Here is a 57,916-nt window from a genome sequence, read left to right as displayed (position 1 = left end):
GCCTGATGGTCCTGGAGACGATCCTGCTCAAGCTTTTTCCACTACTACCCTTACTTCATCAAGAGTGAAGTCTGGGGTGTGTCACTTGAGTGTTGGCAGCTGGACAGGACAGTCCCCCAGTGGAATGTCTCTGCTGGGGTCGCCGTCTGCAGCTGCCACACTATCTTCCACTTCTTCCTTGCAACATATCAGTCTCCAGCTTCAAGGCTTTCCAAGGTCAGCTGTAAAACGGAAGAGGTTGTTAAAAAAGGCTTCTCTCCTTGCTTTTTCCAGATTATCTCCTACCTGTGAAGCTGGAGAAGGTTCTTCAGCAGCTCTGAGCTTGGTTTGTTCAGGGCTGATTTTTCTGCATCATCTGTTTTCTGCCACAGCAAAACACAAGCATATTGAGAAAACACAGGCAAATGCAGAAACACACTGCGAACAAAGAAAACACAATCAAATACAGAAACTTGCTATAAATAAAGAAAACATGAGCAAACACAGAAATGCACTGCAAATAAAGACAACACAAGCATACTCAGAAAACACAAGCAAATATAGAAACGCACTACAAATAAAGAAAATAAAAGCAAATACAGAAAATGCAGAAATGCGCTGCAAATAAGAAAACACAAGCAAATACAGAAAGTACAGAAACACACTGCAAATACAGTAAACACAAATACAAAAAACACAACTGAAAACAGAAACACGCTGCAGGTAAAGAAAACATAAGCAAATACAGAAATGCGCTGCACAAGCAAAACTGATTGTGGACTTCAGCAACTCCACAAGCCACAAACCATCACAACTTTTACATCCTTATTTTTTTTAACTCTGTTGTGTTTTGTTCTGTGCATCCTGCAGCGCTTCTGTATTTATTTGTGTTTTTACGGTTTATAGCATGTTTTGTTATGCCTCATATGTGTGTCAAATTACTGAATGTGTTTCTCAATTTGCTTGTTTTATTTCTTTGTAGTGTTTTTATTCTAAATGCTGAATATGTGTTGTCAAAATGGTAAATTATTTCCTATTTTTCTTGTGTTTTGTATATTTGCATGTGTTTTCTTAAGTAGCATAGCATTAAGCTCTCACGGTCACTACAGGGACAGAATTTGATAATCAGAGTAGTAGGAAGAGATCATTTGTGTGTGTGTGTGGCTGCAGTCGAAAATATCAAGGTCAAACTGGACAGTGATATCGGACCCGTAGTGGTCATGGTTAATCATGGCCCCACATCAGCGGTCTACACTGTTGTAGGTCATGTTGGAGGCCTTCCATTGGTTTATAACACTTTGTTTCTGAACTTTTGATTGGCCTGCAGTTTTTAATCCCACGTCAGGGGGTGGAGCCCCCTCTGAAAGGAGAGTGAAAAGCTCTTTAACAAGAGACCTTCAGCAAGAAGGCAGAGCAGCTTTTCTACAGGTACTGTACCTTTTTCTTATTTCTCTCACAGAAAGGCTTCAGTAGCTTACATTATTGATATATGCATCTCTAGCTGTTGTGAAATTATGCTTAGCATTTATCAAAGAAGAGTTACCATATTATATTGACTTTTTATTTTCTAATTTTCTCCTTTTGCCTAATTTTAAATAATACATTATGAGGGTCATCTGTGACTTTAAGTTTCCAATGTCAAAATGTTCAAAATAGAAATTGTGGGTGATGACTTGAACAATAACAACAAAGCCTTAAAACTAATAATTAAGAGATATTTTAACATAATTTGTGAATTTGAACTAACAGAAGCTTTGCAGTCAAATATCTCTCCATGCAGCTTTGCATTTTTGATGCGCTTTACCTCAAAATTATTATTTTACTTCTTTTAACTTTTTTTTTTCTGAATACCTGAGTCTGTGTTGAGCCTGTGTCCTCTGGTGAGGACGAAGCTGCTCTTACGTCCTGCACGTACACCCTCAGAGTTAAAAGGTCACTGGTCAGGGGAGGGGGGGCTGATCCCATGTCTGTAGTGATTTTGGTGTAATCCTGATCATGAGACCATATGATCCACAGGGTCAGTTGGTAGTAGAGGCCTTACAAGGCCACGGATCATTCTCTTGTTCCTTACCCTTTCTGCAATGATCTTTATCCTAATTTCTGCTCTACCATGTCTCCTTCCCTGTTTCCATCCCTCTGTCCAACTGTATTGGCCTCATGAGGGTCTGGTCTTGTGACCAGTTCAGAATGTCACTGAGCCAGAGCCAGAGATGGTTTGGGTCTTGGCACTAGATCCTGACAGCATAACTGCACCCCAGTGATCTATAAATAATATTGCCATTGACCCAAAGAGTCCACAGTCCTTCCTCTACAGAGTGACAGGAAAAATGGATAAAGATGAACAAATACAGTACAGCAGATAAAAACCCAGTGACTTTTTGGCTGAATATTACTCCTCAGTTATCAGACACACCTCAAAGTGTGCTTCAGGGGACTGATGATCGGACATCTTCCAGTCTGACTGCAGGATTAACAGGAGTAATGATGTCCTCACAGCTTCCTGCTATATTAAGACGCACTCGCATGGAGATTTTCCACCCTCCATGAAGGACAAGCTAGAATATGACCTTACAGTTTTATTAAATCAGAGGACATTCAATTTAGGTATTAGATTTAACACTTTAAATCAATCCTAATGGACATATACAATATTAATAATACTGAATATGCCTAACTGGTGACTGCAAACTGTGATTTCTTCCTGAGCATGAGTCCCATCTTTTCTGTAAGCTTAAGACAGACGTCTTTGGGTAATTGCTCATTACTGCAGCATTAGTGGGCATATGAAACCTGTCCATTCTGTGGGTGGGAGACTCTGTGATAATGCTAAGAGGCTAAGAGCATCTGCCACGGCCCATCCTTCTCTAAGCTTGTTACTGTATTGAACAAAAACCTGTAGGGTCAGCCCGGTCGTCAAAGCAGCAGGTGTACGGTAGTTTATTCACACAAGGCACAAATGCAGTTCAGTCTGAGATTTGCTTTAAGGTATTGATCATTTAGAGCAGTTAGATTTGGTGAAATAAGCTCAAAAAAACTGAGCAACAAGGATTCTTCTGAGGGAGCTAATCCCCACTTAACAAACCAAGTATATGGCCAGACTGTGTATGGTCAGTGTGCGAAATTGTGGTCAATTTGTTACAGGGATAGTCAGTGGTAGTGTCTATAATATAAATTCCTGGATATTAAATGTTCATCTGCAATTTTCTGTAGTGTCCCCAGTAATATTTGTTGTTAAAGTTAACTGAAGTAGCAATTACAACTATTCTAATTATCGGTTAACTCGTCCTGCTCTTTCATCTGTTTCTATCTGCCAATGTCTGTAAACATATGGTCTCATCCATATGTTATGTAGGATAGGCTAAAAGTCTGTCAGCTGTGTGACTTTATAATCAGGCCATGACGTCTTTCAGAGCCCACAAATAACATGAACACACCTGTCACCTGCCCAGCATGGAACTGTTAAACCTGAAACACCACAGCTACTACTTATTTTTATACAGTCTGCAGGGTACAAACAGCAAGGCTCGGCTATGCTAACAATGCTAGTCATGCTAACTAGCTGCTAGCTGCTGTGCAGGCAAGTAAAATGGATCAGTCGCGTTTCTGCTTCTGTCAGTGTCGGAGCCTCTGTGTGAGATGCGTCGATTGGTAAATGTGTATTTTTAAAACTTATTTCGGGACTGCGCTGAGAGTGAGCTGCGCTCTGTGCTCCTCTTTAAACGTCCCCTGAAGACTTAATTGAAACTGTTCAAGCCAATTCATTTTGAAAGAGCAATGTCCAATGAGGAAGGTCCAGCACTGGGCCAGCCAACAATGCTGTAACTTCATTCAGTCAGTCAGTCAGTCAATCAGTCAGTAATGGACAGAAATTTGCAGTTATAGGGCTGGTCTGTGGCCGGTCCAGTCAATAAACACCTACAACATAAATCCACAATATCAAAACTATTGAAGGTCACACCAGAAAGTGACACAGCAAAATTCATCCACATGACTTTGTGAAATATATGAATCCAGAAGCTTGGAGACGTAACTTGCAGGGCTATAAACTATAGCTGAAGAAGCACGCTAGCCAGCCAGGAACATGCTAGCTATTTTCTCTGTACTAGGCCATTTACTGATCCTAGTATTTTGTTCTCAGGATGGTGCATCATTATACCAATAAGGATTTATTGAAGAGAGAGAAAAAGCTCTCCCAGATAGTGGGCTTGCTAGCTGTCAGTTACTGTAGCAAGCTACTTAGTTCGTTCGCTAGCGGGACAATAGTTCACATAGTTTATAAAATGTGTGAACATTGTTGTATACAAAGACTTAATATTTTTGCACCATTGACTCTTTTGTGAAGCAGTTTATACTCACAGGAATAAGTTAAAGTGGATGGTGTAACACAGTTAATAAGCTAGCTTCCTCTATTTTGGATTATTTGGCTCTCCCTTCCCTGAAAGATCAGATGAAAAATTTCACTGTTTTTTAAATGGTTCTGTGACTGGACCACAATAGTAAGCAGTGTCAGGTTACAAAAGCAGCGCTGTACACCTGCATGAATATGATTAGACCATAGACTATAAAAAATGATGGACGTAGCTACAATGACGTCACCCATTGGTTTTTGGACTCTCATTTTGAAGCCTTGAGTTTGTATTTTGATCGTTGCCAACTTGGATTTTTGGAGCCAGAACCATATTTGGACGAGAGGGTGGAGCTGACCCTAACACTAGCTGCTAGCTTGGTTAGCATAGTGCATTTACAGTCTATGGTTAACTATGATAATGCTAATGCTAATGCTATTTTTTGCTAGCAAAAAAACCCAAAACTGGCTTAAAATCATTAAAACAATATGTACTTAACAGAAAAAAACTGAACATCTGACTCCTTAGAGGGTCTTTTAGTACAACCAAACACTGAACAAGAATTTTTAAGTGACCAAAATGTTACAATTAACTGTCATGAACTGAAAACACACTGAAATAGCGACAGCTACAGCTACGCCTATACTCTGAATCTGGGGTTACGCCATGGTTACGTTACCTAACATTGTCGCTGTGGTAGCGACTTCCCTGTGACGGCATTCACTTGTCACTCAAAGAGGTCACGCCCTTAATTATGCATAACTTTAAGATTTAATAAAATATAAACAGGTGAGTCATACAAAAATTCATGCCCCATACAGTTGTCACAAATGGAGAAATTAGCTATACAGACCAAAAGAGTTTTTTTGTACCAGGCTGTAAACATGTTTAATTCTGCTGTAAAGTCTGGCATTTTAACACAAGGGTCTATGGAGATTGACTCACTTTTGGAGCCAGCCTCTAGTGGCCATTCGAGGAACTGCAGTTTTTGGCACTTCTGCATTGGCTTCATTTTTCAGCCCCAGAAGCTGCCACTTATTTAGACGAGACTAGTTGGCTGATGGCCACGTGGGTATGAATGAGGCTGTGATTGCCCCAGGTTAGGGGTAAGTTTATCTGAGTGAGTGGGTAAATTGAGCCATCTTGGCATAAACTGACCATCTGACTTTTTAAGACCATTGAACAATCAAAAACGACTACATGTCGCCTTCTCCTCCGCCGCCTAACTGCGCTTCCCTCGACGGACTGTGTCACCCTGACAGTCCCAGTGCTACCTCCGCAGGCTCCACTTCACTCAAGCTGCCCGTCAGACCTGCTGCTTCTGTTCACTTTAACCTGAATAACAAACCGTCAGGGTGATACACTATGTCGAGGTGCTGCTATGTTCGACTGCACAGATAGGAAACACTTCGGCTGACAGGATGTACCACTCTGTGCAAAAAAAACAAACAAAACAAAACAAAAAACTTCTTCTTTTTGGTTTATAACGGCGGTTGGCAACCAGCGTATTAAGTGCATTACCGCCACCTTCTGCTCCAGAGTGTGGACCAGTGATTAAATCCTACACATTAATCCTGTCTGTCTAATAAACTCAAAGAAAACTCTACTGCTCCACTCACTTGGTAGGTTCATTAAAGTTTTAATACTGAGCTCCTGAACTCCAGTCTTCCTGAGTTCTTCCTTCATATATTGTATTTCTTGATCACATTTAGTACAATCTAAGCTTGCATGCATAATAGTCTTCTCAGCCAGCTGGAAAAAAATGTGCGCATATATCGGTATCGGCATCGGCATCGGTCACAGTGAGTTGGAAATATCAACATATCGGATATCGGCAAAAAATCCAATATCGTGCATCCCTACACATGACAAAACACGTGTACCGTTGTCTAGATACAGGGGGTGGGTCAACTTACCCACTGACTTACCCCACTTTTCCCTACTCAGACCCTCAGACCATCATCAACATGGACAAAACTGAGTCTTTTTCCTGTTATTTTTCTCTCTAGCTCATTTGCTGACACAAAGTTACTCAGCTAGCAGAAAGATGGCGAGCTCTTTCACACGTCTGATGTCTGGCCGCAACACGGCTGTGCTGTTGGCCAGCTTGGGTGCAGGAACGGTGGCGACTGGCTTCATGTTGAGTGAAAACAACTCTCTGGCAGCCGAGATGAAGAAGAAGCTTTATCCTCCCAGGTAAGACAGGACAACACCAACACTGCAGATATGAGGGACATGCACTGAGGCAAAATACACTGATCAGGTCATTTCAGGTCAAGAATCAGACAGAGTTGAGATGAGTGCAGAAAAGTTCACACAGTGTTTATTAGAAGTGCAGTGGACGGATGACCTTGATGACTCAGTAAATAGTCCGAGCTCTATATTTAATTGCCTTGACGACACAGAAACTGACTACGTGCTTCACATCACTTGCACATTGCAGAAGAATGACTCATTGCTTTGTGTTTCCACAACAGAAAGGTGACATCAACAGAGATACTCGGACTGTTTGTGAACTCATTTGTGTGTTTAAAAGTGTCCTAACAAATGGGTGCAGCTTCAATAAACACATTTTGAGGATCAGTGTGACCGTGTGGATTGTGTCAGCACGCTGCAAGTGAACATTAGAGAGTATGAAAGAGGTCACAGCAGCAACACTGGCGCTATCCTACAGTATCACTGACGCTCTCAGGTTTCAGCTGCGCCACCTTTGACTTACTCTCCCTCTCGCTCACACAAACTCTCTCACACTCACTTCTCCTTTCCAACCTGTCTCACCCACCTCTCTCTCTCTCTTTATATATATACAAAGACATGACTGATAATCACTGGGAACACTAGAACTGAGGTTTTATTAAAGTGGCATCTTGAGAATGTCGTACTTTCTTAATGTGATGTATTTCTTATTGAAACTGGAGGCTGGGCTGTAATGTGATCAATGGGATATCAGTTAGATATGAAAGGACAGTTTATTATTAGTGGGAATATAGCATAATTTGTGATGATGGAAGTAGGATTATTATGGATATAAAAAAACCTGAAAACTGAAATACTTGAAAGAAGAGCTATAGGCTTGAAACTTGGGTTTTGGTCAGACTTAAAGCTGCGGTTATGAGTATTTTTATATTGAAGGGGACATTAATATGATGTTGGATGTCCATATTAAACAAGGTCAAAGTTCCAAAACTTCAGGTGAATGTAGGCAAAATGCTCCCCACAAGTCAAAAGTCAGGGCTTCAACCTGCTCTGAACGCTTTGTTTGTAAAGTTACCTCTACTTCTTCTTCCTGATGACGTCAGATTGTTCGCACATGCCCATAAACGGCCGTCCATTCTGTAGTCTTTGTTGCTAAGGTTGTTGTTAAGGTTGTTACGTGGCGTTGTACACTCGAGCATGGACTCATTGTCCATTTGGGATCTGATTCAGGCTCAAACGTGTACAGATGTATTTGAGGAGTTTCCATTTCTAGTAAAGAAGGAGAAAAAGAAATCCAACCACTATAGTTTGTTTACGTAGCCTCCGGACCTGGAGTAGGTCTGTCAAGTTGCCCAATCAGAACAGAGATGGCTCATCGGGAGGGGGGCCTTAAAGAGACAGGAGCTAAAACGGCCTGTTTCAGACAGAGGCTGAACTGAGGGGCTGCATAAAGGGCCAGTTTAAGATAAAGAAGGAGTTATTAACTGTAAATCATGCAAAGATATTCCAGTAGAGCCCCTGCATATAAACATAGACCTGGAAATGTGCAGGATATGACCCCTTTACTAATGGATAGAATGACTGTTTGATGTGATGATGTTTGGACATGTAATTTTAAGAATTTCTATCGAGGTAATTGAACTTTTTTGTGAAAAACACATATCAGACACTAATTGTTTTCCAAAGCGAAATATTTTTATATGTCTTAAAACATGCCTCGAATTTTAAAAGAGTAACTCCACACAAGATTTTGGAAAGTGGAAAAACACAGTAACTGCACTGACCTCTATTGTTTAAATACAGAAGTCTTCAACATCCTGTGGTCGGGTGTGGTCTGTTGTACTTGAGGGCACAGGATGTAGAAAAAGCATGTTGCCGCCACCAGTTTTCAGCTAAAACTCTCTCCACCCCTCCCTTTATGCAGCTCCGACTTCCCCGACCTGAGGAAACACAACAACTGCATGGCCTCGGCTCTGACCCCGGCCATTTATGCCAAACTGAGGGACAAGCTCACCCCCAACAACTGGACCCTGGACCAGTGCATCCAAACCGGAGTCGACAACCCCGGACACCCTTTCATCAAGACAGTGGGCTGTGTGGCTGGTGATGAGGAGAGCTACGAGGTAAGAGACGTCAAACGTCATAGTTTGTGTCTATATGTTTCAAAACTTCCATCTTCCTGTGTCCTAAATTAAGTAAATGGTTTGTACTACTGTTCCCTCCAGGTGTTTGCTGACCTCTTTGACCCCGTCATCAAAGACAGGCACAACGGCTACGACCCCAAAACCATGAAACACCCCACTGACCTTGACGCCTCCAAGGTGTTTACACCATAACACCCCATCACTCCATGACCCCTCCATATATCTGCTATATTCCTGCATGTATAAAACAATATTTTCTCTACTTCTTACGCCATCTTCCCCCTCCTCCACCTCCAGATTACCAATGGCATGTTTGACGAGCATTACGTTCTGTCGTCCCGTGTCCGGACTGGCCGCAGTATCCGCGGGCTGAGCCTCCCCCCAGCCTGTTCTAGGGCTGAGCGTCGTGAGGTGGAACGGGTGGTTGTCACCGCCCTGGCCGGCCTGAAGGGAGACCTGGCTGGACGCTACTACAGCCTGGGAGATATGACAGAGAAGGAGCAGCAGCAGCTCATTGATGTGAGTTAATGACAACCTGGAAATACAATAAACTTAGAAACTTAATCCAGGTGGCATTACATTTCCCTCACATTAAATATGCTATTGGAAATCAGTTGTTTACAAATGTAATTTCTAGGAGACAGGGTTGGAATTGTAGGATCCAGCATTTTTGGAGCTTTAGCTACGCTAGTGACTAAAGGTCAAGATATCTCAGCCTTTTGTCTCTTCTTTTTAAATCTGATTCTCCTCCAATTTAAAGGAAATGCAATATGAAATCACTATAGTGCCCTTCTAAGGACAAATTTAGATAGCCAACTACTGTACACGCACATACTCCACATGTTATATATAAATTAGCCCCAATTATTTCCATAAGATAGATTATGTAGGTTCATTTTTATTGACCTTTCTGCTCTGACTCATTCACACTGCGGCACATCAGGATCACTTCCTGTTTGACAAGCCTGTGTCTCCATTACTCACCTCGGCCTTCATGGCCCGAGACTGGCCTGATTCCAGGGGGATCTGGTAAGGCCAACACAGTCCAGTGAAATCCCATCCCGCAGATAGGAAACACAAATATTTTTCCATATATTGGACCCACACCCTCTCCTATTCTTGTGTCTTGAAATCCTCCCTAAACTGTCCCTCTATTGTTCTCCTCTCCACCATAGCAATATAGTGTCTTCACTAAATTATGGAAAAGCCCTTCTGCTCCTCTTTGACATCCTCCCACCTCTGTTTTCTTCTTCAACCTGTCTCTACCCCCCTTTACCCCTCCCCACCTGTAGGACCACTTCCTGTTTGACAAGCCTGTTTCTCCACTGTTGACATGTGCCTTTATGGCCAGAGACTGGCCAGACGCCAGAGGCATCTGGTAGGGTCTACTCAGCTCTCCTGCATGTCTGCTGTGTGACCATTTAGATTCGTAACTTCCACACCTGATCCATGTCATTCTATATTTCATCTTTAAAGGACCAGTGTGAAGGATTTAGTGGCATCTAGTGATGAGGCTGCAGATTGCAACAAACTGAATAATGCCCCCTCCCCCTCTCCTTCCAAGCATGTGGAAGAACCTACGGTGGCCGCAAAACTCACGAAAAGTACGAAAAGCCCTCTATAGAGCCAGTGTTTGGTTTGTCCGCTCTAGGCTACTGTAGAAACATGGCGGTGCAATATGGCGGCCTCTGTGGAAGAGGACCCTCTCCCCATGTAGACAATAATTCTTATTTTCAGGTGATTATACGCTAATGAAAACATACTTATGAATATTTTATTCAATTTCTACCAATAGATCCCCCTAAATCTTACACACTGGTCCTTTAAATATCTTTCTATATCCTGTGAAGCCCAACCGAAGCATTCAGTTATTACATGTGTGCTCTGCTTTTGACGTAAGTTGGTGGAAAAAATACTTTTAGAGAGATATACATATATTTTTTCCTTTTTGTCCATGTGGCCTTTTGAGAATGCATGTGTCCCTCAGAACACGGTCGCACAAATTATTTCTGCACAGACAAGCAGTATGAATATCAAAAATCAGATCCTTCATGACCATGAGTCATCTCCAGTAATGAAAGCAATGTTTGTTTTTTTTTACCTTGAGAGCTCTTTATTTAGTTCCTTTAGCTTGCTCTCCTCAGGCACAACAATGAGAAGACCTTCCTGATCTGGGTGAATGAGGAGGACCACACCAGAGTCATCTCTATGGAGAAGGGAGGCAACATGAAGAGAGTGTTTGAGAGATTCTGCAGAGGACTCAAACAGGTACGGTGGAGTCTGTCAAACTAGCACAAACACAACACAAAAACAGATTAGTCTGATTATTTATGGAGCCAATTACAATGTTTTAGCAACACTAAGGATAGCAATGTCGATCTGTCAGTCAGTCCACCACCGAAATATCTCAACAACTACTGGACGAATTGCCATGAAATACTGTGCAGACATTCTGGTCTCCCTCATCATGAATTGTAATAATTTTGATGATTTCTTGACTTTTCACGTAGCGCCAAGATCAGGTCAAAATTTCAGTCTTCTATCACCTTTCGGTCAGCTTAAGTTGTACTTTGTATTTAGTGCAACTTAGCAAATGTTAGCATGTTAGCATGTTAAACTACTGGCTCCGTAAATCATCAAACGAAGATGGTACATATGTTAAACATTACACCTGCTTAACATCTGCATGTTATCATTGTCATTGTGAGCTTATTAGCAAGCTGACAATAGCTTTTAGCTCGAAGCACTCCTGCATTTAAGTACAGCCTCACAGAGCTGCTAGCATGGTGCAGACACAATGAATCCATTGATGGATGTCAAGTCAACGGATCCCATTCATTTTCTATAGAGAGCAGGAGATCCAGCTGCGATACGGTGATGTGATATATGATGGATACAGCACAGCAAGTTAACAGACCGACCGTTGTATCTGAATTTGCATAATCATGACTAAACCTCAACTTTATGCAAATGGGGTCCAATCAGCGCAACACAGCCGGCTCACGAAACTCAGATCAAACTGCCAAACTTGGCAGTGCTGATCACATATGAATCTAGATTCTGTTATTGCATTATCTATTTCTCTTCTCAAATGTTTTCAGAAACATACTTTATTGTAGTGTTTAGCTGTAAAATGGGATCATTTGTGACGCGGCTGCCATGTTGAAAACGGCAGAGCAAAAAAACGAACACCAGCCAACTCGCAGTACATCACCTTTCTAACTGCAACTGTATGAAAACGGTCCACCAAACCTTTATTTTCACTCTGTCCATGAAACCAAATCTGTAAAGTAACCAGATAATATTTAATCAAAGAGGAAAGATCAATTAAAAACAGTATTCATGGTGTTTTTTCTTTTTGCTGAAATGTATGAAAATCAGTACTGGCATCTTGCTTCAAAGCCCTGCATGTGTCAACCCCCCTAACATAAATATACAGTATATAACATATATGTGACTCTGGTACTCTTGTCATGTCCCACAGGTGGAGCATCTGATCCAGGAGAGAGGCTGGGAATTCATGTGGAATGAGCGTCTGGGCTACGTCCTCACATGTCCCTCCAACCTGGGCACCGGCCTCAGGGCGGGTGTGCACGTACGCCTGCCAAAACTCAGCAAGGTAACACACACACGTTCAGATGGACACACACACACACACACACATACTGTTCTTATCATTTAACAATATAACAGTTACAACTCAAGAGGAACACACACACAGATACAGCTGTAACCCAGGGTGGCAAAAACAATCTCACCACAAGGTCAGTTTGGTTGCTGTTCTGGAGCTGGAGTCTAGTATTAATCTATAGTTTTGTTTTGTTGTTTTTGTCCCGTGAAAAGACAAAAACCAACAATAAATTGATTCTACAAGTATTGTGTGTGTATTCGGTGTCTGATATATATTATTCCTTTGTGCCTCAGACTTCTGTTGTTGTCCAAAAACTATTAAAAACACACCATTGGGTGACATGTTCCTTCATCACCATGAACACACACACACCGTCCCGCTACCAGAAATAGACCAAATGTGGATTCATCCGCCGCTGCAAATAGTCCCCAACAAATGTGTTATTTCCTCCTGTCTGAGTAACGTTTGTTAAAAACTACAGTGACCAGCTGTTTTAGGAAACTACTGGGCCTTTAAAAGAAAAAGTACATATTCATGCAGCTTTGATGGGGCAGAAAACCACAGACACAACTTGTCGGCTTTGGTCTTTTCATGGGATTTGTTGACAATGACAAATTATTGATTAGCGCTAGCCTTAACCTTTCAACTCCAACTGTTGAGGAGGATTGTGTGGTATGATTGGAAGCTACAGCACAACTATTGAACGGACCGTGCATTGACGTGTCCAACGTGAAGAATGAACTTTCAGTCTCAATTTCTTTAACAGGATGCAAATGCAATGCAACCGATGTATATTTAAAGTCAAATCAACTTTAACTTTTTCTTTTTTTTAACTTTCTCTTTTTGGAAATAAATGCCATTTAGTTGCATTTACTAAACTACTGAAATGATCTTGCAGGATTCACGTTTCCCCAAAATCCTCGACAACCTGAGGCTGCAGAAAAGAGGCACAGGAGGAGTGGACACAGCTGCTACTGGAGACACCTTCGACATTTCCAACAACGACCGTCTGGGCAAATCTGAGGTGAAGATCTAATCAATTTCACTGAAAAAAGGCCAAGAAACAGTGTTGTAGGTGCAAAAGTGAACTTAATGTTTTGTGTGTGTTTTCAGGTGGAGTTGGTCCAGCTGTTGGTCGACGGAGTCAACTACCTGATCGATTGTGAGAAGAAGCTGGAGAAGGGCTACGACATCAAAGTCCCAGCTCCCATCGCCCAGTTCAAGAAATGAAAGCTTCACTCGTCATCCCATCAGTGTTAGCAGGAGGGCGGCTCTCTGCTCTGTGCTTCCTTCCTAAACTGAAACGTTGTCTGTCCACTGCTACGGAGGAGGTCGTCTCTTTATGTCTAAGGAACGCAAATCTTTAGAGTAGTCTAAAAATATTGTACTTAGACATTATCTGCAGTTAGGGGGAGAATTCTACCTCAAGTTAAGGTCTTCACTGTAACCCTGACTTCAATAAAACCAACACTATTAAACGTTGAACTGTGTTTTCTTTTCCTTTTTTGTCTCCAATTTATGTTATTTCGCTCCTTTTCACAAATTCCACTTCATTCTCATGACCCGACATTCTTTTGCTACTCTTGTGTTTGATGTTTTCAGCCTACTGCTGTTTTAGATTTTTCATTAAATTGCATCATACTGTGGACCAAAGCGAACAAAGGCCAAAAAGGCCATCTGAAAGTCTTTAGAAGAAGTAAAATATAAACACAGTTGCAGCATCATATGACCGATAATTAAATTAAAATGAAATGAAACATGCTATTGTCCAGACTGGCCGTCATAAGATCTGATTTAGATCATTTGCTTGACCAGAATTAATTCGTTTACCAGTTGTATATTATTATATGTTAACAAGAAGGTTTTTACAAGAAATGATGACTAACAAGACTAATATTGTACAGCCACGCTAGAGACCAAAGTTCTCAGGAATCATAATGTGGGAACCATGAAGGTTTAGTGCCGATCCATCAAGTAGATGTTTAGATATTTCACCGGATTTAAGAAAATATTTAGTCTTCTGGTTGATGCTTGATAAAAAAAGGCATAGGGGATGTTTGTACAAAATATTATGGCAAGTTGAGATATTTCAGTCTGGACCAAAACACAGACAGACCGACATCACCATCCCCTGAGTCACATCGCTTGCATGGCTAAAAATACACAATTAAATGGAAGGAAAACTATACAAAGAGTCATATTTAAGATGTTGGGCAACCATGAGCCCTCCAGAGGATCTTCAGTGCTCCTTGTCTGTGGAAGTCTATATATTCCCTCATTTGTTGTTTGTATGATGGTGGTGGAGAGTCTATAGTCTGTCACTGCAAGATAAACTAGTTAAGGCGGCGGGTCGTGTTGGGTTTGACACCGAGCTCCATGTTCGCAAACAGCAATTCCAACAGTTCTGTAGGTTACCCTCGAAGAATATATGATATTCACGGCATATCTCAGCATATCTCAAAGACCAGCGTGAGGGAACTAACACCCACCAGACTGGAGCCAGCGCTGCTGATTTGAGCTTGTTGAAGTTCAATATTGTTCTTTTACATCAACCTTTCTGGCGAGCAGTGGTGGAAGAAGTATTTAGATCTTTTACTCAAGTACAAGTAGCAATACCACAGTATAAAAATACTTCATTACAAGTAAAAGTCAATTTTACTTGTAAAATCTAACTCAAGTGTAAAAGTACAGAAGTATTAGTTGCAAAAGCATCATAAGTATAGTGTTGTTGTATCCACAGTGATCAACAGAAAAAGTCCCTAAATGTCCAAGTGCAAACAGATCATTACAATGTGATCTAAATTAATTAAAATATTCCATAACGTAACAGAGTTTTTTGTGCTTTCTCATCTCGCAGGAAATCCTGGGTTGCAGGCCGAGCCTTCGCAGTCCTGTTGGCGTCCTTCCCCACTATTGCTATTGCTACTGTTATTATCATGATTGTTGGTATTCTGTCCCACCCCCTCCTCCTCCTCCTCCTCCCCCTCCCCCCTCTTTCTCTCTCTCAACCCAACCGGTCATGGCAGATGGCCGCCCATCAAGAGTCGGGTTCTGCTTGAGGTTTCTACCTGTTAAAGGGGAGTTTTTCCTTACCGCTGTCGCCAAGTGCTGCTCATTGTTGGCTCTCTGTAAATTAAAAAGTACAATCCAGACCTGCTCTATGTGAAAAGTACCCTAAAATGACTTTTTGTTGTGATTTGGCGCTATATAAATAAAATTGAATTGAATTGAATTAAATACCTAATATTTTCTTTACAGAATCTACATCTGATAACTAGCTAGTAGTTATAACTGTAAAATAAATGTAGTGGAGTAGAAAGTACAATATTTACCTCTGAAACGTAGTGAAGCGGAAGTATAAATTAGCATAAATACTCAAGTAAAGTACAAGTATTTCAGTAAATGTACTTAGTTATATTCTACCTTGTATCATCTACTCATGAGACCTCGTCACAGGTTGCATTTTATCTACGAGCTTCACAATTTTTGTGTAATTTTTTATATTTACTTCTTTGGATGTTTGATTTGATTTGTTATTTTATTGATAAAGATGTAGGTATTAATTGTATAGATTTGTTGATAGTATGATGTCACCTGCATGAGTGAAAATAAGACTGAAACTTTATTGCTTCATCCTCTACATTTTCGTAGTTAAGTGATCATTTATTGGTGTATTTAGATATATTTTTGACTTGTTTAACGCCCATTTGGTGCTCCATAATTTATAGTCCTCCTTCTAATAATGTGACACCTTTAATCTTCCGTATGTGTTCAGCTGGGTTGAGATCTGGAGACTGTGAAGGACATATGATTTACATCATTGTAATACTTATTAAAACACAAGGTTTTTCCCCTTCAGTCACGTTATGAAATTGATATTTTAAGACTCCGACGGGTATAAAACAAACAGGCAGCAAAGAGGATAATAAACACGATACACATTCGATTGAGCATCCTTCACAGACTTTTATTAATTAAGCAGCTCCTGTCTTCTGCCTTATACGTGTCTGCTGGTGAGCTATGATACCTCAGACTATGTCAGCATTGAGTTTACTGATAAGAAAAAGCTAATTAGAGCCGTTTTAATACTGTTCAGAGTCATATTGGCAACGCGTGCTTCATTTACCACGTTCTCAGTGTGAAAATATTAATATTCTGATGAGTAAATGAACAAGAATTGGTAAAATCAAAGTGAGAGTAGAGGGGAGAGTACCTCTGCATGTTATCATATTTTATTACTTTTGCAGAACTGGACAACTCTGTGTGAACATCGTGTGCTTGAACGGGGGTCAGAAGAGAGAAATGAACAAAGTGCCTCGTAGAACTGTGTCTGACATCCAGACATGTAGGAGTTCAATAAGAAAAAACACATCAGATTTCCCACTTGTATGGCTGCTAATAATAATAATAATAATAATAAAAATAATAATAATGCTCACTGACAGTATGCACTTTCCTGGGAGGCCAACAGAGGTGGAAGGATTTTAATTATAAGGGACTACTTGTTCCAACATGTCAAATACAAAAACATTTCAAAGGAAACATGACTGTTGTTGCATTTAATACATTTCTTTGTTTGCCAGTTTTTTTTTTTACATCTGGATTCTGCGTCAGTAACAAACTTAAAATTTTTTCCTTGGACTGCAACAGGTGACTTCACAGAGTACAGTGTATCATAAGAGAAAAAAAACAAAACAAACAAAAAAAAAAAAAAAAGGAAAATTAAAAGGAGAGAGACAACCAGATATATACAACAGCATTAAATGCTGAGCATGTTTGTTAACTTTTGAAAACAAAGCTTTATAATCTGTAAACAGGTCTGCATAAGCGAATGATTAATCTGAGATAACATTCAACATTTAAGTAGGCAGAACAGCACTTCTTATTTTTTTTTTTTCTTTTTAAATATGTTTCCAGGATGCCACCTCTGACAATTTTCTTATTTTTTTCTAAAAAGAAATCAGTAGAAAGAAGTCATTAACAACCAAAAGGTGACACCTAGAGGCCAGAGCCTGCCTATTCACCAAAAAGTCCTGCTTTTTTTTTTGGCAAAGTGAAACAGAAACAACAAGCCTCTATTAAGGAGTGGTAGGAGAGTGCTAAAACAATGCAGGTGCGTAAGAACGGGGCGTCTCTGTATATTTGGGGGGGGGGGGGGGGGGGTAAGAACAGAGATGTTGAAGGGAGGGGTGGGGGGGTGGTGGGGGGGGGAAGGTAGGCTCGTCGAACAGGAAACAGAAAGGAGGCCAACAGCCGTGAGTGTCAGTTGTTGTGTTGTCAGTCCACAGGCCGCTTTTCACTGTGTTTCTTTGTGAACTCCTCGGCGTTCTTCATGAATTTCGCGCGGTCTTTGGTGTATTCCTCTGCCAGGTCTGCCCTCAGCGGATGCTCGGGCTGAGGGATGTTCACCAGAGCGATGAGACACTGAATCACTGCAGGAAGACAGGAAACGGTAATATAAGTCGTTGATGCACAGAAGTCTCTGTTATCATATGTATAAACACATGTGGGACTTTCTACCAGTTAAAAAAAAAGACAACTTCAGATCAGTAAAAACAACTGTGAGGAAACATTTTTTTGCATTTGTCAACCTTCAAAGTCCAAAAATGTTGATTTTATTAGTGTTTTTTGTATTGTGGAGCTCGACTTTATTCATTCTTTGCAATTGTGAAACGACACTGAACTTGTTTTAAACTTTTGGTAACAAGTAAGACTAGACTTCTGTTCGGCCTGTTCGGGATGCTTAGTTAACATATTTATTCATATTGTTGCAACAGTTGGTTTCACTTTTACTGTTAAATGAGAACTAACTTACGTTTACAGTAAATGTGATACTATTTTAGGCTGGAGGGTCAACTTCCCCAAATCCAATACAAGAGCACAACAGAGTCGCTAACATTACTATAAAGTCTTACAGCTTCCCGCACAATTGGAAAATGTTACAAAACAGAGGATGTGTTATTGTGAACGTGACTTTTTGAACATAACCACAAAACTCAGGTTGGTTTTAGCGGTAATGCTGGGTCACGTTACTGATGTAAAGATTTGGCTCTTGCATGTTGTGGTTTTGGAGAGACTGAGTTATGATTATTAAGGTGCATGACTGCAGAATCTCTGTTCATGTGAGCCTCAAATACATTTAGTAGCTATTGCTGAACATTTGACAGCTATAAATGGCATCAAAATGGGGTTTTGATATAATGAAAATCTCAAACCTGCATTAACAAAAGCAGAAACAAGTAGTGAACACAACACTGACATATCATCAGCTTTTAAGTTGATATGTTGAACTTATTTCCACATCCAGCAGTCACGGAGCAACATCATCATTCATTAGGAGTCGTGTTTCTGTCCACCTGGTGAATGTAAGTCCAATATTCACTCTCTTTTAGCTTCTGTTTTTGCTCTCTACCAACTCCTGAGGGAAATATCTGGCTCTTTAGCTGCTAAATGCTCCACTATGTTCACCAGCTAGTCTACAGCTAACTGTGTCTGTTTGCTGTTTGGTGCTGAAAACGACACTATGAGAGCGCTGAGAGTGAACCGAAACAGTAAAGTTGCAGCCACACAGTTAAACAATGAGCTGAAACTCACTATAAAGCTCCGTAAAGCCGAGAGGAGCTGCAGAGTCTCTGACCAACACATCACACACTGACAGCTCAGACTGTGGTGTTGTGAAATATACAAGGCCAGATTAATGAGCTCCTTTTAAACTCTGTAACGAAGCACAGAAGGATCAGACAGCAGGAACGAACTCGTCCTCACCTTGGCAAGTTCTCGTCGCTGGCTTCCAGTTCTCCACACTTATGATGGGCAGGCAGACCTGACCCTTCTCGTCGATGTTGGGATGGTAGATTTTTGTCTTGAAAGTGATCTTAGGTGGCTTGAAGGGATACTCCGCCGGGAAGATGATCTCAATCCTAAACGCTCCTTTGTCATATGGAGCACAATCCTTCAAGGAAAGACAAACAGTAGAAGAAGAGGTTGTCTTGTCAATAAAGTTTTTTATGAACCTTTCGTTATGTTTTATTTTAGCAGCAGTTTGTTCAGTACTTACAGGAACAATGAGCCCTTGCCAGTTCAAAATATTTGCTTCATCCACTTGAATGTTGCGGAAATGCTTCATTCCAGATTTGCGGATGTCATCGAGCTCCTGCCAAAAAACAAACAAACACAGTTGATTTAAAATGGATAAAATCAGAGACACCGTGACTCATAGAGAATAAACTTCTACATATAATAATAGTGATGCTTTAATCAACCAGCAGGGGGAATAAAATCTAGCATGTAATACGGCCCTGATGGAGCGACTCCATTCAGACAGTAAACAGTTACATCAGACTCATATCCGCTCTCCGCTGCTCAGTCACTGCTTACATACTTCACTGTCCTTCCATAGTTTTACCATGAATACTGCAATATAGTCGAGATATTATATGTTTGAATTAGTAGCTAATAATATAGCACAGTGTTGTCTTGTTTACATATTTCTACAATAGAGTTTTGTGTGCTTCAGTGTCTTGTATGATGTCTTTACTAACATTAATATTATGTTATTATAACTGCTTTAAATATGCTTTAAAGTCCCTGAAAACACGGTGTAAAATCTTAAGTATTACTCAGTAAATTTTCATTATTAAAAAAAAAGTGCAATAATCAAAGTTAAAGTTAGTTATAGTTGTTATTTATGGAGAGTTTATCAGGACTGTGTGGATGTGATTTGATCAAGTTTGATTGACGGTGACCTAAATATTGTTGAATCCTGATTGGTTTACAAATATATGCAATAAATTTGATCTAGTGTGGCTTAGATTGTGCTGCCTGCTACATGGATAAATGTAAATGTGAATATGATCATCCTTTACTACTTAAGAGCTGATTGATAAGCTGGTTTTTGGAGTCTTTTATTTCCATTGTCAACATTTTCCTCAATGAGTCATTTTGGTGTATTAAATTTTAAAAAATAGTAAAATATGACAGTCACAATTTCCCCACAGTTGTTTGAAAAATGGCTTAAATAATTATTAGTTGGCCTTTTTTTTTGGCCAATCAACAAATTTGCTATTTTTCTCAATCAATCATTTGACTGTAAAATATCAGCAAATAGTGATAAAAGTATATTCAGTTCACTATCAGCTCCGTCACATTTGAGAATGTTTGACATTTTTGCACTTTGTGTTTTGTTTGAAAATATAAAATAATATAAAATAATACTGTATATTTAGTAAAAAATTAATGTTAGTAAAATTACTTTAAATACCACAAATAATTTCTTTTCTATCCTGAAACAGACCAAATGTTTTTTCATGCAGATGTTTAGGAGAGTTTTTGAGGATTCTGGAAAACCTTCAGAACAGCTGTGAGTTAGTTTTGCCTAAAAAAAGCTAATGATGATGATGATGATAATAATAATAATAATAATAATAATAATAATAATAATCCCTTTTTATCAAGCTGTAGTGATGTTTCCTGGTTACACTGGCCAATAGCTGAAGTCAATGTACTTAAGTTTCATAAACTGCAGAAGAGAAAGTTAGTGAGTTTTATTGTTTTCTGACAGCAGAGAGTAAAACTATTTTCACTTCCTGTCACTAACATTTACCTGCCTTGTAAAACTGGAATATCAGGAAGTCACTCAGTGAAACTTATCACTGATGTCATCAGTCACATGAGAAATTCCAGCAGTGGATGAAGTATTCACATCCTTTACTACAGTAAAAGTACAAGTACAACAATGTAAAAATACTCCATTACAAGTAAAAAACCTGCATGAAAAATCCTACTACAGTAAAAGTACATAAGTATTATGAGCCTGATGTAGTTAAAGTATTGCAGTAAAAGTACATAAGTATTATCAGCTTGATGTAGTTAAAGTATTGCAGTAAAAGTAGTGGTTTGGTCCCTCTGACTGATATATTATTATATATGACATCATTAGATTATTAATAGTGAAGCATCAGTGTTAGAGCAGCATGTTACTGTTGTAGCTGCTGGAGGTGGAGCTAGTTTACACTACTTTATATACAGTTAGCTAGTTTAGTCCACTGGTTCCCAACTTAGGGGTCGGGCCCCTCCAAAGGGTCAGCAGATAAATCTGAGGGGTCGTGAGATGATTAATGGGAGAGGAAAGAAGAAAAAACAAAGTTCTGATACACAAATCTGTTTTCAGTTTTTGGACTTTTTCTCTAATCTTTGATTTTTGCTGATATATTGGATCATTTGAACATTTATTGAAATGAAAGCATGTGAGAAGTTTAGAGGGAAAAATCACTATTTGGTGGAGCTGTTAACAACTCATAGACATGTGAAATGTGACCCCGACTACACACTGCTTTTTGTAAGACGTCAAAAGACAAAAAGGTTGGAAACCACTGGTTTCATCTTTAACAATGTGTTGTATTTTAAAAGCTTGTTATATTATCCATTGTGTCAAATCTTCATCTGAAAAGTAACTAAAGCTGTCAAATAAATGTAGTTCAATTCAATTCAAACTTTATTTTGGACTCATAAGAGGGTCCATAGCATGTATGTGGTATAAAAAAGATAAAAACACAATATTTCATCACTCAATCTAAGAAACAGTTCATATGTATCTCTGGTGTTTTCTGAGCCTGGATGAATACTGAGAGCAGTTCTTCCTCAGGCTGGTTAAAACCTCTATGATTCTGTTCTCTGACTCATCCGAGCAACACATGAAATTGTACAGCAGATGTCTTAGAAGTGCTTCACATGTAGGAACACCGGAGAACACAGACGGCTGACTGACTGATGGCACCGTGCCATCTGGGAACCTGAAGCAGCAACCTCAAAGAGTCATTGTGAGCCTCCGCATGCTACTCTTCCTGTAGCAAACACCGTAGATCAACACAGAGATGTGCAGAACGCTCGAAATAAGAAACGCTTTACATCGACGGACTAAACCGAGCGTATAGTTCACAACACGGTCGATAAATATCTGCCATCGTTCAAATCATCAGTGAGAAAACAGCCAAGGTATTTTTATTTCCTTGCATGTCATGAGAGGAATATCGCACAGGTGAAACACAGGAAAAACTCATTTCCTATCCTCTCTACTTCTGAGTATCAGGACATTATTATTTCTGGCATCAAATTTAAAGTCATAATCTTTGCCGTGCTGAGAGCACACCTTCAGTAGCCCGCCGCTCTACGGACTAAATGTTACCAAGTCAACAGCATAAACAAGCTGACTGAAATCAGAGTTTCCAAAAAGACAGCCTGCGTTACGCCCATTCAATTGTTTCGATGGGTCATTCATACACAAAATTCCAACTTGGTGAATTATTTACATACAACAGAGCAGATGCAGCATTGCCCCATTTAAGTATATAGCCTACTTTATTGAAACACCTCTAGCAAGCAATTTCAGAAATAATTATTCATGATTTATTCTGTTAAAGGCCTTGGATGCATCAATAAAACTAGGGCTGAGAGATTAAAAAAAAAAAAAAAAAATCCAATTTTGATTATTTTGACTGACATTGTGATATGATTTGTGATATTAGAGGGAGTGAAAAACATATTAAACTGATTATGGTGTGATTTTTATTGGGATTTGTATCAAACAAAGATGTTTTCTTACATCTGTACAATATGGCTTGTAAGCCAGGATACATATTTTAACAAATATTGCGCCTCCTGCGATTTGAAAACTGCAGTTGCGAGATAAAATTGAATAAATACACATAGTGGGATTTTGGCTTCCATATTTAGCAGCTATTTCCTAACATAAATCAGTGACGTGTTTTTTTCTTTTAAAGCCAAAACTGAATATCAGTGGTGAGAATAAACATTTCCAACTTGGGTTAACAGGATTCTTTCCGGAACTTTGGAGAGAATACCAGCAGGGGCAATGGGTCTATAATTAACCATGCTATTTAGTTTAACAGCCTCGTCCTTAATGACGGGCACTAACAGGACAGAGGTGGTAGATTCAGGAAGGACACTGTGAACTATGACACCAGTAAATCACATGACAAACACAGGACAGAGTTTATGACTGGCATGAATAGAAAGTATAATATTTCCTTCTGAAATGCAGTGGAGTGGAAGTATAAAGTAGCATAAACTCGAGTACAAGTACCTCAAAACTGTACTTAAGTACAGCACTTGAGTAAATATACTTAATTACTCTCCAACTAGTGGGGGAAATGCCTGTAAAAGATTGTTTGTTGAATACGACACACACGGAGAAAACAAAACCAAATCTTAAAAGTGAGTCATACAGAAACTGAAGGACTGAGCAGCCACACAATCACTTTCCCTTTTCAGCTCCCCGAGTGAAACGAGTTTACAACGCGATATTGAAGCACTTGATCGTGACTATTAGTGACTATATTTGGTCATATTTCACAATAAGATGATTTACCGTGTGATATATCGCCCAGCTGAGGGCTGACGTCACGTCCCAACCCCAAAGTCTCCATGTTTTAGCCTTCAGACGGTGACAGCGCGTTAAAAACCAGCGGGCTGTAGTTTCCACCGAGAAAAGGTGTTTTTAAACGCTCTCCTCTCCCTCCCCTCCCACTGCTCGGATAAAAACCTGTTGTAACGACTTTGTGTTATCTCTTAACGGCTCTCTGTGAGTGCTGAATCACGTCTCAAAAACTAGCGGTTAACTCGTTACCTTCTCTACCGTTTGTCGGACGTCATTATCCTTTCATTTTGTCGGGACAGATGGACGCCAAACACTCGGCTTCACGGCGTTTTCTCTTGGACGATGTGTGTGTAGCCGAACGCACACGGCCGACACGAGTAGTTTAAACCCTCTTAAAGTGAAATAAAGCCGGAAATTTGTACATTTTCTTACCTTGCCTAGTCTCCTGGTCGAAGTCATTGTGGTACCGATTTGGTCGTCTTCTTCTTCCTGTTTCTTTCCGTTCCTCGTCGACTTCTTTTGGGTGTGATGTGAGCTGGTTGACACGCGGCGTCCTTCCGCGATACCGCCACCTGCCGGTCCGGAGGGCGCCGTTTAGTTCCAGGATTAACAAAGTTAACGTTTGGAGTCCCAAAAGGTGGTATTTTTTTATCTTGTGCGCACAACTTAATATCTTGTGGGAACAAGTTATTATCTTGCGTGCACAACATACAAAAATACCACCTTTTGAGACTGTAGGGGTTCTGTAAAAAACATAGCAAAAACGCCGCCATGTTTCTAACATACTTACTACCATACATCAATAAACTATTAAAAGCTATAAACGCAACTGATCCCCTTGGTCTTTAAAGCGTAGGCCTATCATGCCTTTACTGTACAGATATTAACTTGTTCCCTCAAGATGATTATCTTGTACACACAAGATAATAACTTGTGTGCACAAGATAAAAAAATACCACCTTTTTTGGACTTTAGGGGCTCCGTAATATGGAGCCCTAAAGCAGCGGTTCTCAACCATGTTCCAGAGGTTCCCTAGAAAAATTAGGAATATTTTATTTATATTATTTCATTGACTAGGTGTTAGCTCAATGACAGAATGTACAAGAATGGCTATCCTGTTCATAGGTGTCACAGTCTTCACTGTTAATCTGCCAAGCTACAGTATAGACAGTTATAAAATAACTAAATCTTATCATATGATGACTACGTCTTATCAAATATGGGTCCTCAGCAATGTGCGTCAATTTGGGGGTCCTTGAAACCCATAAGGTTGAGAACCACTGCCCTAAAGTGTTCAGAATCAGAACCAGGTTTATTGCCAATTAGGTTTGCACATACAAGGAATTTGTCTTGGTGTTGTGGTGCATAACAGTCAAAAATATACAGAAAAATTAAAGTCCCCCTTCACTCAAAAATGTGTTTTTCATTTTGTTCCTTCAGTTGGATGTTTGAGCTTCTCTGTGTAGAATGATGTATGTGCAGAGTTTGTTTTCACATTTATCTGCTGAACGTGGAAAGTTTCTCTGTGCTCATTGAAAATCCAGTTTTAAGGGGCCTTCGAGATGGATTTATATCATCACAAACTGTCTGGAAGATAATCCTGGTCCAGTATGAAACTTACACAAGTGTGATGTGGAAACTTGAAGCCTCCAGTGCACAAACACTGAGAATGAACTTTACAGTGAAGGAGGAGACATCTTGTGTCCAGCTGTTAAACTTTAGAAATGAAAAATATTTGCATATTTATAGATTCTTGATTTTTAATGAGGGAGAAGGAGTACATGTCATTTGCGCAAGTGAGGTATTAATGCATTTGATCTCTCTCTTTAACTCAAAGCCAGTCTTTCTCTCAGTCCATGTGAATACTTCTGTAATCTTCTGCTGTTTCTTTCTTTCATAAATAGATCTCAGCCACATCAAAGTTACACTTAAGATGAACTTCTAATGTTCTCTAAAATTAGAAACTGTAGTAAAATGAACTGTGGAAATATTCAGCAAGTTATCTTTGATTTAACGTTTCAGCAGTTTTTAAAGTTATTTTGGTTTGGATTTAAACAGCTGTTGTATTATGGAAATGCATAAAATTAAAGAGGTAGCAATAGTAGAGGGCAAAGCTGCTGCAGAGGTAGACAGCACAGGACAGGACACTGCTGCCATCTAATGGTTATAAAGTGTAACTACACAGTAATGTCAAATTATCTTATTAATTCTTTACACGGTTTTACTTCCTTTAGAAGATACAGTTGAACATCTTCCATTGAGAGGATATCACAAAACATTGTAAGCATCTTATATTAACTTTTCTGCTATAACATTAGCAGAGTAATCTCAACTCTTATAAAGTTTGGGGTTGGAAGTTGGGTGGTAGGTTACATTTGAGGAGGGTGGCACAGGTGGTCAGAGCAAGGTGCTATATCTCAAAAAACAACATCCACCTACTGCACTTCAACATACTGTGTTTGCAGTCACCATCATACATCATCTTCTTTTTTTACTTTTACTACTAGGCTGCAGTTTTTATGTCTAACAAATGGCAAATTAAAAAAAAGTGGAGTGGAAATCTCTGTCCATCCATTCATTATCTATACCCACTTATCCTTTGCATGGTCACATGCAGGGTCTCATGCTCTGTCCATATCTTGTTAAAAAAGTTCCAACACTACCTCCAGAGACTCCTGACTCTGGTAACTTCCCACAACATCTATCAGAAGCTAAATCAGTTAACATCTGTGCTCTGATTTGAGTAATAAAAAGTCAAACAGAAACAGACCCAAAACTCTAAAATCCTCTTGTAAAAAGTAGTTCTAGACCTGTGACACTGAGCATGAAGCAGTGCTGAACAGTTCAGAAACGGACAACATGGTATAAAAACATACTGCTTGCTAGTTTGACACCTCTGGATATCAACCTGAGAACACAGATTAGCTTTATTTTGAAAATGGTGACGCAAAAGCCAAAAGAAACATATTCTGACAGTGAATGTTACAACAACACAATGATGCAAACGTGAAATACCACGTAAAAACAACTGAGGAAGAAGAAAAGCAAGATCATAGCCAGAAGGCTTTAACCCGGAAACTCATGTAGTGATGAAGAAAAAACAAGCTCCTTTAAAGATATAAGATGTAAATCTTAATTACCAGTGATTATACCCAGAAGTCACACAGTACATGTATAAGTGAGACAACAGAGGACAAAGCAATTATTTCCACCCGGGATGAATTTCTTAATTTGTAACCTTAGAATAGTTGTGTTAGACCTTTCAAACAATGGGATGCTGCTATTTCAATGTTTGAAATACATAAGAAAATATGTAAAAATACAAATAAGAAGAGCTTATGTCTGACATGTTAAAGTTACAATCAGCCAATCTCAAACTGTATCATCTTATTACAATTCAGACTTGCTGTCAATAATAGTTGGACTCAGATGCAGAAGTAAACACTGCAGATATGGTTATAGGCAGTTTACTTAGAAGGATGGGAAAGTTTAGAGTTTGTAGAAAGGAAGGAGATCAGGTTACCAGGTAGAGGCAGGTTGTAGGTAAACAGGACATTTATTTTTTTATGAAGGTAACAAGAGACACAACACAACACACAAAGGTATGTGTAGACTCTCAGTCAGTAATTGGTGATAAGAGGACTTTGTTGAATCTACTCTCTGACCCTAGTGCTGATAGTGACAGTTTCATACATTTTATATTACTAAGTAAGGGCTGCAAATTGTAACTTAAACATCTCAAGAATATTTAGGTCAATACAATATCAGACTTCTTTTTTTTTAAAGTCAGTGGATACATACACTGTAATGTGTGTTTTCATTAAAAATGAGCAGCTGCCTAAAAGAAGAAAGAAAAAGCTGTAACATTTTAGTATTTTTATATGCACTTCCATGTATTTTATATTCACTGGCATTTTATCTGCTTTTCATGAGCTTATTTCTTTTATTTGCATCTTGCATCAGTCATTTTAACCACAATCTAGACTCTAGAGAGAAAGTCAGTATGATTTGAGAGGAATTTGCATGTTCAAAAAACAGTTGAGGACTAACGTAAAAAGTCTTTGTATTTCAGTCTAAGGTGTGAATTTATGGAACAGCTGTAATGAGGAAGTGAAAACATGCAGAACACTTAGTAAGTTTAAAAAACAACAACTGAACAAATACAAAAATGTATAATCAGAAAGAAACATAATAGGAGGACAGGACAGGATGTGTAAGTTGTTTTTGTATTATTTTGCTTTTGTTGTTCTGATGTTACCTCTTGAGGTCAAATAGGACGTGTTGTTAACAGTGTCAACATTATAAGCTGTAGCTACAGCCCACACCTTTCTGCAGAAATCTAAGTTGTGTCATTGTGTTGTTTTCAACTGTAGTGTTTGTGTATCTGCCTCTTCTCTTATGTGTTTATGTATGTATGTGTATATATGAATGCATACATAGGACATATACATCTATATTTATACATATGACCTAATTATTTCTGTATATGATTGCAATTAAATGTCCGTTTCATTTTGAAATAATTGCAGTGTTAGTGTGCAGTGTAATTAGACGGTGGGCTGGCTTCCAACACTGAGGCTGAGCGGATCCTGTGACCTCCCGACAGTCTGTTCAAGATGGCCGCTTGAGTGGAGCATTTACACATCTTCAATAAAACTCATCCAACAGCGACAGCTTCGCAAACAACTTTAACGGGTCTTATCACAGGATGAAACGACCATACCGGCGACGGTTGTTCCTTTGTCGACACGGAAGATGAGCGTAACCGTTGAGGACGACGTCGGAGTTATGGAATAAACCAGGTTAGCTAGCCACTTTAGCCAGCTAACGTCTCCAATAACTAACTAACAGGCTAATGTTAACTTTAGCTACACCTGCTTTAATCACCACCAGGTGACAAACAACAGGTTGTGTATCGGTGGCTGACTGTTTCAGGGGTATAAACGGTTAGTTAGCTGCTAACAGCCACATAATTAACGTTCATGCTAAGTGTCAATGTGTTTGTTATGGTGATATGTTAAGAGTTGCTAATGTTACCTGCTAACGTCAGCGGTTTAAACGGTCCAGACAACCGTCCGACTTCATCCTTAAAAAATGTCACCCAAGCTGCTTTTTTGTGGTTTGTGGAGACTTGACAAGTGTAATGTTTTAAGAGTGAAGCTATAAATCAGGGGTGGAAAGTACATTTACTCTAGTACTGTACTTCAATACAATTTTGAGGTACTTGTATTTTCATTTGATGCTACTTTAGTCCCACTCCTCTACACTTCAGAGAGAAATATTACTTCCTACTCCACTATATCTATTTGACAGCTTTAGTTACTCTTCAAAAGAAGGTTTGACATAATGGATAATATAACAAGCTTTTAAAGGTGCTATACGGAGGTATCAGAAATTCCTTCTCATTAGTGACACCGGTGGTTGTTAAATGAACTGCAGTCAACAGCTCACTTAACAGCATCTAGACTATCGCAGGTGATGTCTTTTTCCTCGCTTACACTTCTCATATTAACATAAAAGATCTCTAATGTTGTGTTTTGCACCGTGTTGCAGCAAAGCATTTCTCGCACCCAGTCAGCCCCCCTCCACCCTGGTGTTTGTTTGTGTTTGTTTGCACACTCACACACACACACACACACACACACATACACACATACACACACACACACACACACAGGTTCCTGTTGTGTTGTGGCTGCTGGCTAGTGAGAGTCAATCCGCATAGCCCAAAAATATGTTAATCAACCACCTGAACCTGACCCGACCCGCAACACCAACTCTCTTTTTCCAATCGTGTTAACCAAATACTGGTGGGCTCAGCAAGCTGTTGCGTGGGAATCAGAGTTTTTTTTTTTGTCTTAACACATGTCTTGACGTGATCTTTAAAGTTGAAAAAAAAAATTTGTATTAATGATTACTCATAGTCAGAAAAATAGACTGACAAATGGTTACTGTGGAAAAAGATGAAAATGCATTTTTAACTGTGATGATAAACAGCAAGACATGTATTTAGTAAGACTGACTTCCTCATTCCCATCCATATATAGCTTACATTGGTAAACAATTATTGTGTGACACAACAGTACGGAGAGGTTTATTGGTGGATGAGAGAGGAATAAAGTTGTTTGCTAAATTTAACCACTTAGACACATGTTGGTCTGTGGAAAGAGGAGGCTGCACCAGCGGTTTAGAGCTCCTCAGTGTCCTTGGATGTTGTGAGTCTTCTACAATGCTTCTTTGTTGCTTCTTTATTCATACAGTTGTTGAAGTTGTTCATCTTTTAAAGTCTACAGTGCTTTTCTACACAGACGTGAGGACGAATTAACACAAAGATGCATGGAGAAATCTGTCATCTGATTATAAGTCTCAGACACCTCAAAAGTAATCTGTTTTATGCCATTTTTGGCCTGATTCCTTACAGCAGGAGCATCTCTATAACTTAATTTAACTATTAACTACTAAATTATCTGGACTATCTTTGGCTATTCTTAAACCATGTAAAGTATGGATTTAAGGTTTTAAAGGAAACTGCTTCTCATTTTGAACATTCAGTCTACTCTTTATCAAGGGACTGATTTTTAGAAGTATTTGATGTTTGCCTTCTCTTTTAAGTGAGTTATTTTTAACCATGCTTGATATTTGCTTTCCTATAAATTGACCTATTTTTATTCCCAGTATTATTAACCCATTTCTGACATTCCATGAATCGGGTTTAAAAGGAAGGGCAATTTGGCTTTTTTCCTCTGCACATCTTAACATGAAGTGATCAGTATCAAGTATGATTTGGCCTGGAGATTCTTATGTTTATTATAGATTTTACAATTGAAGTTGAACTGTGTTGGAGTGACAATGTTATGGATCTGCACATCATGACACTTGAAGCTCCATGGGTGATGGCGCTGTGAGCTATTGCAGGCACTGAGCTGCCAGACAGTGCATCAGGGAGAGTCCTACCGTGCCACAAAAGCACATTATTATACACTTTTCTCCCTGATGCTCGTTATTCGTGCATGTTTCTTCCTTATGTTGTAACACAGACATTGAGAGTGTTTGTGGCTTATGTTTGTGTTTCTTTCTTTAGGCGAGAAGAAGTCAAATCAATTGTATTTATATAGTGCCAAATCACAAAAGAAGTCATCTCAGGGCACTTTTCATATAGAGCAGGTCTAGATTGTACTCTTTATCTTACAGAGACTCAACATTCCCCCATGAGCAAGCACTTGGCAACAGCAGCAAGGAAAAACTCCTCTTTAACAGGAGGAAACCTCGAGCAGAACTGGGCTCTAGGTGGGCGGCCATCTGCCATGACCGGATGGGTTGAGAGAGAAATAGGGAGGGAGGGAGGAGAGAGAGAGAGAGAGAGAGAGAGAGAGAGAGAGACAGAGAAGCACAGCAAGAACAATAATTACAACAAGTGCAAGTGCAACAAGCGCAACCACAGATCCATAGGTACCTGTGAGACGAGAAAGCACAAAATTACAGGGAAGATGCCAAGTTAGTAACATGCATTAATGGTACATGAATGTGTACAGATGGAGAGGAAGAAAGAGGAACTCAGTATATTAATGGAAGTCCCCTGGCAGTCTAGGCCTATAGCAGCATAACTAAAGGCTGGTCCAAGGCAAGCCTTGGCCGGCCCTAACTATAAGCTTTATCAAAAAGGAAAGTTTTAAGCCGACTTTTAAACTTAGAGAGGGTGTCTGTCTCCCAGACCCAAACTGGAAGATAGTTCCACAGGAAAGGAGCCTGATAGTTGAAGGCTCTGCCTCCCCCTGTACTTTTGGAAACTCTAGGAACAACAACTAAGCCTGCATTCTGGGAGTGCAGTGTTGCAATATTATGTGGGTGAAAAAAGGTAGTCCTTTTTGATTTATTTGATTTATGTGGGAGTTAAAGGACATATCCTTATCAAAGATAACTCCCAGATTCCTTACGGTGGAGCTGGAGCCAAGGTAATGCCATCCAGAGTAGCTATATTATCAGATAAAGTGTTTCTAAGGTGTTTAGAGCCAAGCACAATAACTTCAGTTTTGTTGGAGTTTAGTAGCAGAAAAGTGCAGGTCATCCAGGTCTTTATGTCCTTAAGGCATGCCTGGAGTTTAGTTAACTGAATGGTTTCAACTTGCTTCATTGATTAATATAATTGGGTGAATAGTATTGGTCCAAGAACAGTACCTTGTGGAACTCCGTGCCTAAGTGTTGCGTGCATGGAGGATTCATCGTTAAGGTGTACAAACTGAAATCGATCTGATGAATAGGACTTAAACCAGCTTAATGCGGTTCCTTTAATGCCAGTTGAAAACATAAATATTAATATTTCCCTCCGGACAAAAGTTGATTCTCGGTCATGCTGTGCTTTCTGTAGCTTGCTCAGCTGAAAAAGCTGCAGGCCGTCTAAAAGTAGACAATGTAACTCCTGTGCGACATAGAAAATGAAAGTCATGATATTACCCTCAGGTGGAAAAAGTCTCAATCTATAGAAATTGTATTGTAGATAATACTGAATTAAATGACTGTACCCTTGACAAGTTGAGAAGTACCACACTTTAATAATCTTGTATAAACCATTTTCCTACACAGCAGAAGACAGTTGATTCATGTCTGTCAGCAAAAATGACAAATACATATGGTCGCTGGTTATTACATTAGAAAAAAATCACATGATGCAACACAGTCTGTTTGCTGTGAAACTCACAGTCTGTGTGAAGATAATGGAGACAATTCTTCATTCCCATGCAGGTTGTACACTGTACCTGTAACCAGAGAGGTGATTATCAAAATATATCCTACTGTACGTTAATTTAGAATTACAAAGTAGATGTAGGGTGTTGTAAAGACAAGTGCATATTCAAGGATATCCTGCAAAATATGAATGACATCAAACTAACAAGAGTGTAATAGAATATTGTGGTGTAGTTTAAAAGTTGTTTTTTCTCAGCCTTAAAGGCTGTATCACAGTTAAGTGATACTATTTTCTGCGCTTGTACTGTTCCAGCTGGGTGACATGAAAGCCTCAAATTCACATTACCGTTGACTGTAAACAGAATGTTGTTACTCATAAACATCCTCTGGAAGTTCCAACAACCAAGCCCCAAATATGTACACATGTGATGATGGACTTTGTCGCCAAAGCTAGAGTGACTTCTATATGCCTCTGTGTCATCTTCAGTCCGTTGCTATGTCTTAGTAATTATTTACACAGATTTTAGGTGTGGTTGGTACTTGCCAGTTATCAGATTATGAAGCCTGATTATGTCAGCCCGTCTGCCCTGCCTAAAATTATATGTATGAAAGCCCTTCTTAAGTAGCTAAGGGTGAGTAATTAGTGTCAACTTATAAAGTTTGCACATGCACATGCACATGCACATTTTCTTTTTCAGTACTTTCCCTTATGTTTAATTTTCTAAATAGTTGTTGCCAAAAAGATGAATTCTCTGCTGCATGAGGAATGAATAAACAAGAATGTCAAATGGGGTTAATGTGTCGAGAACTGACCTAGATTCTTGCCCCTTAAGAAGGTTTTTTTTTAAATCAAAAGACCAAAGAGACTGAAAAATCATAGGTTCTCTTCTCAGAATTACAACATGTCTTTTTGTTTATTTTTAGGAATTGGAGGGGATCAAGGGCCCTTTGTTTTAGCCCAGTATGGACAGCTTCTTCAAGGCAGCAGTATGTGATCTGGATAAACTGCTGGATGACTTTGAGCTCAATACTGGTGAGATTATTCACAAAACACACGTACAGTTACATCTGATCCATAATTTTGAATGTGTGTGTTGTTGTGAAGCCATTAAAATAACTTCAGAAAAGAAAGTGAGTCTCTTTCACCTCTCTAAATGATCATTTTAAAGCTTTATCTGAACTTGTTTTGATCTTTTTTTTTTATTACAGAGGAGCATGAATGCAAATCGGTTTTCCTGAAGCCTTCAGCGTACCCCTTCTCCTCTCTGGGCCCTCAAAGTATATCTTCCGAGGCGTCCACTGTCCCACCGAACCTCCCTGACCTTAATTCTCTTCATTATGGTTCTGCCACCAGCTGTCCCGACAGCTCCACCAGTCACAACCGCAGCACTGATGACAGAGAGGTCAAAGGTCAGCCTCTCACCGGAGTGGACCTTCTCTCCTCTGTGGATCGCAGGCCTGCTAAAAGCTCTGCGCCTCCCTGCCCCGATCGGGCTCTGAAGCCGGTGTGCGACCTTGTGAATGACACAAGCTCGGCCATCCTGGTCCGAGCCAACAGCCACGATGCTTTCAGCGAGCTGGACATGGTGGAAAAGCAAATGGAGGAGGAGGAGACGCTGCTTGTGGACTTCAGCAGCCCTGTGGTGAGTGTACGTGGAGAGGAGCAAGGGGGGCTTAGCCAAAGCGCCGGCTGTAGAGACACCAAGCAAGAGCAAGCCTCTGCAGGGGAAGACGAACTGTTGGGTCTAGATTCCCATGAGCAGGTCGGTGGATACTCTGCCTCACTCTGCCTGCTGGATGTTATTCTTCCTGCTGCTGTGGAGACAAGCTGCGAGTCCACAGATGAGTCACTGTCACTTAAGACCACAGAGTCAGCTGACAGAGAGGAGAAGGATTGTGAGGAGGTGGCTTGCATAAACCAAGTAGTGGATGCCTCCTTAGACCACTGTAAACAAGAGGGCAACCCGCCTGCTGGAAGCAGTAAAGAAGTTACAACAACCTCAGAGAATAAAGAGGATGAGTCAAAAGAAACTTTGGATAAATGTGAGGGAGGGTCTATAAATGCAGCGGCCTCAGAGAGTGAACCAGTGGGTTTGTCTTGCCTGCCCATAGCTGTATCCATGTGTGGAGCTCTGGTGAGCCAAAAGACCACAGAAGATGAGTCGGGGGAAGCTACAGAGCAGTGTGAAGAGGCAGACGCATCTGAGAGCACAGAGGCAGACTCCCTGTCGGCCTTGGAAGCCAGGGAGAACAGGTCCTGTTTAGAGGAACCTGCTGACTCGGGAGTCTCTGTGTCCCAGCAGCTCGCAGGGGGCCGGCTGTCACCAGAGGGGCAGCAGCATCTCTCTCCTGAACCCGCTGCTGTCGCCCCCCCTGCGGACCTTCCCTCCTCTGATCGCTCAGAACCCAGCCCAGTCGACCCTCCCGAGTTTGGCTTCGAGTATCTGCCGGAGAGCGACCAGGCCGAGATGCTGGTCACAGACGAGGAGTTGGATGCGTTCCTGCAGGCGCACACGGAGGCAGAGCAGGGTAGAGGCGTCTCTTGTTGCAGCAGCTCTGGTGATTTCACTCAACCCGAGAGTCTCTCAGAATTCAACGGGGATCTGGAGGACAGGCTCGCAGAAGAGGAACTGAGGATCTGTAGTCGAGCGAGACGAGAGGAACTAGAGGGCCTGGCTTCCCCAGAAAGTGACAGAACAATATGTGTTTCTGTAGAGGGAAGTTTAAACCCTGATGCTCCGTCACTATCGCAGGACTCTTGTCAAGAAGAGCCAGAACTCTCCTCTGGGGGAAGCCACTCTTTGACCAGCAACACTTTCCAGTCCCAGTACAGCAGTAGCTCTGATCAACAGCCCTCCTATGGAGGTGCCAGACCTAAACAGCTACACTGCCAAACTGCAAGATCTCAACCAGCAGGGGAAGAAGAGGAGCAGGCTCAGGTGCTCAGCGGTGGGGCCGGCACAGTAGAAGCTGAAGAGAGTTCTCCCACAAGCCCCGGTCTTATAGAAGAGCATTCCAACATTAGCCCGATATACACAGCTCAGGAGCATCAGGATTACAGCGTGGGGTACGACGAACTCTCAGAGCCCCCGCCTTACCCCGGGGAGCCACCCTCAGAAGGTGCCAGGTCGGTGAACTGGAAGAGAGAGGGAGCGGAGGAGCTGGGGTGCAGGCAGCCTGCTTGGGTGCCGGACTCAGAAGCTCCCAACTGTATGAACTGCTACCAGAGGTTCACGTTTACCAAGAGGCGGCATCACTGTCGAGCCTGCGGGAAGGTACGTCAGTCAGCTTATAGGCAAACATTTAACTGTATTCATTGTGTTTTATAGCTGGAATGTTGTATGTGGAAACTCTCTGGTGAGATATAAATACAAGTAGAAAGGCTCGATTTCAAATCAAGAACACGATTTTGAGAGTAAAGCGTCTTTATAGCTGCAACAATCAGGTGATTAATCGTTTAGTCAATTAATAAGCCACTATTTTGATAATTGATTAATTGTTTCAGTCACTTTTCAAGCAAAAAAGCTAAACATATGATAGTTTTAGCTCCTTAAATGTGAGGAGTTGCTGCTTTTCTTTGTCATATAGGACATTAACTGTTGGTCAGAAAAAACAAGGAATTTGAAGACGTCACCTTGGACTCTGTAAAAAAAAAAAATTGTAAAGGGCGTTTTTTGATACTTTTATAGACTAAACAATTAATCAAGAAGATGATCTGCAGATTAATCAATAATGAAAATAATAGTTGCAGCCCTAAGGATCTTAACCTCTTGACCCAAAGCACACTGCCTAGTTGCAAACTATACTCCATACTTAACTCCACATGTTCTACACTTTGAATGAAATATGGCACCTGTGTGGTTAGTTGAATTAACAGAAAACCACAGTGAAACCATTAGAAAACAAAGAAAACGCTACATTATACTTGTATTACAGTATTTTGACAAGCAGGTAGACATCCAGTGAGATGCAATTTATAAAAAAACTCTTTTAGTATTTTCCTCAGGACCAAAATATAAACCAGCTCTTTTTGCAGTAAGCTAATTGTCTTCAAAGCTGTTATTTTGCTGACAGAACCACGCAGTGCCGTGTGTGTGTGTGTGTGTGTGTGTGTGTGTGTGTGTGTGTGTGTGTGTGTGTGTGTGTGTGTGTGTGTGTGTGTGTGTGTGTGTGTGTGTGTGTGTGTGAACTCGAGGAATGCTTCAGATTAAATTAATTGAAATCCTCTGAGACATAAGATTTGCACCTGGTGTTAAGAGCCTTCTCGTCTATAAATATGACTTAACTAAATTTACCAAAATATAGAAAATCAGCCTCCGTTACGTGCTTGTTTTACATGATTATTTATTTTTTCTGCTATTTGTATAATTGGAGATATAAAAATGCCTTTTTTTTTTTTTTTTTTTTTTTTAAACACTATCTGAAGTGAAATGCTCTTATGAAGGTGGCGTGTTTTAGAAATAAAACAGATTATGTCCCAGCTCCAAATATAGCACAGTGGATTCATGTAAAAGGAGAGCATGAGTCAGCAGTTCTTTCCGCAGCCCTCCTATAGATCTGTACCGAGCCATGTGTCCTAAAGCTGGAGTTAAGTCCTTTAAGGCCAGCGATTAAAACAGCATTAGAGAGGACTGTTTAAGATGTGTTATTGTTCACAGCATGACTCACTCGCCGCTTAAGGGACTAGACACACAAAGATGTGTAGACACACTGTAAACAACTGTACTCTTTTCTTTATTTATGTGGATTTACTGTCCGTGCAAGCTGCTCCGTAGCACGTTCGTCATCTCGTCATTGTCGTCCTCTTTCCTCTGTGGCAGGTCTACTGTGCCGTGTGCTGCAACAGGAAGTGTAAGCTGAAGTACCTGGAGAAAGAGGCTCGCGTGTGCGTCATCTGCTTCGATAGTATACACAGAGGTAAGCCCCCCCGGGATCGGTCTGATTGGAGATCTGGCACAACCACAAAAGTTTCACTTCAACATTTTTCTACAGAAACGTGTTTCCAAGCTAATCCAGATGTGTGTGAATATGGTTTCAGTGTTCTAAAAGGGGAAATACTGAACTATCACAGTCTGTCAGGAGTCGTTTGATTGCTGAGAATCACTTCATAAGACAAGAGATGCTTTAATCTTTTCATCGGAGCTTTGATCAGTCGTAAATTATTGATAGATCTGTTGTATGCTCAACCTCATTATATATGCATTTCATGGAGGGAGATACACTGCTAGAAGCCTGTGATTTTTTTTTTTTGAAGGACCTTTTTAAACAGCTTTTTAAATTATGATGAATTTAATTGTATTTTTTTATGCTAGAGTGCACAGAATTTCCAATTAGCATTCATTTATTTTCCTCCGTTGTGGACAAAAGAGCAGACACCCTCCTGTCTATAAATGATAATCAGCGTTCGCTCTCCTGCTGTACCTTTTTATTAAGTGCTCGCTTGCTTATGGAGGATTAACTGAGTGTGTAAACAGAAGTGTATGGGTATAGATTCTTAAGAGGACGATCGGTTGGTTATATACTGAAATTTGAGTTGTTTAACTAGAAGTTTTTTTAACCCACCAAATGCACATGTGCTGAATCAATGTAACACTTTAAAGCTGCACTGATCAATATACATGTCTGTCCGTCACTGACTGACTGAGTGATGAAGTTACACCATTGGTCGGTCTGCCGAGTGTTGGAGTTCCCCCGTTGGCCGTTGCTCTTTCAAAATGAATTGGTGCAAACGGTTTTCTATTAAATCCTCAGGGGGCGTCATGATTGCAAGATTGTCAGAGGAGCGTGTGGAGAGGTTGTTGTTGTTGTCGTTGTTGTTGTTGACCCGGCGCGTGAGGTCCGCGGCCTCGGTGCCGTCGGGGAGCGTCATGTCGCTCCCCGGGATGATGTCGGTGGCTCACCCAGCGGCGGTGCGCCTGGGACCGCTGCACATGAGGAACCTCCGACGTTTGTTTGTGTGGCTTCTGACAAACAGCTCTTCATGTGCTGGGAAGATATGAGAGAGAGCGGCACAGTTAAAGCACCACAGAGAACAATCACTCTGACAAAATACTCAATACGGAGTGACTCTTAGAAAAATGAGAGACATCTGCAGATAGAAACATGAAAGAGCAGCAGGTGCTAACAGATAACTAGAAAAGTTAACATTTTAAAAAGTTCTCTTTCAAATCTGACATCCCAAGATGTGAGTGGACGCTACCACTGACGATCCTTGTAACAAACCGGCCACAGTTTCTTACATTGACCATAAACAGTCCAGCCATATATGAGGTTTTGACTTAATCTTGTTATATTAGCAGTGGATCTAATAGCAGGGGGGTCACTCTGAGTGATGAACCCAGCTTTACAGGCCATTTTCAAACTCATTGTTTTGATTTTACGGCTATTTTGGATCAGTCTCACTCCTATATCTCACCACAGCAAACAGACACAGTTAGCTGTAGACTAGCTGGTGAACATAGCGGAGTGTTTGGCAGCTTACGAGCCAAATATTTCCCCTCAGGAGTTTGTGGAGATGAAAAAAGCTTGAAAGAGAGTAAATATCAGACTTACAGTCATCAGCCGGACACAAACACGACTCCAAATGAATGATAATGCTGCTCCGAATCTGCTTGATGTTTAAATGAGCAACTGTTTGCCTCACGAGCTTGTTCACCTTATCAGCTTTAGAAGATGATATTATGTCAGTGTTGTGTTTATAGATTTTTCCCCCTGTCCCCAAATGACTAAAAAAACCAAATAAAACTGGTTTAATATCTGACGGTTGTCAACAACCCCCCCCCCCCCCCACCCCAGGAGCTTTTACTGCATCTGTATGGTCTTTTTTTCTCTAAACCCACGAGTTATCTTTAAAACTTTAAAAATAGACCGAACTCACTAAGTTGTCATTAAAACTTAATAACATCACATTTACATTTTCATTATGCAGTTTATGAATATTTAAGACACGAAACACAAAAACTGTCCTGTACAAAGTAGCTCAGGGGTTTTTCTCCTCATGTCCCTCTGAACATTTATTAAACATTTAAAAACCTTCGTTTTTAGGAATTTTATCTTATCACTATTCTTTCACTACAGCATATTGGCTTCTTTTATTTTGCATAATTTGAAAAAAATAAAAAATCAGATGTATATTGTTTCCATTTCTGTGGTTTATGTGTCTGCTTTAATGATTAAAGGCACCTTTTTACACTTAAAAGACTGCAGCAGAGATATAAAGAGAGAGAAACGGGAGGGGGAAGATGGATGGAGACGGCTGGAGAGAGAGGGAGGAGAGTTATAGCAGGACATTGGCATTTGTCCTTGATTTTGTGTGTGTGTGTGTGTGTGTGTGTGTGTGTGTGTGTGTGTGTGTGTGTGCGTGTGTGTGTGTGTGTGGTACAGTACTCGCCTAATGCAGTAGACATGTGATGCTCACACACACCGTCTAAATTAAGAAGAAGAAGGAGGTGATCCACTTTCTGTAGCCGGTGGTCGCTGGAGCGGCGTGCGATGCGATCCCTCTCTCCTCTCCGTCACCTCTCTCTCCTCTCTCTCTCTCTCTCTCTCTCTCTCTCTCTCTGCTCTCCATCTCTCGCATCCGTTGGGCGAGCTGCATGTGAGACTTACCGCACACACACACACCCCAGCCTAAAGCTAACATGCTATTAAGGCTAACAACAGACGTAGACTCACGGAAATGAGCGAGGAGCAGCTTCAGGGAGTCTTAAGTGATAACAGCGTCTAAAGTCAGACCGAGGAATAGACTTGTGATGAAGTGGACCAGTTGAGTTTTAGCAGAGAGGATGATGAGGATGAGGTAAGACGTGTCTGATTTATTGATAAATAGACTGTTGTTGTTGTTGTTGTGTTGCGATAGAGAACAGTGTTGGTTTGTTGTTGTGTTTATAGTCTATGTAGATGAAGTGAATGCTCATTTCTAGTTGATTTTTAAAAAGGAATATTTATGTTTGTTCATGTTAGACTTAAAATACGATCACCAGTGTATTTTTTGCTTGTACTTGAAGTCGTTTATGAAATGCCCTGGATGACTTTTTTTTGTGCCTTGTCATCCCTTCTTTTCAGAACAAGGTGAAACATCTTTCAAGGGACAAAAGACCTTCTTTTTATTTTTTCATTAACAAGGGGTCTGAATAACTGTAACGTCTTTGCGACGTACTTCCCTCCGTTGTGTTTCCTGCGCTTTTGTAAACCACACTGTAGTTGTTGTCAGTTTACACCGGATCGATAAGGATCTATGATGCTTAATCAATGTAATGTAGACGAGTGCAACATCAGCATTTCTGGGAATGCAACCGGAAAGGCATTGAGTAGCCTTCTCAGTCATAACCGGCTTTCCTGGAAGTAACAACTCATGTCTGTCCTGTTTGCAATAAACCTTTATTCATCAGTTCTGTGTAATGAGCCGTGGGGTGAAGCTGAGTCGTCCACTGTTTGCTGCTTCTTCTTCTTGAAAGCTTTATTTGATTCAAATGTGACTAATTAACTGGTTTCATCTACGAATCTGTGACCGAACTCATGGTGTATTGAAAACAAGGAAATGCAGTCACAAGAATCCACTGCAGCATCGTACTGTGTTACAGACAGAACACTGTAGCCGCTCAGTGATAAACACAAATGACTTATTACAGTAATCACACATCTGTCACACTGTGCCTGCAGCGGTCCACTGTTTTCTGTTTTTTGCTGTCAAGCTTATGTCCTCTGAGCTCACGCCACAGTTCTTGATCTGATCTGATATCTGACCGCTTGGCACAAAGATGTTATCCTCATCTTCAGCGACAGTCGCTTCAGGCAACATCTTCGTTCTGTCTGTCATCGGAAACCTCCGATATCGAAGACAGCCCATAAACTAACCTCGTCGTCCTTGTGTCTGTGATGATTTATAATATAAGTGACAGGAAATGTCACTCTAAATCTTTTGGAAAATGACAGCAAAAAATATTGATACGTCAACACCAGAGGATTGTTAAAGAAAGTTCCTCAGTTGATTTGTTTACATAAAAATATTCGATCAAGAAACTGACCTGAAGCTCTTCCTCATCGAGCTATTCTGACCGCTAGAGGGAAGAAAATAAATTTCGAAACAACCTCACAGCAGCAATTAGTTAAAAACAGCAACGTGCATCAGTTTTAGCCATTAGTTTAGTTCAGCTCTCCATCATTCTGCACAGGACGCTGAATGTACAATCAGTCTCTCTGAAGCTGAGAGTAGCTGCCAGCGGTTTCAGAGCAGTCAGTGAGAGCGGAGGAACTTACACAGCAAACTCAAATCTGATGAATCAAACGGCTCTGTGGTAGATAGCGTCCAGAGGGTTAAGGGTAGTGGCAGCAGCAGTGGTCATACAAGACATGGTGAAGGAGAAACAAGCTTTTTGAGTAAAATCTGATGTGAAATTTGTGCGAAAATAAACGCACCTCTTTGACTTTTCTTCTCCATGTAGCCCAGGCCCTGGAGCGGATGATGAGTCCAACGGGTCCCAGCCCGAACCCCAACGTCCCATCTGAGTACTGCAGCACCATCCCCCCTTTGCAGCAGGCCCGTGCCGCCGGTACTCTCAACTCTCCTCCGCCTACCGTCATGGTTCCCGTGTCCGTTCTCAAACAGCCAAGCAACGACAGTATGATTCCTCTTGTATACTTGTACACCGTTTATAGTTTGCTGCTATAGTTTGTTTTTTTTTTCCTGAGCGGCGTCCTTGAAAAGACTTCCGTTATCCTCGTATCATCAGGTTGTCCTCGTGAACAGAAGCGCGTGTGGTTCGCTGATGGCATCCTGCCCAACGGAGAAGTGGCAGACACAACCAAGCTGTCGGTGACGAGCCGCAGGAGCTCACAGGAATTTGGCGTCGCACCAGACCAAACAACAGTAAGACGAGGATACATCATCCACACAGCCTAGCTACAGGGAAGCAACACATGCTTAGTTTTCAGGACGTTTTTATCAAAAGCCACAAGAGTTGCTCTGAGAAATTATTCTCAGTGGATACAATGTGTGTGTAGACAATTTCTCTGCCTCATATTGACGTTTTGTGACCAGTAAAAATGACTGAATTCATTTTAGTATAATGGGAATGGTACCACAGTAATCGACCGTCTCATTTCAGCCTGGCTCAGCGGGGTCAGAGGTCGGAGTCGGTAACTCGTTGAGCCCCGAGGCTTCCGGGGTGGTAGAGGTGGTTCGGCCTCCGGTGTCCGGACCCTGGGACTACGCCCTGCTCTCTGGAATCGGTTCTTCAGTGAAGAGGATTCCCAGTCTGCTGCCGGATAACGAGGATGAGCTCCCTCCTCTGCTCATCACCACCGGAGAAGATGAAGCTGGAGGTGAGTGTTTATTTCAGTGTGTTTGCATACTTTCAATCCATTTATAGCCCCTTTCAGGCATTCACCTCTTTATGTACCATTCAACTGTAACTACCACAACCATTGTCTTTATGGTGAAGGAACATGTCACCCAGTGCAGCAGTGAGGCTCCTTGATGTGTTTTTAATAGTTTTAGGACAACAACGGAGGTCTATGGCACAGAGGAATAAGATATATCAGGCTTTGAGACACACACAGTACTTGTTAAACCAGTTCATTGTTGGTTTGGATCCAAACAATAATAAAGATATAGAAAATCTTCAGCTTTATCCTTCAAGGCATCACTTTGCATTGTATGCATGAAGCTCAACATGCTCTGCTGTGTTTCTTTTAGATGTTTTAGTTGAGGAAAGTCCCGCCCCGTGTCAGATCCTGCACTTATTAGAGGAAGGAGGACCTCGTCCTTTGACGTTCGTCCTGAACGCCAACCTGCTGGTCAACGTCAAACTGGTCACATGTGAGTAAAATACATCTTTAATCCTCATATCTTGGATTATATTTGGATGCTTTTCACACACGTACTGCATGTATCAGATAATGATGAGGACCATGGATGTCTTTAGATGTCCTCCCACAGATCTAGACCCTGTTAACTGTGTTTGTTTGAATCGTCAGACTCCAGTCGGCAGTGCTGGTGTTTTGGCTCTAACGGGCTTCAGGCTCTGGGACAGAGAGAACTGGTGTTTCTGGTGGAGTGTTTGCCCGAAGAAAAAACTCTGCCAAGAGACCTCTTCACGCTCTATCTCAACATTTACCAAGACGCCCAAAAAGGTAGACAGCACGTACATGACCTTTGTTGGCTTTTAGAATCTGAAATACAGTTTTTGTACCCTGGAAAAAACATCGGCTGCAGACTCATTATCTTCTGTTACAGGCAAGTTTTTGGAGGAGCTGGATAATGTGACGTTCACCAGCAGTTTCCTGGGCAGTAAGGATCACGCCGGGGTGCTGTTCTTCTCTCCCACCTGTCAGCCTCTAGAAGGCCTCACTCTCCCCTCGCAGCCCTTCCTGTTCGGCCTGCTTATCCAGAAACTGGAAGTGCCCTGGGCCAAAGTCTTTCCACTCAGACTGCTCCTACGGCTCGGAGCTGAATACAGCGGTGTGTGTGTGTGGCCCTCCGTGGTTTATTGTTGTTGTTTTTGTCTTCAAACACTCGCACAGTTTCATGTTGAGTTCACATCAGTTCAACAGGCATTTAACACTGTTACACACATTTTTGCTATCTGTTTTTGCAAAAATTATTAGAACTGAGACAATTAATCGGTTAATCTGCAATTATTTTGGTCGTCAGTTCATTGTTATTTTACAAACAAAAATGCAAAATTCTCTTGTTCTATATTTTCAATTTTGAAGATTTGCTGCTTTTCTTCATCTTGTGTGATAGTAAATTGTATTTCTTTGCATTTTGGAGTCTTTGTTTAGACAAAACAAATTATTTAAAGATGTCACATGGGGCTGCAGGAAATTGTGATTGTAAAAAAATGTGATTTTTTTTGGTATTTTCTGACATTTTATGGACATACAGATACATATAGAAATTATTAAACAGATTAATTGAGAAAATATTGGTAGATAAAGAAAATAAGTTAAAATAATTGTTGCAGCCCTAAAAACTATTTTGACCAAAATTATCCCTCAATGCAAAAATAAAATAATTTTATGATACTTTTATTTTATGGACTACGCCTTTAAAACAAACATAGATTTTTATACTTTGCAGATAAAGACAGATAAATAATAAATTATAGTAATAACAAACTTAATTTCCCTCTTTTCTCTTTTTCAGTGTATCCCACTACATTGGTTAGTGTCCGTTTTCGGGACTCTGTGTATCGAGAGACGGGACACACCATTATGAATTTACTGGCTGTAAGTATCATAACACAAGCACACATCTGTGTTGTCATCATTCAGGTGCAGAACTGAAGCTCTGTGCTCTTAATCTCACTGACACCACATTTTTACATAATTTGTAATTAAGTAGCTGAGGAGCTCCCGTCTACTGTTAATCACTCTCTACAATGAGGTTATTTCCCAGTTGCACTGAACACTGTTTTGGTAAAGTCTAGTCGAAGAAAATTAATTTAGATCATCACTCGGTAATTGTAGATCATTGCTGAAGCTTCTTTTCTTAATTAAGACTGTAAACACTCAGATATTTTTAAGTTTGGATCCACAGCAGCTTTCAGACAGACGTTAGTTGCCCACTGAGACCAGAATGAAGCTTCCACTCCGGTGCAGCTCGATCTGCGAATATCTGACGCAGTTAGTTGATCACACGATACTCCTAAAATAAGATAAACATGTTGGCCTCGGGCAGTGTGTCAGCTGGCTCGACTCTTACCTAACAGGAAGAGAGCGGTTGTGGTTTTGGATGAAAGCTCATCTCGAGTGGTGTGACATTTCCTTTGGTTCGCCTCAGGGATCAGTTTTGAGTCCCTTTTGCTTTTTTAACATTTCAACTCCAAAACTTTTTAAATACCAACAGTCACGATAGCAGATGCACATTGTCGGCCTTTGTGGCACCCTTTTATACACAAACATGTAAAATGTTTTTAAATTATAAATATTTTGCAGACATGATTCATAACTTCTAAGCTGTCTAAACCCACAGGACCTGAGGAACTACCAGTACAGTCTGGCGGTCGTGGAGGGCCTGAGGATCCACATGGAGATGGGCCACAGCTACATCGACATTCCCAAAAGTAGCTTCAATGAGGTAAAAGAGCTTTACAGTAAACAAAAAAAAACCCCAGTACACACAGCAGTGCAGCGCAGGAGCCTGTTTTACATCATAAATGATTGCTGCTTGAAAACTGTTGCATTTGTACCAAAGACCTGTATGGATGTCTCCAGGAACGCCCACATGTCAGTCACGGATCCAGTCATTAAAGTTGTAACAGAAAGTCTGTTTGTTTTTAGACTGGAGTGCTGCCCTGCAGTGTTGAGTCCAGTGCGCCCACTGGTGGTCAGAAAATATACTGCAGCAATACTAGTGATTAAAATGAAAGTCTCATTTCTACATCTAACATTCTGCTGACTGAATCAGGGGTTGAGATTTCCTGCCTCACTGTGATGGTAGGACTAGTTGTCTAGGGCAGATTGAAGGAAACAAGGTATCTAGGTGCTGTGCTAGTGGCCTTTCTGTAGGCTTTCTGTGACTTTACCTTGATGTGAGCAGCAACAGGGAGCCAGTGGAGACTAATGAAAAGTGGAATGACAGGAGCAGTTTTTGGCAGGTTGAAGAGCAGACGTGCTGCTGCATTTTTGACCATTTGCAGAGGTTTCACTGTTCATGCTGGCGGCCCTGCAGGAAGCACTTTACAGCAGTCAAGACAAGAGACGTGGTCAGTCAGATGAGGCCTGATGTTTATATAGTGTGAAGCGGTGAGAGATGCAGCAGATTTCTAGCAGACTTAGTCTGAGAGAGCGAGGTGGAACTGAGCAGATTTTACATGGTTTATATTGACTTTTTCTGTCTGAATAAATAACATTTCTTGTTAATTTACGGCTGCGTGATGTCATTTTTTCCCAGCTTATAGGCTGCTGAAAAGACTTTCTACAATCCAGTCACTTCTTATTTTCAACAGTCTTCCTGTCACATATTTCATGAGCAGATCTGTGACTGAAGTGTTGAAGTTTTGGGAATCTGTGATATGAAGCTTACTGGATTAGTGCAAGCATGATTCACAATAATATCTTTATTTATGTAGCACCTTTTTAAAAACAGAGTTTACAAAGCGATTTGACAGACAAAGCAAAGGCAGTACAATACAAAAGCAAAGACACATGACACAGAAAGCAATAAGACGATAGAAAGACAACATCACAGAAAAGCAAGTCTGTAGAAATGGGTTTTTAGAAGTGATTTAAAAGACGTTACTGATTCTGCGGAGCCTTATCTCGTTAGGCAGGTCGTTCCAAAGCCGAGGGGCCCTCATGGCAAAAGCACGGTCACCTTTAGTTTGAAGCCTTGACTTTGGAACAGCCAGAAGGGCCCCAGCTGAGGATCTAAGGCCGCAGGCATACGGGGTCAACATATCTGTTATGTAGCTTGGACCCAGACGTGCTTTAAAAGTGATCAGTAAAATCTTAAAATCAATTCTAAAACGAACAGGGAGCCACACACAAGTATGGTGTTTGTTTTTACTTATAGTGAACTGGTAAAAGGATCTCATGTTGCTAACGTGGTGATACTGGCTCCAGGTTGATTGAGGACAACGTGCCTTCTGGTGTTTTACAGATGCAGAAGGTGGTAAATTCATCCAACGAGCACGTCATCAGTATTGGAGCGAGTTTCAGCACTGAGGCCGACTCTCACCTGGTGTGTTTCCAGAATGAGGACGGAAACTATCAGACGCAGGCCAACAGCATGCCTGGAAAGACCCGCACAGGTGAGAGACATCAGTAACGTTTGTGTCAGAATAAAGAAGATAGGGATGAGTAGGCAAAATAAAATCATAAATATTTAAATTATGTAATAGTTATTGTTGTCTCTTGACTCTGTTTTATATAAATAGTTTATTCTGTGGTGATGTGTGTGTTGTTACAGTGACTGGAGCCAGTTTTGTGGTGTTCAATGGAGCACTGAAAGCCTCCTCAGGCTTTATTGCCAAATCCAGCATTGTTGAAGGTGATGTGACTGATTTGTTGACTCTTATTCCATCTGATCGAGTCTGTGAGTTAAAGGATAGGTCTTAAAACAACAGTCAGGTTCCCATATAAACATTGAAAGAGGTTTTGCTCGCTGTAAGCATTCCTTCTGTTCATAATGACCATTAATAAAAAAAAAAAAAAAAACCCTCCAAACACGCTCACAATGTAAGGGATGGGAGCCAAAATCCACAGTCCTCGGTTTGTGCAAAAATGTATTTAAAGGTTTGTCTGAAGATAATATGAAGCTTCAGCTGTCTGAGTTAGTCCAGTAAAGTGGATGTTTTCCAGTTTTTAGCATCAAATTTCCTCTTTTTATCTCTTTTTAAAGAAGGAAATTGGAACTAAAATGACTAACTTTGAAAGATATCCACCTGATTTGACTAGTTTGCATGACTGAAGCCTCATATTGGCTTCAAATACACTTTTAATACATTATTGCACAGAAGGAGGACTGTGGTTTTGCCCCCAATCACTTACATTGTAGAAAAGAAGAAAGATAAAAGTAAAAAAACAGCTTCAGTGTTCATTTGGGCTGTTACTGCCCTGGACGAGCCCCCAAAATTATGTAATGGCCCTCTAAACCAGCTCGCCCACAGAAGGGCCCCGATGTAATTGAGAGTCAGGATTTACCACAATAATTAAACAAATTTATTAACGAAAACAACAACAACCAAATAACAGAAGCTGGTGAGCTGGCCAAAAAGAACAAAAAGAAGAGGAGACACCCAGACCAGCTCACAACGGGCCATAGGATCTGGGCTCTCCTCTCTAACCTAAATCCACATAACTAAACCTAACGGGAGAGAGCACCAACAAAGGGTCAGTAATAAGGCTGTACATATCCCATCCAGCAGGGGGGGGAGTATGTCACATGGGCACCTGACTATTGTTTTATGACAAACTGTGAACCCGTCCTTTAAGATAAAACATGATAGTTTGCCTCATATTGTAAAATGTTTGTTGTTGGACCAGCCTAACTGGAATCTTGTCTTTGTGCGTCAGACGGGTTAATGGTGCAAATCCCTCCGGAGACCATGGAGTCCCTGCGCACCGCGCTGAGGGAGCAGACAGACTTCCACATACCCTGCGGCAGGAATGACGGAGGGGAGGTCAGAGAGAACGTCACCGTCCGCTGGGTCAACTGGAGTTCGCCTGTCAACACAGGGTAACGGCACCTCACCCAGTTCACACATCCAAACACAGAGCTGTTTACACACCGTTGTGAAACCTGTTCACCGCTGCACTTCTATCAGGCCGTAATCTCTCTCTAATCAGCTGTTCATACAGAGAGAAACTCTTTGTGCTGCAGAGTTTCCACAAGTAATAACACGTTTCTACTACTTTATTGTTTTTGAGTTTATGTAGCTACAGAGAAGTAGCTAATAAGGTCAATTAATCGATTAGTTGAGCAAAAAAACACCAAAGATTGTTGGTCGACACAACAAGATATTTGGAGATGTTTTTATGGCTTCCGGGAAATTAAAGGACAGTTTTTAATTACGTCTTGACATTTTATTGACTAAAAGGTTAATTATAATTGTTAGTTGCATTAATTGAAAAGTTTGCTGTCAACCGTAATGTTTGATCCAACTTTTCTCTGAGCATAATTTCTGAGATGTTCATTCCTGTAGTCTTGGAAATTAAAAGATATGTTTGTCAATCAATATTCAGATGCTGGATCTGTATGTACATTGACGTTTTTTGCTCGCTGTCATCGTTCTTCCTGTTCATACTATTCACACTATTAAGAGAATCTCCTTCTAACAGGTTTCCAGTGTAAGTGATGAGGGACAAAATCCAGTCCTCACATGCAAGAATGTATTCAAACGTTTATTCGAAGCTAATTTGAGGCTTTAACAGAGTTAGTCGGATCAAGTGGATCTCATCTAAAGTTACAGTCTTTGTTGTACAAAATTCACTCTTCTGGTTTCCCTGCACTGTGTTTCTTTACTGTGAGCTGCATCGGAGGAGTAAAACAAAGGACGACTGTAGATTTCGTCGCCATCTTTTACACTGAAACTTCATCAGGAAGATCTTTTAATGGCCTGTATGAACATGAGGAATGATTACAGCAAGAAAAACCTGATTCAGTGGCCATATGGGCTCCTGACTAGAGCTACAACTAATCAGCAATTATTTTCATTGTGGATTAATAGTTTTACTTTCATACAAAAATGCCAAACATTCTCTGTTTCTAGTTTCTCAAATGTGATGATTTCATGCTCTTCTTTGTCATATACATTTATGTCAATGCATCACGTTTGGCTGTCAGAAATTCTAACTGGCATTTTTCACTGTTTCCTGACATTTTATTGACTAAAAAATCAATCAAGAAAGTGCTCACCAGATTAATCAATAATGACAGTCATCATCAGTTGCAGCTCTACACTTAATTAGTGTTTTGAGACGGACGTAACAAAGTGACCATACCCTTTAAAGTTCAAATAAAAAACAGAAGAGCTGAGACTGATTTTGCTGAACTGCGTCAGGTCCAGTTTTCGTTCACAAATGAATGAATGAGTGTTTGTGTTGTCGGGAAACCGCAGATTTGTTAATACTGTAGTTTGTAGCGGTCGAAAATTCAATCATGGTCAGATTTTTTTAAAGACAAAACCTGTATTGACTGCACATACATCGCTGGAGTTTCCCTGGTCACCGAGCTCTGAAGGGAATGAATGGATTTGTTGTTCGTGTCGCTCGCAATTTGATTATTTTTATGAGCCACGTTTTTTCACTCAAACACACAAGTGGTCAGTTTATCTGCAATGTGATTTTTCTGCAGCATAAGTAGCGCGGTTGATGGGAAACCTCTGGACGGAGTCCGCAGTGTGAGGATGCAGCAGGACGCCGAGTTTGAGGTGGACGGACGCACCATCCAGTGCACTGAGGTGAGTTATTTACACCCGTCTGGCTAGAATACGTGTCAGATTTCAGTGAACACGCATGACGAGGCTTTACCGTAAATGTGTTGACAGTCCAGGTGTGTGTGTGTGATCTAACCTGAACATCCCTCCAGGTGTTCTACCAGCTGAAGACTCCAGACTGCAGCCTGGCGTCGGTGCTGCAGTCCTGCAGCGTGTTTCAGAAGGAGATCGCTTTGGCCGCGTGCAGCGCTCTGACGCCTCATCTCGCCGTTCTCACCTGCAGCGGCATCAACTCGCTCTCCCTTCGCATCTCCACACAGGCCGACATGGTAATAATGATGATGATGATGATCATTCTGTAGTTGAAGGGGGACATGTTATGGTTTTTGTGATTTTCTGTTATTCTTATAGTTATAATGTAGGCCGTAGCCTTTGTTGCTAAGGTTGTTGCTAAGGTTGTTCCATCCATGTGTTGTTCACGTTGTCCACTCTCATATTTCAGATCAGATTCAGGCTCCAACGTGTATTAAAGTATTTGAGAAGTTGACATTTGGAGTAAAGAAGGAGAAAAAGAAGTGAAATCCTGCTACTATAGTTTGTTTACGTAGCCTCTGGAGTTGGAGGAAGCTTCCTGAAGCTGGCCAATCAGAACAGAGTGGGCTCATTGGGAGGGCGGGGCCTTAAAGTCTCTGGAAATGTGGCCCCAGTGGTCTACTAGTTATCTTGACTAATTGGCTAACTAGCAGACTAGGGTAGACCACACATATGTTTTTATTGAACTATACCTTCCAGACTACGAAGCTAAGTGTTTTAGCATCTTTCATTCACTTACATGAAACGGTTAGCATTAGCATTGCTATACTACATTTGAGCTACTTATCCCCTCCGTGATTAATAAAGATTTGGATGGTGTATCCAAGTCTGCTAGTTAGCTTAACACAGTAACTTTCATCCCATGTCAGGCTAATTTGAATTCTCAATCCAGCTAAAAGCAAAGAAAAGTGCACTGCATTGTTTTCTCATGCGGGAGACAAGAGTAAGCGTTGTGAAGTCAGCTTGGCCGGATAGCCACGTCAGTCATCTTTCACCTAAATATGATTGGGCGGGTATTTATTACACAATAAATTCCCTTGCTTTGCCCCGCCTAACTGCTAACCTCCTAACTACTTTTTAGGTGTTTACTATATGCACATTAGATCCCAAATTACATAATTAATAGCCAATCATGGATTTGCCTTTCCAGTGGCCTTAAAGAGACAGGAGCTAAAACGGCCTGTTTCAGACAGAGGCTGAACTGAGGAGCTGCATAAAGGGCCAGTATGAGATAAATAAGGAGTTTTTAACTGTAAATCATGCAAAGATATTCCAGTAGAGCCTCAGAATATAAATATAGATGATGTGTCCCCCTTAAGTTCACATGGCTGTAACAGGTGATGTAGAAAACGCTCTGGTGATTAAAGATATATTTGTGTGTGTGTGTGTGTGTGTGTGTTTGCTCTCAGGTGGAGTACCAGGCTGGTTCCGGAGGCAGGCTCCTCCCTCAGCGCTACATGAACGAGCTGGACGGCGCTCTGATCCCCGTCATCCACGGAGGTAGCGCTAGCGTCCCACAGACTGCCATGGACATGGAGTTCATCTTCTACATCACAAACACCATCTAATGCACACGCAGTACCATGACACACTCAAACTATGAAGAGAGAGAGAGAGAGAGAGAAAAAAAATCCACTTAACAAAAAAAATAAAAGGTGGTCGAGCACAGAAGGAGAAGCTGTCGGTTGTAGCGGGATGTGCTAATGCAGCAGCTAATTGTGCACAGGTGGACACGCAGCCAATCAGAGAGGACAAGTAGCTGCCGGTAAAACATTCCCACTCCGGGGAGGGAATGTCGTAACCTTTTTTTTTGTTGGATTTCGGAAGGATATAAACTGATGCGATGTTGGAACCATTGTATGTTTGTGCGTTTTGTGCTCACCAAAGCTGCTTTAATACAAGAAGCCAAACACTAAACAAGGAATACGACAACACGACCAAATACAACCAAACTATTCAAACCGTTCTTTCTTTCTTCTGCTCTGCCTTCCAGGCTCCCCGCTGGCCTCCCGTCAGCTCGGACGCACCTCGATGAATGTCTCCCCACAGACACTCTTTATCGAAATGTCTCTCATTTGGGTGTATTTATTATCTTTCAACACGGGCGTATTGAATGAAAAATGGTGTGAAATTGGGGGGCGGGGGACATAACTGACCGCAGTATTCAGGACTTTCAGAGGTGTGATGCATATATGATCAGGTGCTACTATATAGCCGCTTCGCATACGTAGCTGGCCTGTTTTTAAAACACCGCAGGGATGAAAAGATCATCATCATCTCATTTCCTCTCAAGGTACTATGCTCTCATTTCACACGCTGGTTTTTGATGAGACTGCAACATCGGGCCTCATGCGAGAACATTTTTATATTCTTCTCCTTAACTTTAGCTCTGTGAGGTTTGCTCGAACGAGTGATCCAAATCTGATTCACCAACTCTTGGCGTAAATGGCTCATTTCATTGTGATGAATGTCAGCCGTTTGTGAGATTTGATCATTAGTATAATTGATGCCCACATTGCTACAGATTTAATTAGCAAAAAGAGCTGCCGACAGCTGCCAACAACATAAACAAGACAGAAAATAAAGAAGGAATGATCTGAAATGAAGTAAAATGCAAAAAACAAATGTCTCGCTAAAGCAAAGAGCTACGTGATTTAGATGAAAGGTCGTAAAAAGGGACGAGACAGTTATGGAGACGGATGAGAGAGTATTAAACAGATGAGATGAGAGATGCTTGTATGGACAGAAAGACCCTGAGGAAGCTGAAGGAACAACTGCAGAACTCTAATGAACTGCCAAAGTTTATTTCAATCGATTTCAGTAACATTTAAAGTGCAAACACGTCTGGACCACTTGTGAATTTTGTTTCTACCAAAGAGAAAATAAGTGAAGGCGACAGATTCTCTTCAGTTATCTGTTAATACGAGTTGTTGCATGAGGCCTGATGTGTGTGTGTGTTTGGATCAGTCATGGTTAAAGCTGCTCGCTACATGAGGATAAATGTGGCCGACAGGTTCGTTTCGCCACTAAGAGACGTAATCATCCATTCAGAGCTTCCTCTTCATACACAAATCATTTTGCTAAGTAAATTTTGGAGTTTCAGTCATTATGAGGGTCGAAGTTAACATCCTGTCCTGGATGAAACGTTAATTTAATTTAAAACTTCAAGCAAAACTTTTTGCTGTCATTGTTATTTTTGCCAGGATGCATCTGCTATATTTTCATTGTTTAAAACATCTTTTACTGTTTGAAGGAGCAGCTGCTCTCCAGCTTCAGCTCAAATACCAATGATTTTTTTTTTCTTTTAATGTTTTAAGTCTTCTTCAATATTTCAGTCTCAGTTAAATTGTCAGATTTTTGCACAGGTGATGAGATCTTAACATCACATCGAATATCATTTCACACCTTTTTATTTTCACTCTGAAGATTTATGAATTGTGTACAGGCTTTTTGAAAACTTTTTAAGGAGTAGTTTGACATTTTTGGGGAAATGTGCTTATTCGTTTTCTTTACCAAGTGTTAGATATGAGACTGACATCAATCTTCTCATCTGTGGGTTGAATATGAAGCTCCAGCCAGGAGACGGTTAGCTTAGCTTAGCTTAGCACAAAGACAGGAAGCAGGGGGAAACGGCTAGCCTGGCTCTGTCAAAAGGTAACAAAATCCACCTGCCTGCAACTCTAAAGCTCACCAATCAAAAAAATGTGTTTTAAGGAAATAACACAGAACAAAAGTCACTGTATAATCACAACTTTTTGTCTTTACTGTTTGGTTTTTGTACTGATTAAACCCAGTGATGTGCGCTGTAAACCCTCATCAGGGGTCTATCTGTATGGGTCGGACGCTGCCCGGCTTTTATGACCTGGTGTCGCTACCAGGAACGGAAAGAAATTCAATGATACAAACGTTTAAATGTCGTTTAACCAACTCGCTGATAAAAGTGAAGGTGAGAGAAAGAGAGAAAATGGAGAGCATGTACCTTGTCGAGCAAGAAAAAGGAGAGCGTTCATATGGAGGAAGTGAAAGTTAACTTTTATCTGCTAATTATTGGATGTAATGAAGTGTTATTCTCAGGTTTGTCAGTGAAGTGTATGAACTAAACAGCAGACTGGAGTTTCTGCTGACAGTGAAGAGAAGCAGGGTGACAGCTGCCTCATCAATTAGTCCAAACGTCTGCTGACTGAAAGAAGTATAAATTAGCGAGTCTTGTTTGTTTAATCCAGACAAAAATCAAAGTGTAAAAACAACAAGTTGGGGATTTGCAGTAATTTTTGTGCTGAGCTTTTTCCTTAAAACACAATTTGTCATTTATTGAGCTTTAGAGACGCAGGCAGGTTTATTGTTAGCTTCAGACGTAGCCATGCTAGCTGTTTCTAGCTAGCTGCTTCCAGTCTTTATGCTAAGCTAAGCTAACCGTCTCCTGGCTGTAGCTCCTTCATTCCCCTACAGACATGAGAGTGGTATCAAACATCGCAGCTAGAAAGTGAATAATCATGTTTTTCCAAGATGTTGAGCTCTTCTTTAAAAAAAACAAACAAACATGTTTTTGATGCCCTGAGCTCAGCAGTCGTCCTCTCAGGTGCTGATCGGAGCAGGAACAGTCTACTCTCAAAAGTATTTAACCATCAGAGCGGTTTCATGTTTTTAATTTATTTAATGTATCTTCACAGCAGCTTTAAGGCACTTTAGAACCATTAAAACAGAAAACAGCTCTGAGATTTTTTCTGTGTAGGTGTACAGTTAAGTGTCATGTAGGTTTTTTTTTGTTCTCACCAGCTTCTCATCTCATCTCCTGAAAATTTAAAAGCGAGAGAGCAGAACTGCCAATTTCCTCATTACAAAAATGCTGTAAAGGAAGGTCTCGTGGTTGACGAACTCTCTCTCTTTTTTAAAGTCACATCATAAGAGCGCAGAGAGGTCCCATCCCTGTGAAAATGCAGCCAGGTTTAGCATGTACTGTTTTGAAGTAAGATATGTGCAATCCCCGTCGTCCGAGGTCAGGTATCCGTTTTCTCCAATTTTAGGGGCAAAGTGCAGTGTTTCACATCTCATCCCTGCGTCTCAGTTTTCAGTCTGCTTTGTCCAAATGTACAGAAGATAAACTGTATGCATAGAGATTGTATCAAACATTTTCTTTTTGTTTGTTTGGTTTTTTTTTTAATATTGAAGAGTTATTTTTGGAATCATTGGTATAAAAGTTTTAACAAAACTGATTAAGAGTTCATATTTTTGATAGGAAGTAGGCTACATTAATTTTGCAGTTTGTGTAGCAAGTTCCTTGAGCACTGAAAGGAAAAAAAAAAACATTAGCCTATTAATTCCAGAAATAAACAAATCTAATATATTATTTTGTCATAAGGTGGAAAATATCTTAACCCCTAAAATGCATAAAGTTGTAAATGCATCAAGTGCTTTAGTTTGAGATGAATGTTTAGCTAAAAGATGTAAAAAATCTGAAGACAATTAAACCATTTAAACCAGCCAACCAACCTCATGTCATTTTAACTTTTATTACAGATAGTTTGCAGGTTGTATAATTATTATTTTGTCAGTAATAAATCAAAACTTTATCGTTTCATCCTCCGAAACAAGTGAAGGTGACTGCAGGAGAAGCTGTTTTTGTGACTTGTAAACTTCCACATGTAGTTGAACAGCTGATTCAGTCATGTCGTTATGAATTTGTTAATTGCGTCGAGTACTTGTACAGTATTATGCTCATCAGCAGGGACGTCTGTCATTTAGTGGCTTGATATCGGAGAAAAAAATCGCTCTGTGTTATCAGCAGATTAAAGGTTGACTTATGTTGGTTCAATGCAAGTTTTTATTTTTTCCAAAGATGAAGAGAAAAAAACAGAAAATTGTTGTTTAATTTAGTTTTTCCTTGCTGATGATTTTAAGCCAGGTGAATTACTTCCACACATAAGACGTTTTTAGTAAAAACAAGAAAGGCCAACTGCCAAAATTCAGTCGTTCAGACTTGAATCAGACTGGCTGGTACGATTCATTTAAGCAGATCTGAACACATCAATCGTACTCGGACCAAAACTACCGCACAAAGACCCTTTAGAGGAAGTGGAGTTTTGTAGCGGTTCATTTGTGAACTGGGAACGTGATCCAACCTCCATCTGACTGACAACAAGGCTGCAAGTTTGAGCTAAATGGCTCCTGTAGGCCAGATGTGCTTTATCGCTACACTCCCAGTGGCCACTTGTGGTATTGCAGAGGTTAAAAATGCTCCCAAAAAGTATTCAAAAGGCTCATGAGCCGTGCGAGTAATTTTCGTCCAAGTGAATAGGCGCCATCTTTGGGTCTGATATCCAGTTCTTATAATACATCCATGAGCTAGCTGGAGGTTGGATGTTGTACGTGACCTTCTTCCTGTGTTTACGTTCTCATTCGCACCCCAGACACATCTGACCAATGAGACGTGTTCTCACCTGGCTTTTAGTGATGCGTTTTGGTTCGATTGTTGTGAAAAGACACCGAACCAAGAAAATACAAAAAGTTTATTATCTCATTTACTGATCTAGTTTTGTTGGAGATCTTAGTCCTCTGAAAATCCGTTTATATCATCCAGTGTTTCGACTGAGAGGTGTTTCATGAAGGAGTCTCAGAAAAACAGGGCTTATCATGAAAAGTCTGTCTTTTTTTGAAGAAGAAGAATTGAAGATGATTCTGTTTCATAAAACCAATCCAGAGCTAATCTGAGCAAACTAAGATGAGTCTGGTTTGAGAACTGTTAGTTAGTCATAATATGGAAGGTAAAATATTACAGCAGAAGTGGACAAAACCACTGCAATAAACAAAGAAAAAGAACTTTTTCACAGCTCAGACTCCGACACGAGTAGATGAACTTAATCCCACTGAACCTTTCCGTTAGCTTAGTGTGTTGCAGCGCTCTGATTGAAATCTGGTCATTGTGGGTTCAAATCCTGTGTGAGTCTTTGTATCATAACTGCTGAAAATTAATGCACAAAATGTGTAAGATTCAACGTGTCAAGCCAAGCTAATGAATAAGTTTCACTGTTAACTTAAGTCAGGCTTATTTAAACCTCTTTAATCCTGATGTACTGAAGTAAACCTGGCTTAACGGGTAATGTTGCTTTATGAAACACCCCTCAGGTATGTGGAAAACACGGCTACTTGAAAGCATTTCCGTTCACTTAAAGGCGCCCTGTGGAGTTTTCTTGTAAACAAATGAAGGTAAAGTTATGTTTACTTTCAGTTTTACTCTCCTTGAAGTCTAACAAATGTGTTCAATGTATTTCCTTCCTCATTAAAGGCGTCTTCTTCTCTGCCTTTGCTGGTGCGTTGCTGGAATAGTGGGAAACCATTAGCGGGAGCATGTTGGGAGTCACTGGCATTTTGGGGACCCACTTTGCTCCATAGTGCTTCTAGAGGTCAGACTCCTCAGGGTAACTTTAATATGCATTTTTAGCTATTGCTACCTTCCCTTTAAAGGTACCTTGCTGAATTTTTGATGACTGGTCGCTCTGTGGAGCCTGTTTTATTTGTTGCAAAGGACCAACAAAGGCAGGGAAGAAGAAAACTGCCTTTAGGCGAACACT

The 57,916-nt window shown here is 40.6% G+C and overlaps 3 protein-coding genes across 5 annotated transcripts; 2 read left to right on the top strand and 1 right to left on the bottom strand.

Annotated features, from left to right (window-relative positions):
- Nucleotides 1-1,316: 1,316 nt before the first annotated feature.
- ckmt2a (creatine kinase, mitochondrial 2a (sarcomeric)) lies at nucleotides 1,317-13,781 on the top strand. Its single transcript, XM_044333503.1, has 10 exons — nucleotides 1,317-1,407; nucleotides 6,335-6,521; nucleotides 8,446-8,644; nucleotides 8,747-8,842; nucleotides 8,963-9,184; nucleotides 9,958-10,043; nucleotides 10,810-10,933; nucleotides 12,150-12,284; nucleotides 13,195-13,320; nucleotides 13,410-13,781. Exons 2-10 carry the CDS (start codon nucleotides 6,373-6,375, stop codon nucleotides 13,524-13,526), a joined length of 1,254 nt encoding a protein of 417 aa, XP_044189438.1. The 5' UTR covers nucleotides 1,317-1,407; nucleotides 6,335-6,372; the 3' UTR covers nucleotides 13,527-13,781.
- Nucleotides 13,782-16,488: 2,707 nt separating this feature from the next.
- Nucleotides 16,489-24,247, bottom strand: ube2l3a (ubiquitin-conjugating enzyme E2L 3a). Its single transcript, XM_044333521.1, has 4 exons — nucleotides 24,124-24,247; nucleotides 19,354-19,449; nucleotides 19,062-19,248; nucleotides 16,489-17,728 (listed from the first exon to the last, which is right to left on the bottom strand). Exons 1-4 carry the CDS (start codon nucleotides 24,148-24,150, stop codon nucleotides 17,574-17,576), a joined length of 465 nt encoding a protein of 154 aa, XP_044189456.1. The 5' UTR covers nucleotides 24,151-24,247; the 3' UTR covers nucleotides 16,489-17,573.
- Nucleotides 24,248-27,274: 3,027 nt separating this feature from the next.
- Nucleotides 27,275-55,833, top strand: zfyve16 (zinc finger, FYVE domain containing 16). Of its 3 annotated transcripts, none has more exons than XM_044333467.1 (19): nucleotides 27,275-27,293; nucleotides 28,221-28,493; nucleotides 33,298-33,406; nucleotides 33,583-35,648; nucleotides 37,194-37,290; nucleotides 41,817-41,993; nucleotides 42,105-42,241; nucleotides 42,480-42,696; nucleotides 43,070-43,192; nucleotides 43,351-43,506; nucleotides 43,610-43,834; nucleotides 44,522-44,604; nucleotides 45,350-45,454; nucleotides 46,979-47,129; nucleotides 47,288-47,368; nucleotides 48,394-48,556; nucleotides 50,174-50,279; nucleotides 50,408-50,584; nucleotides 51,758-55,833. In XM_044333467.1, the coding sequence occupies exons 3-19, from the start codon at nucleotides 33,337-33,339 to the stop codon at nucleotides 51,914-51,916; spliced, it is 4,293 nt and encodes a 1,430-aa protein (XP_044189402.1). In that variant the 5' UTR covers nucleotides 27,275-27,293; nucleotides 28,221-28,493; nucleotides 33,298-33,336; the 3' UTR covers nucleotides 51,917-55,833. The 3 variants fall into 3 exon arrangements, with proteins under 3 accessions (XP_044189402.1, XP_044189401.1, XP_044189403.1); XM_044333466.1 differs by lacking the exon at nucleotides 27,275-27,293 and adding an exon at nucleotides 27,825-27,904; XM_044333468.1 differs by lacking the exon at nucleotides 27,275-27,293 and adding an exon at nucleotides 27,834-27,904 and having other exon boundaries at nucleotides 28,234-28,493.
- The last annotated feature ends 2,083 nt before the right edge of the window (nucleotides 55,834-57,916 follow it).

The sequence above is a fragment of the Thunnus albacares genome, chromosome 18 (genome assembly GCF_914725855.1).
Source record: "Thunnus albacares chromosome 18, fThuAlb1.1, whole genome shotgun sequence".
Taxonomy (NCBI): domain Eukaryota; kingdom Metazoa; phylum Chordata; class Actinopteri; order Scombriformes; family Scombridae; genus Thunnus; species Thunnus albacares.
Note: the sequence above shows the minus strand (reverse complement) of the source record. Positions and strands in the feature narration are given on the sequence as shown.

Coding starts and splice junctions, on each gene's coding strand:
- ckmt2a (XM_044333503.1), top strand. CDS start 6,373: ATGGCGAGCTCTTTCACACGTCTGATGTCTGGCCGCAACACGGCTGTG. Junction 10,044..10,809: donor CCAGACGCCAGAGGCATCTG/GTAGGGTCTACT, acceptor TGCTCTCCTCAG/GCACAACAATGAGAAGACCT. Junction 13,321..13,409: donor ACCGTCTGGGCAAATCTGAG/GTGAAGATCTAA, acceptor GTGTGTTTTCAG/GTGGAGTTGGTCCAGCTGTT.
- ube2l3a (XM_044333521.1), bottom strand. CDS start 24,150: ATGACTTCGACCAGGAGACTAGGCAAG. Junction 19,450..24,123: donor CGACCAGGAGACTAGGCAAG/GTAAGAAAATGT, acceptor GTTTTTTGGCAG/GAGCTCGATGACATCCGCAA. Junction 19,249..19,353: donor GGCAAGGGCTCATTGTTCCT/GTAAGTACTGAA, acceptor CTTTCCTTGAAG/GATTGTGCTCCATATGACAA.
- zfyve16 (XM_044333467.1), top strand. CDS start 33,337: ATGGACAGCTTCTTCAAGGCAGCAGTATGTGATCTGGATAAACTGCTG. Junction 41,994..42,104: donor CAAACAGCCAAGCAACGACA/GTATGATTCCTC, acceptor TCGTATCATCAG/GTTGTCCTCGTGAACAGAAG. Junction 43,835..44,521: donor GCTCGGAGCTGAATACAGCG/GTGTGTGTGTGT, acceptor TCTCTTTTTCAG/TGTATCCCACTACATTGGTT.